Source organism: Molothrus aeneus, chromosome 1, assembly GCF_037042795.1.
Source record: "Molothrus aeneus isolate 106 chromosome 1, BPBGC_Maene_1.0, whole genome shotgun sequence".
Taxonomy (NCBI): Eukaryota; Metazoa; Chordata; class Aves; order Passeriformes; family Icteridae; genus Molothrus; species Molothrus aeneus.
Window position 1 is genome coordinate 81,106,869 of NC_089646.1, and position 72,089 is coordinate 81,178,957.

General features: G+C 38.2%; 2 protein-coding genes across 2 annotated transcripts in view; one reads left to right on the plus strand and one right to left on the minus strand.

Annotated features, from left to right (window-relative positions):
- Positions 1-2,122: 2,122 nt before the first annotated feature.
- Positions 2,123-46,830, minus strand: MARCHF6 (membrane associated ring-CH-type finger 6). Its single transcript, XM_066559855.1, has 26 exons — positions 46,785-46,830; positions 42,046-42,142; positions 41,156-41,229; positions 34,406-34,549; positions 33,472-33,544; positions 31,649-31,817; positions 30,078-30,270; positions 29,719-29,780; positions 27,758-27,790; positions 26,648-26,699; positions 23,937-23,995; positions 23,251-23,331; positions 22,007-22,075; positions 21,816-21,890; positions 20,855-20,989; positions 20,254-20,373; positions 18,061-18,161; positions 17,231-17,368; positions 15,344-15,545; positions 13,873-13,942; positions 12,411-12,592; positions 11,137-11,271; positions 9,037-9,126; positions 7,513-7,645; positions 6,229-6,364; positions 2,123-5,168 (listed from the first exon to the last, which is right to left on the minus strand). The coding sequence occupies exons 1-26, from the start codon at positions 46,801-46,803 to the stop codon at positions 5,078-5,080; spliced, it is 2,733 nt and encodes a 910-aa protein (XP_066415952.1). The 5' UTR covers positions 46,804-46,830; the 3' UTR covers positions 2,123-5,077.
- Positions 46,831-68,748: 21,918 nt separating this feature from the next.
- The window catches only part of LOC136553922 (carboxymethylenebutenolidase homolog), a 5,175-nt gene continuing 1,834 nt past the window's right edge, over positions 68,749-72,089 (plus strand). Inside the window, exons 1-4 of the mRNA XM_066545687.1 lie at positions 68,749-68,954; positions 69,567-69,674; positions 71,527-71,669; positions 72,043-72,089. The exon at positions 72,043-72,089 is cut by the window's right edge and continues 45 nt beyond it. Coding sequence (XP_066401784.1) covers positions 68,749-68,954; positions 69,567-69,674; positions 71,527-71,669; positions 72,043-72,089 — 504 coding nt within the window. The remainder of the gene's footprint in view (positions 68,955-69,566; positions 69,675-71,526; positions 71,670-72,042) is intronic.

The window sequence follows — 72,089 nt, forward strand, 5'->3', positions numbered from 1 at the left end:
AAGAAAAACATGAAGGAAACATTATCCTTCAGGAACATACAGAATAGAATTCAATTAAACCAATTTCACAGTGCAGTTTCTCAAAGGTGCCTAGTGATAGCAGATTAACAACAAGATGCATATTATCTCTCATCTGTGGTCCTTGCACACACTCAAAACTATCCCTAAAATGCTCCAAAAGTAGATGTCATACTCTTACTTCTTCCAGCAATTTGGTCCAGTGCAGTGAAATCATGCATAAAGCTGCCACACTGTATTATGGGAAACAGCAGCACATACGTGGAAATTTTTTTCTGTATTTAATGAAATGTATTTTCACAGAATCATAGACTGGCCTGGCTTGGACCTTAGAAATCACCTAGTTCCAACCCTCCTGCCACAGGCACAAGCACTTTCAGTACACCAAGCTACTCAGAGCTCCATCCAACCTGGCTTTTCACATTTCCAGTGGTGGGGCATCCACATCTTTTCTGGACAATCTGTTCCTGTGTCCCATCACCCTCACAGTAGAGAATGTCTTCCTAACATCTAATTAAACCTACTGTCTTCCAGTTTGAAGCCACTTCCTCCTTGTCCTGTCACTACATGCTCTTGTTAATACTCTATATGAATCTATGCTGCTTCCTAAAAGTATTTCCTCCCACTGTAAAATATATACTCTTATATAAAGAACATTTAGAAGCATATCCATGGATGTAATTGTTCTTTATAGCAGCACTGCCAGAAATGCTGCTATAAAGCAGCATACCTTAGAATTTCTGCTGCTTCCTACTTCCATGACTCCTGCTAACCAGTCAAAATATCCTATGGACTCTCCATTCTAATCCAGCAGTATTTTTTAGATGCATCACATTCCTTACCTAACCCTAGCAAGCCACTTAGGCAATTTGTATCTGCTGAATGTGGCACACCAGTGCAGCTCTGCACTATTTAAGTTTTAATACAGAAACTCTATCTAATATAAATAAAAGAGCTTTGCACTGTTCTCTGGTTTTGTAAGCAACAAGGAATTCCAAGTAAAACTAATGTCCTTTTCCAGGAACACGAACAGCCCTTGAAAGGCAAGTAATGTTAAATACCACCCACTCTTTCCATGCCTGATGTAGATACCTCCAGATGTTTGACTTCACCTTATATAGGGGAAAATGCCTCTGCAGGTTTGGTGTTGGCCAGTACTCAACAGGTAAGAGATAATAGCAGGTATGCAGGTAAGCAGAAAAACTGAGATGTAGAGCTGTGAAACAAGTTTGCCATTGCTCCTTCTCTCAGTATTATACTGAACTCAAAGCATTCAGTTTATTTTGAAATAGTATTTGACCTCTAGAAATACAATCTTTAAAAATTTTCCATTATTGAGTAACTTTGATTTCTGCATATAATTTCTCAATTTATGGTTACTTCTTAATGAAGAAATTAAAACCAGATGCACAGTTTTAAAAAATTGCTGTTAACTATGCAATTTTTTAGTTCCAGCTACTAATTAAGAACTGAAATGCCACAGTAAGAGAGCTCTAACTTACCATTATGCTTTGTAAAAGTTGTTTCCTCATCTCTTTTCAGAAAACAGCTTCTTTTATTTTGCACCCAGAACTTCATTACACTACCAAGATTCAATTCCTTGTTTAATGTTTTTACTATTTGTATCATAATTTCTGCCAAGAACCTCACTCATTGCCCAGGCTGTACCATGGCCATAATTCCCAAGGCAAGCAGAACAAGAACACTGATCCTACCACAAAACCTTTCCAATCTGGATGTAGAAAAATGGACAGTGACGTCCAAGGAAACACAATGATGCTGATCAGCATGCCAGGCAATCAAACCCCAGTCATTTGTGCTTTGTGAGGTACAGGCCTTTGTGAAGCTTTTTACAGAGTTCTCTGAAGAACAGCGCGGCTGCTGTGAAGATTTTTATGAGGACCTTTACGCAAGCATAGGGGAAGGCAAGGAAAGAATTAATGCACTCAGCAGAAAAGTGATGTGAGCACTGTAATGGGCTGGAGTTGGCATCTTACTGAGGAAGTCACTGACACAAAGCAGTTACAGATACTGAAGGGCCCTCAGAAACAAAATCAAGTAACTTCTGCTTCACTCAATAGAGAAGGGGCAGACAGAAAAGATGCAGAGTTTTAACTATTTTTAATCAATATAAAATAACCTGTGTAAAAACAGTCAAAGCTATTCTGCAATTAACTTTTTTCAATATGCACAAGATAGCTACAGAGCCATCTGACAGTTCTTGGATGAAGGCTTGTGGAACTAACAACAGCATCAGATTCTCAACACACAAAGGAGATACAACTGAGCCAGTACACACCTCCAACCCCTCCAGTCAAGACCAAGGTCAACACAAATTGTGGTGGAAGAGTTCCCCCCGCTCCCCCCCACACTTTCCCACTTGAAAAGTAACAGGAGCACACACCACTCTGCATCACTCCAGCACAGATGGAAGCCACTGGTACAGGGTTCATCAGCTGTGTCAGAAACAGCCACTTTCATGCTTACTTATCAGGTTTCTATGCCAGGGGAGTACACAGCACACAATAAGGCAAACCACTGAAATTTAAAACAATTTATAAAGTACTGTTATTTAATTCCTGTTCTCTACAACCTCCATATTCTTTCAAAATGTGTAAAAATAAGATGAGGAGATGAGATTTCTGAGAAGTTCACAATGGACAGTTCTGGAAACAAACTTTACCTGGGATCTGTAAAGCAGTGCAAATGCCAGCACAACAGTTGGATTTGAAACCAGTTTTCCATTTAAAAAAAAGCAATTACAGATACTGTAAGCTACATCAAAATAGCTGCAGTTCACATTGCGTGACTGACCTGATTTGCTGTTTTCTTTCATGACTTGTAAAATACCAGTAGAAACAGCACAAAGGCTTTTTCTTAATAAATTTTAATATTAAGACCAGTTTGTCTGGATAAAAACACAGTTACAAGTACCACACTACTGCAAATTCTGCATGATGCACAGCAGTGCTTGCAACATTTGAGTGGCAAGACCATTTTGGAACTGTTTGTGAAAGGTATGTCAAAAACAGAATCTTGGCATAAGTAATAATGTATGTTACCAGTGAATTTATTATTGTGAAAATATATCTGTCCCACAATGTACACCACTGTAAATAATCAAATGCAATATTTATGCACATCAAAAATATATGGGGCGAATATAGACTCAGTTCAGCATTAAATCAGCAACAGTAAATGAAAAAAATATTTTGGCTATTTTTCTATGATTTCATTTCACTGGAAATTTTCTAATAAATCACTCCAAAGAGTAATATTTGTGGTTCAAAACCATCAGGACAACAGTAATTCTGTAAAATAGTATGGATCTGAGAGTGACAGCCCAATCCTCCTGCCACTAGATTTAGATGCATTTGGCTTGCGCTCACTGCCTTAGAACATGAGTCCAGACACCAAAGAATGAACTACCACCATTACAGTCTGGACCACATTAGCTCATACCATGTCAGATCAGAGATGCAACATCAATAAAAGGAGATGACACTTTAAAAGCACCTGCCAGATTCTCAAGTATTAATTATATACACACATGGTAAGTACAGAATACTGAAGGAGAGTGTACTGAATAGCAAGTTAAATGTTCTATTCACTTTCTCATTACTGCAATGGATATTCACATTTTCCACATTGGTCCAGGAAAGATACTGCAATCTAAGCATGTGATTTGATGCTACTTAAAGCTTTGAGATACTGTTATGTGTTTTCTTTATCTACATAACCCCCACCCCCACCCCCAAATATTACTGCAAAAGAACTATCTACATATAGAAATAACACAGACTTGATTTGGTGGCTCTTGTTTGACTGTGTTCTTGCAAAGAAATCTGCTAACTTTTCCTTGCCTGTTTAATAGCATATGTATTTCCCTGCCCCTTAGGCCATAAATGGTTCATGATAAATCACTTCCTCAGTATTATTCCTGTAAAAATTCACAGTGACCAATTCTGAGAGAATTTTTTTTGGTTGGGTTTGGTTTTTTTAAAAGTAATTGTGCAATATAGAATTCATACTACAATTTTCAACTTTGGTAACTTACAGAAAAGAGATTTCACGCCGTTTAACTAAGGATCAGGTCAGGACGTTGCTTACACTATGCTCTTCGTGCTGTGCAAGCACATCAGTTAAGATTCATCCCTTTTCTTGAGATCCTGAAAAATTCTAATATTGATAAGAAATTGGCTACAATTTAAGTTGTGAACCTATTTAATTTTTCTTGGTACCTTTAAATACTTCCATCACCTAGCCTTAGTAAATTTTTACTTACTGCTTCAATTAATGGAATCCTGATCCCAAAGCAAACACCCATCTACCCCCTTCAACCAAATAGAAAAATCCAGCTGAGCCTCAACAAGTAGATCTGAATTCTCAGAAGAGGAAATATTTTCTTGATTTAACAGCAACTGTACAATATTACAAACTCTGACACATGAAAAACAATCAGGCAATAGAAAAATGTACAACAGCTTTGGTGTTATACAAAATAATAAAAAAGACTGGACAGCAAGATACATAGTTCATTATGTTCTTGACACAGCAACTTCATTGCTGACTGTAAGACAGTTATTTACTTTTGATATTCTCTATGTGGCCTTTCCACTCATGAAAAATCATACTGTATTACTACAATAAGAACTGTTATGAACACCATAAAGTAAGCTCCAAATTTTATAAAAACATCTTGCCTCTTTGCACTATTGCTTTGTGGCACATTGTCAACAGAACAGCAGTCCAAAATAAAGTGACAACTAGATTTAATAAATTAATATACTTTTTAAAGATGTACAATGCACATTCTTTTTAATCCAAGGTTTTAGGGTGTCAGGACACTGCTATATACACATATACAGATCTCAGACAGCATTTACAACCTCAGAAAATGCAGATAAGAAACAGAGCCTTAACTGCTATCTGGATGCTACCAACAGAAGCCAAAACACTGCTGAGAGTATTATTGGGAGAGATATCCAAAGACGAGAAAAGTCTATGAAAAAAGGACATGTAAAGGCAAAGGGAAGGTCAAGATGTTTAATATGACCATCTATTCTTGTGAAGACTGAGGTGGAGTTGTTGATGTGCCTGGTTTACCAGACTTCCGTTCATAATTCACAAGTCGTTGTCCAACAAGGTACCTGGGATCACAGTAAGAACAGAAATTAACACAAGGGAATACTATTTTTTAACACAAATCCACTCTATCTCCTTTGCTGCCAAAGTAATTTTTTCATTTCAATAAAAAGTTATTCTATAAATTGTAAAGGAGGAACTTTAGCTGGTCCTTAAGCTTTCTTAAAGGGAAAGAAAATATCCTGATGCTACTCCATGGAAAGCTTAAGGGCTGCAAGATATCTTTAGTGTGATATTGAAAGAAATTTAACTATCTCAGCAGCTTAACAGTTTTCATACCTTTCACATTATTCCTTTTTCCTATCATTGTTCCACATTTTTTGCCACCTGAATTCCTTTTCATGCTTCCTATTTGCATGCTAGTTCTGCATGTACAAGAGCCCTACACACCTATGAATTAGTTGCTAAATTAGTTGCTAATCTTCTTAATAACCCATAAAAAAGGTAATTAGGGTAACACCAAGAATAATTTAATAACACAAATAAGAGGCTCAACTAAGCGAGATAACCAGAAAAGAATAGGAAAATTATTATTTTTATCAGGCTTCTGAGTAATACAGAGTAATAATTACTGAAAACCACACAAAATTTAGTAAGGACAAACTATCAGAACAACTGAACATTCTTTAACAGGTTAGTTGGACTAATAAGTAAAAGAGTAAGAAAAACAGTTATGCAGAAAAGGTTGAAGAAATGGTTTTATAAGCAGCAGCTTGAGACATGATTTTAACTTCCAGGTATGTTGTAATTCATTACATTAATCTGTCATTCAAGACTACAGATGAGACCAACAGTCAGCTTCATTTGTGGGAAAACACACTCATGTTAGACATGGGGAAGTGTCTTCCCTTTATAAAGACAGTCTATTCCTGTGTTTATCTACCTGAACCACAGATAAAACATCTGCTAAGAACAGTCTGTCTGTCTTAAAGAGTCATTTGTCTAGAAAACTTAAAAAACCCTTTTAGTCCTAAGTATTTACAACACCTGAATTCGACCTGAAGTATTCACATATATAGATATATATAAAGGGGAAAAATTTAAAATCCCCCACTATATACTCACTTGTCATTTTTAATATGTTCATAAAGGCGCTTGAACTGGCGGACTTGGAAGGACAGAATTCCCATCAAAACCACCACCATAAGCAGAAAAGGATAAATGCGTCGCTGAACGAGGTTCTGCATTTCAGCAGTAACCCCTACAAAACAAGACACAATCCTTAGACATTGTAATACTGCTGAGCTAACTCACATATTTCTGCTTCTCTACTTGCTTCCATACTTTTTATACTTCAGTTATACTTCAGTAGAAGGGCTGTGAAATAAATGACACATCCATTTACTTCAAAGATCCAACGTGACAGCTGCTGTTCTTTTTAATCTGAAGCACTACAAGCAGAAAGTTTTCCATTAACAGAGTGAAAATCCACGGTAGAAAAAGAAAAGAGCTTATCAGTTCTTTTTGCCTATTAACTTCTCCTTATCTGCTTACTGACTTCTCGTGTCAGAAAAGTCAACACAATAAAAGTCAGCATTCAAGTGAGACTGAAGAATAAAATGGGACTTCTTGAACATGTTAACATCAAAACTAACTAGTACAAGACAAGTCTTGATGAAAAAGCTTATATACCCTGGTTCTAATCAAATTATTTACCTCAATTGTGAGGAAATAGGAAAGTCTGAAAAAACCCTATATATTTAAAATTTACATTTTAATACTATTAAAACCTCAAAATAAACCCAGGATTTTCACCCGTTTTAAATTTTATTTACAATCTGACAAGTCAGAAAAAGACGGCCTCAGCTCAGTATAGCTCCTAGAGGGACTAAAATCAAAGGCTGATTGTCCAAAGAAATGAATTAATCATTCCTTTCCCAAACTAGCTGGATACCTAAAATGCACCAGAGAAAAAAATCAGTGTCTGCCCCTCCTCCTGAGTAAGAGGAGGGGCAGACACTGATTTCTTCACTGTGGTGACCAGTGACAGGACCCAAGGAGCAGCCTCAAGCTGTGCTAGGGAAGGGCTTGGGTTGGGTATTAGAAAAAGGTTCTTCCCCCAGAGGGTGGTTGGGCACTGGCACAAGCTCCTCAGGGAAGTGGTCACAGCACCAAGCTTGACAGAGTTCAAGAAGCATTTGGACAATATTCCTGGAACATGGTGTGATTCTTGGAAGTCTTTAAACATTTACACTTGTCAGCAGAAGAGGAGTTTTTTGTTTGGGTTTTGTGGGGGGTTTTTTGTTTGTTTTTTAAAATAAACTAAAGCTTGAAGTTTTATTTCCACAAACATATTTACCCTGCTGTAAACCATAAGATGACAAATAAGAGTTCTGAATGCATACATACCCAGTAAAGGTACAACACCAGAAGCTATGATGTACGGCACACACAGGGAAAGTAAGAGGACAGAGATTACAGGTGCTGCCAGTTTACGGATGATGAAGTGTAAGTCAATGTTACGAATCCCATTTGCATATACCTAAAATGGAACAAGTTAGAAGTAGAACAGATTAATTAAGAAAGCCTTGCTTTGCACTTACAGTAATAATTAAAAGGTTTTACACAATTCTTCTTATGAAAGGAAATGGGTGCTCCCACGGCCACAGCTGAAGAAGAAAAAACTCTGCCAATTTACATCATGAAGGTTCCAGGAAATCATTTAAACAATGCCCAAGAGACCAGTTTAATCTGGAACAGAGTTGTGATTCAGTTGCAGGAAAGCAAGGGATCTTCTGAAAGATCATTTAATAGAGCTGTGGACAATGGTTCTGTGGGTGACCTGGGATCACTTTGTACTGTTAACTTACTAGAAGAGGATCCTGTATAGGCTAATAGAATAAATTATTACATTTTGTAGTGGGCAGAAAATAGGATCCTATTTTATTTGGTGGGGCAGACCAGAGCCTCTGTACATAGTCTGTTCCTGAAAAAAAGGCCTCCACAATTCCTAAGCTTCTGCAGTTACTACCAGAAGCTAAAGTCAAAACATAACCAGATTAAGCATGGGAAAAAACCAGTTTTGAATGGCTACCAGCTACAGCTAAACAATGGCCTCTGTGCCACAGCCTGGAAGGCTCAGGAAAGTGGGTAAACAGCCCATGGAGAGTGTTCAGAATGGAACAGGGAGCTGTGGTATGCATCAAAGTCCCAGACTAAGACTGTATTTCTGCAGTGTGACAGCTGAAGTGATTTAATAAAGGACTATGTGCTAGACTTACTCACGAGAGGCACCTTGTGTACAGAGGTTGGGACATGCACCACAAGCATCACATACAGTGCAGGGCTGAGATATTACCTTCTGACAAACAACTGAGATACTTCATTGAGATTGCAACTATGTAATTTAACAGTTATAAGCAAGAAAAAAATACTTCTAACAAAGCTACAGGCCATGTGACTCTGAACTGCTCAGAGAAACTGTTCTGTGTTGCTTAATAATCAAAGGGGAACAGAAATTGTGTCTTTCATCTCTACTGATCTATGAACGAGGTAATCACTACAGCTGCAGAGAAAGCAAAATTCTGTGTTCTTGACTTGTGGAGGTAAATATTGTCCAATATTTGGACAAGTATTTGGACACACAGACTTCATCTGAAGAAATAATCATGTTTCTTTCTCATTTTATTACAAACCTGAGAAAAATGCATATATGTATACAAAGCATTTTCTTGAATTCAGATTTCTGAGTTTTTGTTTTACTGTTAAGTGTACCTTAATGGATTGGGCTATACAATTTAAACGGTTTTTACAAGACTAGTTGAATTCTACTCAGTTACTCCATTACTGCAAGAGTAACACTGTTTTTTGACACACAGTTAGAAACATAAAAAATGTACTATACAGATAATTCACATGAAGAATTTTTCCTACCTGTTCAATAACTGTTTTCAGCCACCACTGGGGACCCATCAGTGTTATGGCAGCAATTATTTTGGCATGCAGAACTCCAAGAGCCCAGTCCTAATTTTGTAAAAAATTATAGTGTTAGCAATAACATATCTTTAAAAAGTCTGACAACCAAAAGCTTTAAGAGCAATGTGTTAATATTACTTATTAGTGAAAATATAATTACTTTTCCATTTACATGGGACATTGATCCAAAGAGATGACATCATCTGCAGATTCCTATGAAAAAGAGAATGCTCTCAAGATTAACTGACATCTGTAAATTTAGCTCCATGGGACCAGGAAAATCACTACTTCTATTAAACCAAAGGCAAATACAAAATAAAAACATTAGACTTAAAGGAATTGACTAACATTCTGGTTAAAAACTAACTTACATAAAAGGAAATTAATTTCCTTTCTCTATAGAAGAATAGAAAAAAGATACAAAGATGATAACATACATTAGGAAACAAGTTCTTCTGAAGTTTAATTATTCCCAAAACCCTGCCTGATGTAAGAAAGCTTAAAGCAAAACAATGTTCTTAACAAAAAAAGTCACACTCCTTGGTGGAAACTTTATGTTTTGACATAAACTGCAATTATTATGGCACGGAATTAGGACACTAACTATTGGCTTCTAGTAAACACTTCACATCATAAGTCCATCCTTTCTGGATTACAGATATTTGTAAGAGATTTTCAATAAAAACCACCAAAAATAGAATGCAAAACATAGGCTGATAAAGTAGAATAACCAGCTAAGAACTGGTAAGGCTTGGGACATCATAGACTAAATTAACTTTCTTAACCTGCTGGGGAAATACATTTTCTTCAACTGATTATTTAAAAAGACAACTTTTGTTAATGCCAATTCTAAATGATTTTTAAAATTGTTACAAAAAAAGCACCAGTGTTAAAGTTGATTCATGTTTATTTAATGATGTAACCTCTGCATAACTCTTTTGGGAAAAATGGAAATTAGTCTCAATTTTGATAGTTCTTTGTTCATTTAGAACAAGTCTCAAATCCCACTTATCCTATATTTTGAAGAAGTTCTGCTACATGAAAATAAAGCTTTTCAGTATACTTCTTTTAAAACTTTTAAGGAACTAATGTGCAATAGTAAAGAATTTTTATAATCTCTAGCATTACAAATTCTTTCCAAAATTGTTTGGAAAGCATGATCATCTACCACTGTAATTATATGATGTCCTGATTTTCTGGTCATCTACTCAGCTCAAAATATACTTGGATTTTAAAATATGGAATAATCAAATTAGTAGCCAAATTCTTCTTTGTATTACGGCTTTCAAACATTTGGATATTGAAAGTAAATGAAAGTTTAGGGCAGCTTAAAAAGTCACTGTCCCTGAACGCTTTCTTGTTATTTAGAAATGGCATTCTAGATGCTCTGAGTTATGGTCCCCTCAGCTGGGTTTCTTCGAGTTATGACTTTTTTCATAATTCAGCCTAGGTGATGGAAGAAGCATTTGTCATTCAATCCACTCTATCCTCATTTCGTCTCCCAACTTGCAGGACAGAAATTTGCATTCAGCCTGTGAGACTGGACTGAAGAGTAATAAAACACAACTACCTCAAAATTTTGTATAATGATTTGACAAGTCAGGCCAAAACCAGCACAATCCTAAATAATTTAAAAATTACATTCATAATGTGCCTTATACTGAATTAAAATCTTACAAAGAAAAAAAAATTACCAGAACCTCTTTCTGCATAACTGTATGCAGAAAGTTTTCCAGAAGGATTAGAGTATGTACATCTGTGCATACATTCATATAGATATACCAATTTCTTACATAACTTTACAATTATGCTACTGGAAAAATAGCTGATCACTGAAATGCAACCTTTGATGTAATCTCACAACAGTTCAGCTTTTCATAGTTTAAATTCCTCAGCATATCCTTTTGGTTCAAATAATTCTCACATCCAGACCAGCTGCCTTTTCTCTGCCACATACAAACATATTTGTGGAAAATGCTTTGAAGCACCAAATCCACATGAAGCAAGGCAGCCCATACTCCTTACATCAACAGCAGCAAAAGAGTGGGAGCAACTGACCTGCCAGGGATAGAAGAGAGGTGTTTGATCCAAAGGAACTCTCAAAGGTGCGACGATGACCAGTTCAAACAAAAGACCAAGCAAAAGTGGAACCACACCAGCGAGCAGTATAGCCACTATCAATGTCTTCATTATCTAAAGAACCCAAGACATTTCATTAATATATTTACCAGAGGATTCTTCGTTTAAACTCAAAAATGTAATTAGAACTACATAAACTCACAGCCCTGGTAAATAAACCCCAAAACTACAAAGACCTCTATTTCACACATATACACCCCTAGAAACAATTTTTACTACATACATAGTTTTGCAATCCAAATTTTCAAGATTGGGTCCTATTCCATAGGAAAAGGAATTCCAGAAAAAATCATGACTGTTCCTACTTGTACTCATATAGCTCTAAACCATAAAATCACATTGACTGTTCTCAAAAGGGAATACTATCCAATGGCACTTCAATACATTGCATATGCTCATATGTTGGGAAACTAAAATTTTTTTCCAAAACTGCCAATTTCCAATTCTCTGGAACACAACAAACCTTAAAAATCCAGTCATTGTGGAATATTTGACTTAAAAATAGAGGACTCAGAGCACCATATTTGAATCTTTATTTATTCTAAAAGTCTCTTAATTTAACTGCATCATACAAAATAGCCTGACTCTTAATTAACATGATAAGGAGAAGTGGCAAAGAACAAGTAGAAATTAAGCTTTAACTATGAATTTTCTTGAAGAAGCTAAGATCTTAAAGAAGCTAAAATGAAAATTATGGATGAGGTATTTGGGAAACATGGTAGTACATGAAGAACACATACAGTGTAACAATTCAATAAGCACATTAAAATGTCCACAACAAGATACATTTATGCTATTTAAGTTTAAAGGAACTAGCAGGAAATCTACTGCAGAAATCCTCAAAACCAAAACCAAGATAAAAAGTTGGGGTATGAATTTGTTTGCATGCTGAGACTGTCAATTCCTCATAATTAATATTTTTGAGGAAAGTATCTTTTATTTGAACAATGCAAGTTCAACAGCCAGTAAAGATCTTCTTGAAAATATGCATCAAGCTACTTTGTAGAGATATGGTCATCATCATCTATCAGCTTTATTAGGTTTTTCCTTTTGATAATTTCATGTAACCAAACAAGTAAATAGTTAAGCTTCCAGGTTTCTGTGAAAGAGAGTAAAGCCTGCAAGCAAAAAATGAAACAAGCCCCATCAGCTAATTTTTTTGTAATTCAGTAGAATTTTTTCTCAAGACTCACCATGAGAGACCATTCTTTGACCTTCTGGAAAATGACTCTACGACCCTGTGGCATCCAGGCAACCAGCACTGTCACAGCTCGGATAGTCAGCCAACAGACATAAAGACCACAGGCAGCTGTGTACAGCTCATGGATTTTGGCAGTCCCCGTCCAAAATGACATTAACCACCGGCCAGCGAACACTGAAAACACAAGCACTGTTACATACAGTAATGCTTCTGGATGTATTAGAGAAGGATGCTTATTAAAAAAGTACTTAGCAAATTTATCTGAAATATTCCTGCATAAATATTATTCATCATAAAACAGTTTTTTTGGTACTACACCCATAATGCAGGTGTGAAGCACTATGCAAATGGCTTCAAAAATGATGCCAAATAAACATATAGAAATTTTTTCCACGTAAATTTTCATTAGGTCAGCAATGAAACCTGACCTGAGCTGAGGCAAATGAGACCTGAGCTACAGCAAAACAAAGCACTGTTCAGAGCCTAAACACTGATCTTCAGAACTGCAACAGCGATCATGCATTAGCGTGTAAGCTTGAACTTAAAATTATACGAACTCTCTTTGGGTTGTTTCACTGCTTCATGTGATTTTTTAAGACTTACTGATGGGGCTTCTAAAGTTCTCTGACAAAAATGGGAGACTAATTTGCTATAGTTAATTTTTAATAGTGTTTTCATTTCCTTAGTATTACAGCAGAATTATTTTACGTCCTACTACTAAAACAATTGCAGAATTTATAACTTTGATCTCAACGTATTATTGACTTTGGGATCATTAATAGAAGAAGGTATAAATTACATGGTATTACAACAGACAGATTATGAAATTCTTCATTAATAGAAGAAGGTATAAATTACATGGTATTACAGCAGACAGCTTATGAAATTTATGCTGGTTGACATGGCTTCATTTACTCAAAATTATTTTTAAAAATACCAATTGTTTTTGAAGTACTTATTCAGACATTTTAAAGTGATATACATGCCACTTCACAAAATCTTCTAGTGACGTGTCAAGATGACCGAATCATAGAGCATCTCGAGTTGGAAGGATCATTGAGTCCAACTCCCTGCTCCTCGCAATACTCAAAAATGACACCCTCAGAATATTTAATTAAAGAAAATACTGTAAAGACCTGGAAGCATTCTACATATTTTTCTTCTCGAAACAGTAAAACAGGTGCAAGAGTTTAAATTATTTTCCAGTCAATACTACCAAGACTGAAGCACCTGAACTCCTGTCCTCAGAGGAAAATTATTCTACAACAAAAAGGGAATGGCAATCTCTATCATTTAGATTTTTTGATTACAATTTGATGACAATTATTAAAAATGAGACTAGTTTCCATATTTTTGCCTTTTGACTTCCAACAATGATTTCAAAACATCTGCCATGGTTGGGCATGGCAGCATACTGAGTTGTTTTTAATGATAGTTTACTGTAATAGACTCACCTGGTAAGGTAAGGCAGATAAGACTAGCAATCAGTAATGTTATGCACATGAAAACAATCAAAAGAAATATCTGAAAAAGAGAAAAAAAAAAGGAAGGGAAGTTCGTAAGAAAGTTATTTAACCAAACCCCAAGAAACCCCAGTACAAAAAAATACATCATCCTAGAAAGGCAGCTAAACTATGATGTTCAAATACTAACTGATGTTTCACTATAAATAAATGAGCAAAAAGAAACCTAACCACAGTACATGCAGAACACCTGCAGTGTTGTGTATTTCTAAGACTTTCCATTAACTGTTCCAACAGTAAAAAATAACATTTGAATCCAGAATGACTTAAGATCTTTGCTTTGTCACATAAAAAAAGACCATCTCTTAATTTCTGCACTGAGCAGCACGACTCCCATATAATCCTGAAAGATTTCTAGCTCTGTATACCATATGAGCAAGACAGTGGTTTTAATAGGAAAACCTTGCTGACAAAGTTCTTCTTGATGTGCTCAGGTTTCTGTGACCAGAAGCTGACAGTGAAGCTGGTTACTCCTCAGCCAGGTTTTCACCTTACCAGAGAATTACCATGTACTTGACTTTTTAAAATATTTCTCAAGCACCAGGCACTATGAAGTTCTGCTTCACTAATCATCAAAGCCACACAACAAGCAAGCTTGCTATGGGAAAGCTAACACCTTATCCCAACAGGCTGCCAAGAGAAAGTTCAATCTGGAACAGACTTTCCTTGACGAGACACTTGGGTGTAAAGGAAGGAACCTTCAGATGCAATACCACACTGACCCAATGTTAGCCATTCTTCCATTCTTCAGCTATACCTGAAACCACACTAAGTGAGCTGTGGTGAAGTTTCTATTTAGAAACTAGTAGTAACTGAGTTAGTAGAACTCAGAGTTCTACTAACAACAAAACAGCTATTTAGTTTAAGCTGTATATTATTCTAGAAATGTAAGTACTTGCCAATAAAATTTCCTTTCTAATTTTAAGGATTTAGAACTTTCAAGTATTATACGATGCCTTTCTATGTTTAATACAGATGCAGAAGCAACAGAAGTTCTCTGTTTGTTTTCTTAATAAGGCAAAATAGTTCTAAATACACTTCAGCTACAAAGTATGCCCCCTTGAAAGCCAAGCTTTGTTAGAGGCACACCTGAACTACCTTTTTGAGAGGGGCTTATTGTCTTTCTCTCCATTACTTTGTGTAAAGAAAATAAGATGTCAATTGACACATAATACTCAACATATACGGGATCCATAAATAAAATTGTAATTGTCTTACATTTAAGGCTGAAAAAAGCCTTATATGAGCACAACTGCAACTATATGTTTTTGAAAGCTGCAAACCATATAAAACAGGACACACCATGTGACTTCTGGTGGGCTAACGTGGACTAAATCTTTCTTAGAAAAAAAAACTTCTCAAATGCCTTTTTCTTTTCTCTTGATGGGTTAGGTATACATACCCTGAGTGGGAATTTTAAAGGCCTACGATAAGGCTGGAAACCCACAGGTCCTCCCTGTTGAAGTATGGCTTGATGGGCCGCATGGAGACCTTCTCCCACAACTGGAATGGCATTATTATTGCGAGCATGCTGGTTGTTAGGTTGCTGATTTGCATTGTTTTCATTCTCTTCCTGATCACCAAGTAGGTAAGAATGAAGATCCCTGCAACAATCAAAATCTCAGTTTTGTTCTGTTTGGTATGAATGAGAAACTTACAGAAATATAGGCCTACTCAGAATCCATACAGGTTGTACAAAACTAATACAGGAGTACTAGCAGAATCTTGATTAAGTAAAATAAGCCTTTTTTGGTAACATACTCAATATCATCACAAACACAGTTTAGAAGGAAAGTGCTGGTGTGGATGCAGTTAGAATCCCATCACAAGGGAAGATCACTTATCTGTTTGACTGCTTTAAAAACACCACCTGGTATTAAAGGTGTTGTGCACATGAAAGGAAAATTACATGGATATTTCAGTTCATGTAAGCACAGAGCTCTACTGACAGCTTTTATGTTACTGTCACCCAAGCTCTATAGGAAACAAGGGCCTTCAAACCTAAACCAAACAAGGTTGGTGCTGCATTGCTATGGACGTGCTGTCAAACTGCAGAGGCAGGCAGAGTCTTTCAAGAAGATTCTAAATTGCTCAAACCTGTTCACAGCTTTTTAAGAATATCAATCCTAGGAAAAAAATCAATCTACTTAAAAATTATTCTGTTGATGTTTTCCACCCATACAATTAGCAAAATTTGACTATGATTAAAAATGAACATTTAAAACTTAATTTTCTTCAGCTTTAGCAGAGTAAGATATGTGCAGATATTCTAATAGCAATTAAATTTACCCAACAGTTTGCTTTTTGGGAACAACAGAGCAAAACATTTTCATCTGTGCTAAACTAAAATTCCTGAAGAGGTAATTTGTAATTGTCCTAAAGAGCTGCAACACTGGAGTAAGAAGAGCCATTTCTATCACAATCTCTAAAACTCTCTTGTTACACTATACTTAAACACAATCAAAACTTGGAAAATAATTAAAAACTTCTTCAAAATGTAAACCAAGAGAATAGAGAGTGAGCAGTTTCCTTATGAGAAACTAAAATAAATATTATGGGTTACAGTGAAGAAAAAAATCATTCATTCACTCACTTTCTCAGACATAACTTAGCAAAGAATAATTCTTGATGCTAAGAGTGCAACATGGTGGGAGAATGCCAATGTACTTTGAAGTTAAACTGAAAACTGTACAGAAATAAAATCAACCTTACTTTTTTCTTGACTAATTTGGCAAACAGAAGAACTAAAAAATAATTTCAAGTGCTAGAACTCTGCCTGGCAGTACAATAATTTACTTTATTTGACAAAGAAATAGTTTATCCTTTTCTAAAGTCTGAACTTGTAACTTTAAAACCCCTAATTTAAGTTGCTTACTTCTTCAGCTCAATGTTCTAAATTATTTTTCTTTTTTTTTTCCTTCTTAGAGTAAGAAATCCAAGAAATGCACATGAATTTTACTTAGATGATTCATGGAAACACACTGCTGACATTTCCATATTTTCATATAATAGGGAGTGAAGAAGATGTCAGTCATACTTTTACAGATTTCTTTCACTAAGCAAATGCTGTAATGGTGTACCAAAAGAATTACTTGTCAAAGGCTAGTCCAGAAGTACATACATCTACTGCTTAGAAGAAAGCAATCATTGTATAAGTTTTTCATAATATATTTATCTGTAAAAGAGCTATTAAACCTGCTTGTTGGGATAACCTTCTGGAAAGCTGCCCTCATGTTAAAGGCCTAACTGGGCACAGTGGTTATAGCTAAATTTGGATTTCTGTACTTACAGCAAGTATCCAGCAGTAACAGTCCATGCTCGTACAAGACCCTTCAACCACTGTCTTGTATGTCCTTGCTCTAGCAAAGCTGGAAGCACCACCTGAAGTAAAAGCAGCTCTAGGGAAAGTTCACTTACTGGAGCATCACTGGAAACAATGGGAAGAGCATAACATAAAACATAAGGAACATTCTAATAGAAATCTTTTACACTGAATCCTATCAATGCCACCACAATACAAAAATACACTGGATGCCAAAAAGGAAAATCGTTCATTTTTTGTTACGGTTTTTCCCTATATACTACCCTGAACAGAGAGGTTAGCCACTTTGGCATATAATAAATTTAGGAAAAAACCATTGAGAAAGATTTTATCTAAGAATACAGTATGTGTCTCTATTTGCATCTATCATTACTGTTTGAATTATTATTCAGAAATAGGAAAAAACTGCTATCATTAAAAAAATGCAGTTACAGATATTCTTTTACTCCTGAAGCAATGACAATCAGGAATGAGTGTGTTAAAAAAGCAAACGCAAAAGGAACTTCACTATCAGAAAGTTGAACTGGGAAGTGTTTTGAGGGCATAAAGCCCCGAACAGTTATCTTTATGGAAGGAATACAAATTGCTTCTTTTTTCAAGTAGCTTTTAATTTGTCACATTGTATGATGTAGCCATGTCCTTTACCCTTTACTTCTCCTAGAACAATGAAGATTAGATTAATGGAGGACAAAATAACATAACAAAAAGTGTCACTTTAATGCTCAGGGAGAGCAAATACTTTTTCCAGTTATACAAACATTAAAAAAAACCCCATCTTTTTAAAAATAAATGCTCACCTGTAGAGCATAACATTATATGGAAGAAAGTTAGGCAGGAGATACTTAATAATGCGTATAGGAAGCCAGAGCATGAGTAGTACAATTGATCCAAAGACAATCTGCAATTATAAAGTAAACAAGTTAGTCCAAAAAGTAGAAACTACCAAACCATGTTTCCCACCCATCTCTGACATGTTCCCTGGGGTGGTGGGCAGCCTTGGGCTAACAGCTGAATACCTTCCCAGCTGCTTGCTTATTCCCCTCTCCAGCTGAAAGGGAAGGCAAAACAGAAGGCAGGCAAGGCTGAGATAATGGCAATTTAAAAGGGAAAGCACCAAGTAAGCAATCAAACAGTAAGAATTCACTCTCTACTTCCCATCAGCAGACAGACAATCAGCAATTTCTTGGGAAGTCAGGAAGGCAAACACCATAACCATGAACATCCCCTCCCAACCTCCTTTCTCACAGCTTTTACTGCTGATCATGATGTCATATCCCTTTGGTCAGTTTGCGTCAGCTGTTCCAGGAATACCCTCCTTCCAGCCTACAGCTTATTCACTGGAGGTGAGGGAGCAGGGCAGAGCGGCAAAGAAAATGCCTGGATGCTGAGCAAGCACTGTCCAGCCATAGCCAACAGGGCTGTGTTTAGCAACACTGTTTCAGCTGCCATTCAAGGTGCAGAAGGGCATTTGAAGACACTATGAAGAAAATAAAATCCATCCCAGGCAGACCAGTTGACTACGATGCCCTTGCCAAATAGGACTGCAGGTGAGTAAGCACCAGAATAACCCTGCTGACAGCTAGAGCAACACCAGAGTTCTTTCTTCCTCCATCCCCAACACCAGGATTGCTTATTTTGTATTCCTCTCTTTTCTAAGTGGCTGACTTCTTAAGCAACTTGCTGAAGCGTCAAAAGACCTTTCAGTTCCAATTTTTTCACATTTCAAATTGACTGCAAGACCAAAATTCAGTAGGGGACATCAAGTGCCTGAAGACAATGCACTTTTATGATTTCTGTTTCCTTAAGGAACAGATGAGGAAAAATTAAGTACATTTTAAGCACATTCTTACATTTCATATAAATGAAATAGAGACTAAAGATGTGGAAAAAAATTGTGTTTAGGTTAAAAAAAAATCCCATTCTTCCTGAAAAATAATAGTTTATGTCATACACAAGACATTTCTTTAAAATACAGAACGATAAACAGAGCTTGAAAGGTGTGATTTATTCTTTGAAATGGTAAATGATTACCATTGTGGATCCCATATTCTAGCATGTGGCTAGTGAAAAATTCTGAATTAATTAGCTGAGCAAGTCAAAAGGTGAAGTTCAAGTAACTGCCTGTCCAACACTTACGTGTGACAACATAAGTGAGACCATGAGCAACCAGTAGATCTTGGCTTGTATTTGGGCCACCTGATGTACCATGAAATTTCAGGCAGCTGAAGAATTACCATTATCTAAGGATAGAATGCTCAGAAAGGTGGAAAGGTCAACTCCACTCAGATATTGAAGGGCTCTCTAACAAACCAGGATCTCTCTGAGCTTTCACTGCTTAAAGCACCTCAGGTGTAACAACACAGCACATCAAACAATGTTTCTGGTGTGTCAGCTTACACAGTTCATGTAACATTTATGTCAAAGCCAGTCTGCGACCCTGCCTTCACTGCATGCTCAGCACTGCTCAGCAAACCTCAGACAAACAACTGAAGGGAAAAAACTCTCAATGTTTTCACCATCTTACAGTGATAATCTGGAAACAGCCACCACTGGCTACCGCAGTAGAATCCAGTCCAAAATCTATCTAGAAAATTACTCTCCCCTGCTGCACTACTTTGGCTGAACTGGACACACAATGTTTACTGCAGTAACTGAGGGCATCATGAAAGTTAAGCGATTTACAATATCCATTATAAAAAACACTTGTTTTCTGAATATACAAACAACTGGGACTTAGCATAAGATACTTGGTTTAGAAGAGAGCTCTGAAGTCCAACCAACTCTCCCCACACCCCTGCTCTGAGCATACCCAGATACATCAGGTTGTTCAGAACCTTATCTAGTTGAGCTTGAATATTGAAAGATGCAGATTCTGTTTGCAACCTGTTCCAATACCAGTTCACTTCCATGGTAATAATGTTCTTCATTAAATACACAATACATATGAAGCTTTATTTCCAAATAAAGAAATCTTTTTGATAAGTCCTTACCACTGATAAGATAAACCTCCTGAGATGTCTATAGATGGGCAAGTGAATCATTTCCTGCACAGGATTGAAGTCTGGATCATTCAAATTCCTGAGAAACCATAAGACACCAGGTCTCAATACCTGAAGTAGGAAATAGAAAACAACATATGAGGACAATATAATCTTTGTATTTATTTTTCATTTTGAACAACACTGCTGTAGAAAATAAGCTTTACCATAATAGGGATATTGGTTGAACAAGATTCACCAAAATTGCACAGAAATAGAACAAAGAAAGTATTATTACAAGGAACTAGAGAACCAATAACCAAATAAGAGCTTAATTTTCAAGTACTGATTTATCTTAAACAACTAAAACATATTTGGATTCATTTGAAGGCAATGCTCATATTAAACAGCTAAACAAAAATCTTTAAGTAAAATGTACTCAAAATCATGATTTTTTCACTGCAGTAAGTACCAGCATGGCCCTTTTTACAGAAAACTGAATCCAATATACACACAAAAAATGGTAGCAGCAACACCCACACACGAAAGATTTAGAAGTTCTGTATGTAAGCCTCCAACTGTGTTACATACCAATCTTATTCTAGAGACTCACCTCTCTTAGCAAAAGGATGAAGGATGCAAAATAGAAGACGTAAACCATTCCAACCAACCAATGCAGAAACATTGTGGTGCCTGGGGCAGACTGAAAGCTCAATTCTCTGTCTTTCAGAGTGGCATCAAACATCTCCTAGAAGAAGGTGAAGAGTAAACAAATTTGAATAAAGTTTGGCAAACATCCACACATACTCATTTTGTTTACCCTAGTTAAATATATATACTAAGCATAATTTAAATGTTTGCTTTAACACATAAATACACCATTTATAGAAAAAAGGGATTATTTATGATAAGAACAGCAAATAAAGATCAATATCTGATCAATTTATTTCTTCTGACAGAAAGAAGAAATATGTCAACTCAATCACTAACAGACTCTAGATAAGTTATAAATCAATTCAAACAAAGTGACACTATGATGGAAGCAAGTAATCCCTAAGTAAAATTCTATTTCTACCAAGGCTGGAAGAAACTAATTTTGTCTCTTTCAAATTTATCACTCAGTATTTTTCAGGACAGAAAAACTATCCTCAATTCCAAACAAGTGCAGCAAAGATCTTTTTCAAAACAGTAAGAGACTGGACAACTTAAAATACGAAGTCATTACTATTCCACATAAGATGGCTGCATGAAGAGGTTTATTCAGAGCACAAGTTTGCCTATAAGTAAGCTCATTATCAGAGTGGTCTTGTAACAGCACTAAAAAGGATTAGGATCTTGTGATTTTAGTAATAGCATATTAATTTGTATTTAGTAACATAAAAAACTCCAAAATTAACATTAGGCAGTACCTAAAAAACCCTAGAAATCTCCCTCTGGAAATCTGTTGATGAAAACAGAAGAGTGCTGTCAAATCAAGCTCATATTAACAGCTCTCTTCTCATCAGAACTTTTTTTTTTTGCTTCAAATATAAACAGCTACAAAAGATTTTATCATTATTTGTTTCTGTTCTTACCAAGGAGCATATATCCAACCACCAGCCACAGATGAGAGGAAACACACCAATTTCAACCACCACTAACAAGGAAACCTTTAGGAAAAGACAGAAAATAACATCTCACTTATTTAACAAAAATTGCTAAGAAAACAATAATGTCAGTTTAAATTGAGAGGGTTTTTTTTCCGCACACAAAAAATTAGGATTACCTTGACAACAATATAGCAAACTCCTAGTAAACGACGTGATCGCTGAAACTTAACAAGAGCTGCCAAACCCTGAAGAGCTTTGTCAAGTAAATAACACTGGAAAACATTTTGTAACAGTCTAATATCAAACACTATATTATGCTGCTTTTAGCAACAGGAAATTTTATAAAAGAGAAAAATTAAATAGTAAGTATGTGTACTATCAGGGTTCTATTTCCAAAACTGGCTGTGACTCCAGTAGTCATGATCTGGTGTGCTGAGTAACATCCCCAAACATGCATCTAAAGTAAATAAATATTAATTAATAACAGGACCCTTAAATTAAACAACCAGCAGTTTTCTCGAGAAATAAATAGTTGTCTCTGAAAACATCTGCCACAAATAAGTAAGTTTAAAAACCGAAGACCTACTTTAAATAGTAGCTTTCCCTTCACTGCTGTCTAAACCAAATTCTCACCTTTTCCAAGAAAAGCTAGATGCACTTGCACTTTGGGAGCTTGTTTTGGGTTTTTTTTTCAGGAGGAAAAAAACCTACATGCTAATCTACTAATGTTTTCACATGCACTGCACATCAGTATACTGATGTGGAAAATCAATGTTAACTTCATTTACTTTTGCACAAAAAACTGGTAACAAGTGTATATTCTTTCAAATTGAAGCTGATGTAAAAAACCATGCAGCTTGAATGCAGCTTTCTTACTTGTGGCCAAATAAATCTTTCCAGCTTCCAGTACTTTATTTTCTACAACTGAAAGAAAGTAGTTTTCTCTGAGAAAGTAATAATGAGAAGGAAATTCTTGCTGCAAACTCTCAGTAGTTCAGAGACATAACAAAGAAACTAAAATAATTCTTATTCAAAAATCTGGCAGGATCAAAAATATTTGAATAAATTTCCCATGATACCTCCTTTTATAATCTCTCTGCTGCAACTACAGTTCCCAGCAGAAGCCTACAGATAGTGAGGAAAAAATTATTCTACACTCTTCTCCTCAGACAGACCTTCAAGCAAGCATAAAAGCCCTTGATTGTGTTGTTGAGCATGTGACAGTATTTGAAAGCAGGCAGTCACACTGACAACTTCTAAATCTCCAAGAGAACAGATCTTTCCTTCCAATTTCACCAAAAGAGCAGAGAAAAATGGTGAGTTAAGTGCACCTGCATCATGTCTGCACCTCAACAAAGCATAGCCAGAAAAAATTATTGACACATAAATCTGAACCAGGTAACTACTGACAAAAGGATACATGACAAACAATTAGAGTCACTGCTAGAAGAACATATCCCACTATAGTTGTAATCAGGCCTTCAAAGTGAGACGCCTGGACCTGGAGCAAAGAGGAAAAAAGGTGAAAGTTTATCACTCTCTTAGAAGATTACATCTCCTTTTTATGCAACTAAGATCAATTCCAAATTTCAACTCTTCAAGAAGAATGCCAAGTTTCTCTAGTTTTTAAATATTTCAATAATCTACTATTTTTGTATCTTCATCAAGAACAGATAATGTTTACATTTACATTACAACTACTTTCTTTGAACTCAAAACCACCTCAATATATGAAAGAAAAAGTGCCACCTTACACTGTTTCATTCATCCCCTGGTTTCCCCATCTCAGTATCATCCATTTTCAAACTTTGTAAACAAGTTTAAAATGTACACAAGGAACAAGAGGCTGTTAAAAAAATCTGAAGACACACACAGTTTTTACAAACAGTAAAAGCTTCACTTGAGATGTAAATAATGGAGGAAGTGGAAAAGAGTGGCACAATATTTTTAATCATATACTCAAAAAGGTTGAAGGACTAGCAAGAAGACATACTTGAAGTTACTTTTGCAACCACAAATAGAAGTGGAAAGATGCTACAAAAATATTGTGATTGAATAAACAGTGGTAGTTTATTTTTCATTTTGAAATTATAAAACAGTACTCACATATTCCTCAAAGCCCAGGCCAACAATGGAGAAGTGACCAATGTGGTATGGACAAAATGCTGTATAATGTAAGCAGAAAAGAGAAAAAAAGGCCATGAAAACTGGTAATGGAGCCTTATTTGCAGGATGAATACTATAACATGGTATTATTCTGCTTCTTGTAAATTTCACGAAAATAATACAAAAAATTAATTTCTGTGCAAATATTTGCAAGTGTTAGATTTCTATAATTTTATAAACACTGAAAATCAGATCAGAATTTGCACTTAAGGACTAAAACAATATAAAACTACACAGAATAAAAGGAAGTCTTTTCCTTCTTATTCCATCTTGCACTTTGTAAATTAATTCCAGAGTTATGTACTAGGTTGGCATCTGTCTCAGACTCCTGTAGGAACCTGTACTGTATATTCATTCTTTCCCATGCACTAAAAGACTTCATTAGCCATTTTACAGCCTGGTGAGATGGGACTTGCTTTAGCAAGGCTTCAGTTCTAGTGCTTTAATTCTTAAGAATACTTAATATATTGTGAAAAATGCAAGCCCTGCAGAAATTTGCAGAGGGAAGAGGAGGGGGAGAAAGATGATACCCAGTGAAGAGATGAGGAGCAAATAAGAAGTCTTTTACTTTGAACTAATGTACTGAAAACTATTCATTATTCCTGAGAACTCACTCCTGACCATTCTGAGGTTTCAGGGGAAATGCATTAGAAAACCTTCCCCATTTTTAGAAACCTGCATATTTGCAACAAAATTAATTTTTTAGTTACTTTATCTCACTCTGTTGTCTTCCAACCAAGTTATGAAGGACTATAGAATTCAAATATTTTTTTTATAGGAGCGGAGTGCATCAGTATAAAGAGAAGGGGCTGCAAAAGTGGCAAGCTTTTGTTTTCACCTATATTCTCTTCACTACATCATGGTAGCCCACCCTGGGAACCACTACAGACTAAACATTCCCTCAAATGAAAACTGTGATGATTTTCTTTTTCCTCATTTCTGTATGACCAATATGAAAAAAATTCCAACTTCAATACCAAGAAGCAAACAAAAACATCAACAAAAAAACTACAGGAAAAGATTTAGCAGGATTTGTATTACCCTCATCAATGATAAGAAAAGTTTTAATTTATGTCTCTTTTAGGAAAATCAGCAGTTATTGGGAAAAGCAAACATGTAAAAGATAAAGGAAGGAATTGAACTCTCCCTGCCCAGTAAGAACAAGAGAAAGAAAGGTGAGATGAAAAAGATCACACTCCCAACTCCTACAGATATCAGACTAATAACTTAAAAGTTGCATTTTTGACATTTTATGAGAATATAGTGCACAGTTTGTCATGTTTTTAAAATAACATTATTTAAAACATTTTCTAATGGATTCCTAACAAAAAAGCACAAAGGATACTCCTCTGTGAGTACCAGACTGAGCGATAGAAAATATTAATTAAGTTGAAATGAATTAATTTGTCCAAGGAGAATTTCTGGACCATTGTAATTAAGATTCCAAATGCTTTCCTTCTGTTTTATCAAGTACCTCCTGTGATATCTGAACTCACAAGTACTATAATTACAAATTACTAGAGATTTGGCAGTTGCAAATTAAGCAGTATTACTTAATGGGAAAGATACTAAAAATAGGCTTGAGAGGCACATGTTAAATTCCCAGACCTCATGCTTACTTAGGAAAGTCATTCTCTTTTCTATTTGGGAGTTCCCCCTTGGCAAAGCAGCTACTGAAAATGTTTCTATACAACAGCCTCATTAAACATTCTTATTACTTCCTTATTATTGAATTTTCATCTATGGTTTAGAAATTCCATGGTTATTATCTACTTAGTAAAAAAGCCTACATATTATAGCAGCTAAAAAAATCCAATTAACTTCTGATAACTACGCATTAAAATAGAATAATTATCAGAAAGAAATAATTCAAGTATTTCCCATCTCTGATTTTAGAACAGCTACACTTTCTTGTGAGTTAAACATACAATGTACTTATGTTTATTTTCTTTTGATTTGCTGTTCTGTTTCAGTATCTAGATGTTCAAATCACTGGTTCAGTGTTGTGAGCTTTACTTTGTCTGTAAAAACTTATCTACAGTACAACTTCAGCTTTTCAATCTCAAACCCTTCTGCCAGGAAAGACCACTGAAAAAACACCAAAGCAACATAAAAATTTCTTTTATAAACTGGTCATTCAGAGGAAGTGAAACTTTGTGGTATTTTTGTCTGGTATTTTTTGAAGTGTATAACATGCTTTATTTGTCACTGAAATGCTACATTCTTGCCTACCTCCCTCCCTTTCAGTCTGAGCTCCAAGAATGGATTCTTGGAAAAATTTGTATAACTAGCTAATAAGAACTATGAAGAGAAAAATTATCTTAGCTACTCCTCAAAGTACTGCATTTCCTTGCAAATTAAATTCCCTGAGATTCCTCCTTTAATTTAACAATATTAGAAATAAATATTTTCTGTGCTTTAGTTGACATGGTTAAGGTTCTACTAGGTTTCCTATTTTAAATCTATTCACTTAAAGAAATTAAAATGACAAAACTAGAAAATAATAAATATTTGTTTTCATATTGCCAGTTCATTTTTGGTTCTGTTTTTAGAGTCACATCTTCATTTTTCTAGAACAGCCTTAAAATAGACCTGCACTACCAATTCACAAAGAAGGATAATTTTAAAACCTAAGAGCAAACAATACTTACCAAAGACAAGTATGAACAGGGTATTTAAAGACACCACCCAAAAGACATGTTCCTGTAAGGAGTACAGGGGAAAGAGGAAGGAAGATGATAAGAAAACAGTACATAAATGTCAGTTTTCTAAATAAGTGACTTGACTTTGTATCTCAACTTCTTATTTCAACAGCCTATTATCACCAGAACTTGCACATCTCATGTTAGAGCCAGGAAGTTTGTGCTCTAACATGCAGCTCAGTCACATCCATGAACATTTATCTAGATAAGTGCACTTACTCTTGCTTACATTTTGTAAAAGTAGGCTTTTATTTTAAAGTCTATACAAATAGTTCCATCTTTAAAAAGAATTACATGAAATGTGTGTGGATACTTTTTTTATAAATGAGAAATGTTCATCTGAACTTTTAACAATTAGTTTTTGCCACAACGCATTAACAAAACTGACAGCTCTGACTCTAGAAATGACAGCACATCTCCAGTTTTTAATATTACTTTTAGCTAAGATGTGACCTCAGCCACAAGTACACTGGATTTTTACTATTTTTGATATTAATATTTAAGGTAAATGACTAATAACATTAGTCATTAGTTATTAGCATCACATTTAAGTAAGAGACATTAATGACCTCTGAGGTATTTTTCAAACTGAATGATTCTAAGAGAGAGTATTTTGAAAACAGAGTCAACTGAAGAGCTTAGATTTTAAAATCTAGTCTACACTAGATGTAGTGGTGTTATGGTGGTACTAGGACAAAAAATATATTTGAATGAGAACTGTATTTTAATTATAATAAAGATCAAAACATAAGGTTAGAACACATATGTATTTTCAGTGTGTGCTTTTTAAAAGCTCTAGTTTTTATTTTTAGTGGAGTAAGTGATCCAAAAGTTTCTATGTCTTTTAAGAAATTCACTTTTATGCCACACACACACCACTAATTTGTGAAACTCCTAAAATCCCAGTTTGCTTGAACATGACATCATTAAAAATGTCTTTTAAGAAATATATATATGACATGAAAATAAGGACTTTAAATACAATTAAGTATATTAAAAAATACAGATACTTAAAAGAATCCTTCTGTAGAAATTCTTTAAAAGCAAGATTGCACTTACTAAGAAAACCAGAGATCCATCAAGTCCAAGCATCTGTGAAGATAAGAAAGTTATTTTTACTTATCAGAAAAAGTAACCTGAATCTAAAATAAGCCTCTTTCACATTGACCTTTATTGTCCAATGCAGTCAAGAGTTTTTTTATGGCTCAACCAACAGTATTGGCACATAAATTCTTACTGATAAAGAGAGAAACTAAGTTCTCATTCAACACAGTAAACTCAGGTGCTCAAAGACAGTGATATACATGTGGAATATCTGAATACACATGTATCTATATGCATCACACCAAACACAGAATCAATTAATTTATAAGCTCTTTCTCTCTATGACTTTGAAGGCTTTGACAAAGATTTTGTATTTACAAAATATTGTAGTGATTGAATGGCTATTCAAGTACATGTTTAATCAACTTAATATTTAAATACAAGAGCAAATTTTTGTTTCATCCTACTTGTAAAGTATCAGTTTACGCTGCACTGAGAAAAGTTAGTATTTTACCCTCGATGTGTAAGCAACCCCTAACAGGGTAATTTGCTACACTGTATGCTATTAATTTTGAACAGAATTGTTTTAAAGCTAGGGAAGATGGGAAGCAAATTCTTCATCACTCAGCACAGCTGTTATACGAAGCATCTACAGAGCAGTCATAAATAAAGCATCCATCACAAAAAAAAAAAAATCTCCTTTCCCTTCACTTTGAGTGTATCTTACTATGTGTATCTTACTATTTCAATCGAGACACTCCTAATCCACAATTACCGCTGTGAAGTTCCATGTTCAAGGCTCTTTTGTACAAGGACTTTGCACTAAGTTCCAAGATACAAAAGTTGCACATATTTTACAAATCAAACTAAGATGCAAAAATGTTTGAAAATTCAGAAAGCTTGCATGGTATTTTTATATTATAATAGAAGAGCTACCTGCATTTCAATACTAAAATTCAACTACACATCTATTGCCTATGTCAGCACATAACATTGGAAGTGATTATGAGAGTATGCTGAAATTGACTTCGATGTTCATGGAAAAGCAACAAAATTTCATCAGTTAGGAATATATCAGCACTTTCTAGCAAATAAATTGGGTTCAAAAATACAGCACTTCCATCCTGAAATAACAGAATGGTTCAGGAACCTGAATTTATGTGCATCCTTTTTTATGAAATATCTTTCAAAAGACACTAAGAAGCTTTCAGTAGATACAAAACAAATATCAAGATGTGCCACTCATGATGAAAACTGTATTTTTGCTACCCTGCAATCAAGGCAACAACTATACCACAGCCTAGTAGTGATGCTGGTAAATCACATGAAGCTTCTGCACCTACCATCAGGCAGATTTTGCTGCATGTGGTGAGCTTAGAACTCAAGATGTTGGCTACCTCTAGACCAGCTACAAAAACCTAATTTTCAAGTCTCTACACTACTCCATGATTACAGTGTACATGCACGTCATGCTCCAGTTATGGAATTTGTGATCCATAAATAATACAGAAACATGTTACATTAAAATGCCCCATCATTTTAAGAGAAATACATTCCATTTCTCTTTTCTTTAGTCTAATGCTTTCATGAACACAAAAATTAAGCATTAAACTACATCTAATGCAACATCTCTGCACTCCTAATCTGGCCCAGCATCCTCAAAGCAAGATGCAAGTCAGTTCTATACCTCACCAAGTGGAAGACTTCAGAAAAGACTACTAAAACATGTTTTATGCTGCTACTATATACTTATAAGCTGCTACTATACTTAAAATTGAAAAAATGCTTTCTTTAATGGTTAAGAAGTAACATCATAACATTTTGTTTATAATGTAACAACTTATCTAGGTCACTAAAGGCTCTTACAAAAGATAGATTTCCAAATCTATCCCAGATGCATTTTAACACAGCATTACTACAAATAATTTCAAGTATGAGCCTGAATTATTAAATTCAAGAAAATCATTCTTACTCACTCGCTCCCAAGTAAGTTCTTCTGCTGCTCGATCCCATTCCAAAGCATTCCAGTTCATGTCATCTGAGGAGACAATGGCAATTTTTATAGCTGTTAGATCACTCAAAACAAGATGTAACCACTCCATGTTATGTTCTAAATGAACAAAAAGACTTTAGTGCATAATATCCATCTTGTAACTGCCGACAGCTTTTCAGCAAGCAGATGCTTCCAGCACTCAAAATGCATGAAAATTGCAGAGGCAAGATAAATAAGCTGAAGTGGGAACTTACACAGCTTCCTTCAATTACAACAGCTCGGTATTAAATGAATTTATATTTAATAAGAACTAGAACATTAATGTTTTGAGTCACCTGTTACCTTGTGCTCCATTGTTTGCATCTGCTGCATCTTCTACTACAGCATCCTCTTCATCTTCATTATCTTCCTCCTCTTCATCTACTTGTTCCTCTTGAATTTCAGGGTTCTCACCTACAACTACATTCTCAGCAGCTGGGTTAGCAGGTTGATCAAGCACAGCATTCTCAACACCTCCATTTACAGCAGCCTGAGCCTGTAGAAACAGGATTTATTGCTTGGTTAAACTGATAGAGCACTCTTCATGCTTTTATCCTGTATATATATGAAACCAAACAGTATTAAAAAAAGCCAATAATGTATTTTCTAGATAAGAATTACCCTTGGGACCACTAAACCTTTAAAAACAGGAACAGAAACATTCCGTTAACTTTACATAGTAGCTGAGGTAGCAAAGGGTCTCTAGAGATCATCTAGCCAATCTGACTAATCAAAGCAGGGTCAGCTATGGCAGGGTCAGTGCTGTTTCCACTTGGCTTTTGAGCCACCTTTTCCTGAGGTTGAAACTTTATGATGTCTCTAAGCAACCTGTTCCAGTAGGTGATCACAGTAGTAGAATATCAAAAAAAAAAACCAAACAAAAACAAAACCCACCTTTTTTTAAAAAATCTAAATGGAACTTGCTCCATTTTAACTTAAGTCTACTACCTATGGTCCTGTCACTCAATACCAGCAAGACAGCCTTGGCTCTGTCTTCTTCACAGCCCTCCATCAGGCATTCATACAGACTGGCAAGGTCCACCCTGAGCATTCCCATTTTCAAACTAAGTAATTCCAGTTCTCTTAGCATCTCATCATGTCAGATGTTCCAGTCCTTTAATCATTTCTGTTGGCTCTTCACTGCACTCATTCCAGTCTGTCCATGACTCTTTTGTACTGGGGAACCCTAAAACTGGATACAGCACTCCAGATGTGGTTTCACCAGCGCTTAATAGAGGGGAACTCCCTCATGGAAACTATCATTATATGAGAAAGATGATAGTTCAAGGCCAGCTCAAGTCAGTTACCAAGATGAGAATCTCTGTCTTTTAAAAACTGACATTTACTAAAATGAAAACAATATTCTGAATTATTTCTTCCCTATGCATTGATTGCTTATATGATGATTTGTTTACCCAAGAGGCCCCTGAAAGCACTGAAGGAGCACACATGTGTGCGTGGGGAGTGGGAGGAGGGCAGAGAAGTTCCAACTTCAGTGGTGTTAATAAAACTTCCATTTGCTTTGAGAACAGTGAATTGTTACCTCATGAACTACCAGCATACTTATGAAGACGAAATAAAAGCAAGCTGCATCTTCATTGACTATGCTTGAGAATTCAGCTTTATGTGCATAAAATTATCTTACAAAATGGTACAGATATGCAGCTAAGCATCTATGCAATGCTACACAATAAAACAATTTCAAAAACATAACAGTGGTGTCACCGAGTTTATACAGGAAAAAGTGCTCAACTTCTGCTAACAAATAAAGATGCCATGAAGAAAAAAAAATTCCTGTTATGTTATGATAAAGTATTTACTCCCAGAACCACATTTTTTAAATTAATTGTGAACTAATGAGCAGTAAGTTTTACCTCATTTTGTTGACCAACACCATTGAGTGGCTGCTGTTGATTTTGTTCCAACCACTGTGGTGCTCCTCCATGGACGATCTGTTCACGTAACCAAACAAGGCTGATAAATGCACACAGAGTGCATGTCACCACAAAACAGCCCTGCAAACAGTCAGCCAGTAAGTTCTCCCTATTAAAAAAAACCAAAAAAAACAAAACCTAATGAAAACAATATTTTGCTGGTAACACTACAGAGTAGCTCAGAAAAAACAATCTTCCAGAACAGCAAAGGAAACACAATAGTCACTAAGTAAATGGTTTGATATAGTAAGAGGTTTACTTAAATGGCTAAATGCATAATATCCAGTCCACCAGTCCATCCAGATAAAGCATTTTATCTGCTGAGCTACCTGAACCAGAAGAATGGAATGTAGGGTTTCCCCTTCAATTGCTCTACATTTCAGGTAGCATTTCACCTCAGATATTATCTCTATACCTTAAAAATCTTAATCAATCAGATCATACATAACTGTATAGCAGCAGCAAAGCAAAGTTCAGTCAGCCAACCAAAACTGGGGTTTCATGCAATGCAAGAGGTACTTAAATCATCTTAAGCAATTCTCATCCCTAATTTCAGGTTCCTCCTTGGAAAACTACAATATGTTCTTAAAAATAAGTAAGAAAGATGGCATCATAGTACTCTGCCATCCCCCAAAGAAGCATCAGTCTGGTCTCCCTTGAAGCTGCAAACTTGTGCCTTCACAGCACAATGAATACCATGGGGACATGAAGTCCAAAATGAAAAGAGGACACAAGAGGCTACTGTAATTGACTCTGCCAAAGAAATAAATGTCAAAACACAGTTTCACACACCATTAAAATCTGACAAATACTTGAGTCTCTTATTTTCTCCCTAGACTGTAATAGATATGAGGTGCTCTGGGTTCAGTTGTTACAGATTCTTCTCCGAAAAATAAAAATAGAATCTACACTAAAGAGATAATAGGAAATATACTGTTATTAGACTGAAACAAGCATCTCTCTCCAATAATGAAAATAAGTTAAATGCAACTTGACCTGATTTCTCAAATCAAATAGCCCATTTGAGATGATTGATTTAGATGAACCACAGAGAACATTCACTCCAAATCTGCTTGATGTGCAGCTGATTCTACTTAAACTCAGTTTCAGCTCCTCGTGTTCAAGATAAGGAGAAAGTAAGAGGCTTGAATTTAAGTAAGCTTGGAATTCTGTTGTTTGGTATTTATTGATTCTTCAGGCAAAATTGATTTAAAAAGGACAAGGAAAGACAATGTGCAACAGCAGATGGTGATTGAAGCATTAAAAATCCAAGTATCAGCTAGAAGGAAATCTGATAAAAAAAATAATCCCTCTCACATAAGAGACTCAGAATGAATAAAATTAAATTCAAAATATAAAAATGCAACAAAGAAAACAAAGTGACATTATTAGTGACACATTTCTTAATATTCTACTATGTATCTGATTTAAACAATAGGAAGTTGATTTTTTAAATTATTAAGTGTAATTTTGCAGCCTAAGTTTTCTTGACATCAAATACAAATTTTCATTAACCAGGGCCTGCTTTGCAAAGTCTGTTTTCCAGCTCCAAAGATCCTGAATAATGGAACTCCAAAGTGAAATGATTTCTATTGTAATGGTGTTGCCATACATCTGGTTGTGCAAACGGTAATGGGCAGTTGCTTATTAAGATGGTAGAAGACAGCAAGTGTAACTGGATGAAAGGGAAACTAAGTTCCAAAGTTCCTGTTTTCAAGATCTGACTAAAACGGGTTTTTGTATCAAACTGCTGAAGTACTTACGTGGACAGAATATCTAATGGCAGTGTCAGTAGTGAGCTCACAGAGCCAGTAAACAAGCACTTGTAGATACGACCTGCATGAATAAACAGAAACTTGATATAAATTCAATTTTGAATATAGCTTCACTTGGAAAGGACCCCCAGGTACCCTCTTGTCACCTGGTGGCCAACTAAATTTATGACATGGAAGAAAATCTCAACTTTCAGTGCATGAACAGAACTCAAGATCATATACAACCACGTGGAACAAAGCTGTATTTTAGCTGTACATCTTTAAAAGGTACGCATTCAAAGTGTAAGAACTGCCATGCTAGATTAGAGCCAAGATTCATCTAGATCTGTGTCCAGCACTGGTCACACTAATGGATACCTAAGGAAGAATATGGAAGCAGGTTAAAGACAGAAGTAGTATCACTGCAAATATCTATTTGGAAAGTAAATTTCAAACTGTATACTAGAGTAATTTAAATGCGTGCTCTCTTTTCTGAATTCCTTTACTACTTACATGACTTTGAGATTTAAGAGTTTCACAAATCAATTTGTCCATGATTATAAAGAATTTTACTTTTCACATAACCCCTGCACTTTCATTTAGAGATGATTAATAAAAATAGGACAATTCTTCTCTCCTAATATTAGTAAATGGCACAAAAACATTCCATGTAGATTTTAAAGAAGATAATGAAGAAGAGGCATTTTATTGGAGTAAGACATTTAAAAGCTCTTTCATGCATTCTCTCCTATGTCTTAACATTTTTGTATTGCACTACTGGCTTAAGAATCAAACAGGTAGAATTTCTGAGTGAAAATAAATGAAATAGCATCCTTGAATTTTTATTTTTTAATAGACAATAATGGTCTCACAAAACTTTGTTGCAGGAAGCAGCACATTTCCATGTGTATAAGAGCATTATGTACAGAAAATTAATACTTACATGCAGTAAGAGGTACTACTCCCAACCATGCAAAGGCCACAAGTGTATAATGAAACCAGTATCGTATTGCTGTGCCAATACTTGTAACCAGTCCAGCAAAGATGTCTTGGATTGGAAGCCTTGAAGGCATATCTGGGGAATAAACTGTGTAGAAAAGGCACTTGTGAAACAGTTTGCCCTTTAGAGAAGCATTTATGTAATGTCCTGCCAACTACAAACTGTTTGCATCTGACAAAAGCTTACTAGAAGAATAAGCATATTTTATATTCTCAGGAGACGACTCCAAACAACAAGAAAAATTCACATAACACATTTGTTTCAGTGTGTACTGAGTGGAATGGGAAAATTAATAAGCTCCATGCCAATTTTTGACCTAAGAGAAGTTTTTTTAATAGCTTTATTTGTTAACTGTAAACTCCAATTACCGAAAAATAAGCTCAAGAAAAAGCAGATTCTAAAGTCAGTATAACTCTCACTCAACACTACCTCAAAGATTCCTCTGTCTGTTATTTATAAACCTAGTTCATGGACAGGGCATGAGGAATAACAGAAATTAGCAATTTTGCACACTATCCATTTGTTTGTGCTAGATAATTTAGATCCTACTTGCCATTCAACAGCATGGACCAAAAAAACCCCAGCAAAATAAAAGCAGCACACAGGAAGGAAAATTGGAGAGAACTGATTAAGTATCCACAGACACTGAAATTTACACACCATGACTGACTTTCAACAGATATCTGCTTCATATCAGGCAGAATTTCTTCTAAGGACGCTCCTATTACAAAGCACAATGCAAATCTCTGATCCTGCACAGATATTCTCATGTACTAGATTTTCTTGACTTTTTAAACTCAACACCTATATGTTGCATAGCTCCATCCCTACTCAAAAGCCAAGAAAAACAGTGGTGAGGTTTTCTTTTGCAAACAATTAGAAAACATGTAAAAATTTCATTACATGTACTTAGTTTCTACATACTTACATGGATACTAAGAAGTGGCAATGCGCAGCATCAATAACAGATTTGAATAAAGATAAACTATATTTACGAGTTGCACAAAGACATTTCTGCCTGGATGTTTGTAATGTTGGAAACATCTGTGCTTGAAGACTAACATCATGGACTATCTTTTAAAACCTTATATACTTCTAACTACATAAGGAAACTCAATTTTTATAACAATAAATAGAAAGAAGATTTCAATTCCTCTCATAAGCAATCCATTAAAGAGTCTAACAAATACTGCTTTATGCTATCTACCTGCAGCTCCTTCACCTACATTCCCAATCATCCTTTTACTAGTCTCAGAGAAGAAGCCTCTACAGGAGAAAGAAATTCTTTTCTCTCCAGAGCTATTTCCTTCAGTTTCTGTATTGTAAAGAGAAGTCAAGAACACAGACAAACAGTATCAACATCCAGAAGCAGTCAAAGAATGGGGAGAGACTGGTGCATTTCAGCACTGTGTGGATTGTAACTGACACAAAGTAACAACAGCACAGTACCCCCGAGACAAGTAGAAACTGGTTTGAAATTTCAAAGCTTTTTATTCGCCAGGTATCTGGCAGGGAACTGGAATTCATGAAACACAGGACTGAAAGTATAACACTAGGGAACTGTAGCTGTGAGAACACAGAGCAGTGAATTGAAAGCAGGACACAAACATATTTTGACATTGTCTTACAATTTTCTTGTTACAGAAACAGATTTAGTACACAATTTGGAACTATACAAAATGCCAGAAGTCTAACTAATGATCTCAGCTCACACTGAACAAGCATTCTGGAAAATTTCTGCCACAGGAGAGACAAAAAAGCTTTGTCAAGGGTGCAAAAGAATATCTGTTTAGAGTGCATCTGTTAAATATTTACGGCACCACTCACAGACAATTCAGCAGATACTTTGAGAACCTTCTCATTTTCAAAAAATATATTTTGATCAACACTTTGCAACAAGGACAACACAGAAAACGTTAACTTTGTATTAATGATTAATTTGTTAGGGACAAGTTGTTAAGTTGGAAAGATTTGAAATTTAAAAATGCATCTTCCAGGAATTACCAAACACACACGAAGAACTATAAGAAAGAATGTCCATCCTAACTTAAAGCAGAAAGTGCTTATACAAGTTGGCATTTTTGTGTGCTCTTTTCTAAAGGCTTTAGAGTTACAACGGAGCTTTTTCAAATAAAAGCACAATGTAGCTACTACTCAGAGAATGCAAGCTATGTCCCCCAACTTTTAACAATTTGGTAATTTTTGATGATTTGAGAAGCTGAGGGTGGGAAGAAAGCTGGTTTTTCTGTGCACTGTCCTGTGCACACCTTAAAATATGTACAGCTTTTTCCACTAAAAGCTTTATATCATGATGACAAGGTAAAATCCTGCTATGTCCTGCAACACTCAGGTGCATGAAATGCAGGAATTCCTAGCATGACAGGAACCCTTGGTGTGCAAGCACCCTGCACCACTGCAGCTTGCTGCCAGTGATTTCCATAGCTTATCTCCCCACCTGTGTCTGTCACCCAGTGCCATTTTCTGTCCACATTGCAGCTCCCTGCACCCCCTTCCCACCATCACTTTGAGGCCTGAGACCTTGACTCTTGCCACCACAGCATCCATCCTCCTCACTGCACCTCCATCCCTTATTTACATCTCAGTAATCTTTCCTAACTCAGTTTGAGAAAGCAAATTCCTACTTTATTTACCATAGTTCCTCCAAATAAAAATCTTTCTACTAGAGACCAACTGAAACAATAGCTTGTCTTTTTTTTCTATTACAGTATGAAATTCAAACAGATTTTGGGTGAGTTTTTCATAGGTTTAGCTCAACTTCTTTGAGCTGTACAGGTTATAGAAAAACTACTAGAAAGCTTTTTGGATACTTAGGTCACAGCTATGCAGTGTAACTGCTAATTTAGTTGTGAATCCTAAATTTAGGTGGGTTTTTTTGTTTGGCTGGTTGTTTTCAGGAGGTGGGGTTTTCTTTTACCCTCCTCTCCTGTAAGCCTAACTTTTCCAGGAACACAATTATTAATTTTACTTCTCCAAAACAGATGGTAGACAAAAAATATGCTCTTACACTGACACAAATAAGGTAGGAAAACCACAAGGCTACATTTAGAAGCTGCCATTTAGCTTACTTCACAGAATCATCACACTTGCAGCCCTCTCACCCATAGGTTCTTTATTTACTACTACATTTGCAAGCCATTTATATGCCACCTCAGTCATCCTCGTGCACTGATCGTGAAATAACACTGTGTAACTCTTAAGTAAAAACCATATGCTTGATAGCTCCTGGGTGGAAACACTCATTTGGTAAAACAGGGCTTGTGAGTTATTCTTTAGGTTGGACTAGATGATCTTCATAAGACCCTTCCAACCCAAACCACTCTATGTTTCTGTGTTTTACACCCTTCAAACACATGCAGACTTTGCTTCAGACCACTAAGGTAAAAGGAGAAAAACTCCACTCCTTCTCAGGCAAGCACAGCTCTAGTGTATGAAGTAACATTCATACAACTCTCAGCTGTGTGTATACTCTGCACACTGGAACTGGCAGAAGGCACACTGAATTCTGTGCCAGCATGTAGTATTTTGTTCTAGAAGTTTATTTTTTGAAGTTAGCCTTTCTAGAAATGCTGAAGCTATGGACTACTGTGTTAAAAGTTTATGAAAACAAAACAGGTCGAGATATCAGTTTATTATATCCTTCAATAATGTAATATCCAAATTACATGATAAGGAACATCCTACTCATATGGGTTCCTTTAGTTTTACAGTCTTTGTTTTAACTAAGCTTGTGACATTGAATGAACTGCATACCAGCAATGAAGCTGCACAGGAAGTGCAGAAACGAACCCACCCCAACCCTCAGACAAAGATCAGCCTAGTCTGCTTCTGTACTTGTGTTTTTGACAGTATTTATGTTAACATTACCTCCTACAGAATGGTGAAGTTTTGACAACTGTATTTTCTTGGGAAATACAGCCTCACCATCTTTCATGTGTTGGCGCTTATGTTTAGTGTAGCACTAATAGAAGCACATCCTTGCACATGACAAAAGAAAGTGCATGTGTGGGGAGGAAAAGAACAGAGAGTAGTTACTCTTTAAAAACTCAGGAAGAAAACTCACAAATTGAAAATTAACAAGTACCTTGACAATCAAAAAATGTCAAAAGCTACTTTTTTCATAGTTGATTTAGTTCTTAACTTGTAGAACTGCAGAAAAGTAATTAATTTTAAAACATAAAAATTTAGCTTTAAAGAATGCATTTGAAATCAAGTAATTTACCTACATGACTAAACACATTTAGAGAATGATGCTATTATTCAAAAGAAAAATTTGTTCCTTTGTACTCCAACCAAAATACAAGTTGAATCTTCTCCTTTTTCCTTTTTTCCAAGCAATAACTAAGCTAGTAGTTCAGGTGCTAAAAAAATCCCAAAATGTTACAGAACTTAGAGAATAATGCACTACAAATAGTTTATGAATACTCTATACAGGGAGCATTTTTGACAGAATGACAGCAACAGCCTTAGCAAGCAAACCAAGCTAAACAAGAGAGGAGTTGCTGGTATTACTGCACTAATATTCTATTACACCATTAGTGCTTGTCTGCTGGAGCACAGATATTAATTACATGCATGTGTTTATTTGACCACATCCCGTGGTGAATCGACTTATCTGAAAATGTGTTACACCTGGCATGGTTACAGGCCAGATCCAACTTTGCTTGGGATGACAGGCATACATAAGTCCCCTTTTTTTCCTGCCTTATCATTCTCTCTCCAGCACCTGTGACTCCTTCCCCGTTCCCACAAGCAGATCCAGTTTCCAGACTGGACAGCCACATTATCTTCCAAAGAAAGAGGGAAAAGAGAAATTATGGAAACCGTAACTGCGTGAGTATTGGGTGTGAGGGAAACAATGAAACAAGACCCCATGGGTAGGGAGGGCAGGAGGAATCTGTGCAGGGTACCTGACCTGCTACCACTGTGTGAAGCCTGGTAGAAAAAAGCACACTGCAACGTGGAAAGCCGAGAAGGAAACCTTATCAGCTGAGCCTGCTCACTCACGGGAGTGACAAGTGTGTGGTAGAGGATAAGCAGAACTTTACTAGAGGCTGAATGTGGAGGAGAAACTCTATTGCATGAGGAAGAAAGAGATTGCTTATTACCAATTTCAAAGCTCCCATTAAAAATGGTAATTTTTTTGAGCCACATGAACTCAACTAAGTTTTATCCCCTGTCTATAACCTGCAAGTACAATACAAGCTGTGCTGGCAACAGCAGTGTCAGTAAAGAATTAACTTCTGCAGAACACCTCTGTTGATAAGGGCAGCAACTAAGCTTCCTCTTATCAAGAGCAACATGCATATAAAATGTATTTAGTTTGGAATGGCTTATCCTCTTTTTCTAGATCCCAAGGAAAACATTATAAACTTTTTTGATTTGCTTTTTTCTTTTCATACAAAACTAGAAAGTCTTTTTTCTTAACAACTAATAAATCACTGAAATGCCATTTTCTGGTCATGCACACTAAATTCTGTAGAGGACCTGGTGACAGTATGCAATTTTCAAAGTGGCTAATTAGCTTGTAGGGAGATTCAGAACTGCATATCACTTTTAGTCTGTGCAAGTTCCATGCAGAAGTAATATAATGCCTTTATAAAAATATGTAATAAATAAAACCTGCAAGCAGATGATCTCTTAACTTTCCTCATACAGGTCACTGCAGTATTTAAGAATAATAACTGGAAAGCACTGCTGTGTTTAACGTAAAATACAGTATTGCCCTCCCAAGAAAGAGTTAATATAGTACATTTCACTGATGGTCTAGTGTGTTTAATTAATTCTTGGCAGAAATACATTATACCAAGGTTCAACATATAGAAAGAAGGTGCACTAAGGGATTTTTGGAACAGAAAATACATGAACTAAACCACCTTAACCTCAGTTTTCTCTACCAAAGTACAAAACTAGGAGGAAAAAAATGCCAACACACAAAAAAAGGTAAGAGGGGAACAGAAATAAATCAGTAAATTTAAAGAGAAAAATGTAGCATAAAACCCACTTTACCTGCTCAACAGGCAACTGACAACACTAAATAATACTAGCCTGCCACCTCACCTATTCCTACTACAATCAGCCAAAATGTAATTAAGAATCCTCTGGGAGCTATATGAATATTCTTCATCTTTCTATTTAGTTGTATCTAACATAAGAGGCAATTTAATACTGAGTAGCTAGTGTATCTTGACTGAAATATAAGTTGAATAATAATAATTTCTATTATCTGTCAAGACCACTTCAACTGAAACTGACAGAAGCAAAGTATTAGTGTTGCAGGTAGATCCTTTAAAGGTAACTGAAAACTGCCTTTAAAATTCAAATTTTGCCACTGTTTCACTTTACCATTCAGACTTCCAAAAACTCAAATTTATCAATGAAGCTGAAAACATGCAACACACTGTAATGCTGGCAAAAAAAGAATGGGATTGAGGCTGTCAGAAAAAGGTACAGAATAATACTTCTATGTCTCACTTAAGATTATGAAAGAACCAAATTATCCATCATTTAAGCAATTCACAGTCTGCAATAACATGCATAAAAATTGCAATTAAAACAAAAATACAGAAGTTACACCACGTTTGGATCTACCACACTGAATGAAAAAGTAATCACTTCATAGATATTATGTAAGAAAAATTCTGAAAAAAATAGGAGCAAGAAAAACATACTTACTTGGTGTGAAAGCAAATCTGTGCTTACATAATTCACAGTATTCTTTTCTGCTGTGTTTAAGCCACTGAACTAAGCTGCAATAAAAAGTGATCCCATTAACACACGCTATACATCCCTCAGCCCTATCCCTCCTTTAAGGAAAACACACTAATTCCCTTCTTTCACACTTAAATCAGGATATTTGTACTGTCAAGCAGGACTTAAATTAGCATGTTTATTAAGTCCATTTAGGCCACAAAATAAGTTTCAAACAGTAGAAAAAGGTAAACTAACATGCATCCCAGTGTTGATAAAGAACATTCATTCTCTGAGTACGTTATTGATCAAAGCAGACAGCCTGGCACAGACATCCACCTCTGACACCAGTTCTTATAAATATTTCAAGATATGACATATGGATGCACACAGCTAAGATTTAGAATTGCTGCATTTGTGAAAGGAGGACTATTAAAATACCATCAGAAATGACCATATAGACCAGAAATACAGTTTTTACTTTAGCACTTCCTGATCAAACACACCTCAACTAAAAAGCACTAGGGTTTTTTATTTTTTTCTGTGAGGTTTGATGTTCTTTCTATTCACAACTATAAGTGGGTAAAAAAAGCCCTAACACACTGATTTTTTGCTTAGTTTTCATAAAGCTCACCTCCAATCAGAACTGCAGTCCCAAATACAAATAATTATCAGCTTTCTTTCCATGTATAATTACTAAATTTTTCCTGAATTGTAATGAATTATCATGTAAACAACATCAAAACCCCAAACATGTTTCCACTGAATATTGTTTTTTTCACTTAACCTCAAGACTTGAGGTATTTTTAGAAACATGTTAATATGTTTTCATTAGGAAAAGAAAAATTTAAGAAACACACAGACACAGAACTCACCATTCCTGATGAATAAATTTAATACTGCCAGTACACACACATGGATGATAGAGGGGTTTCTCGGGAGTTCCTTCCGACCGACAGACTCTGCATATATCTGCTGACAAGGACAAAAAGCTTATTACACTTCTGCTTAAAGAACTTACATCTTCAAGACAAATTACACAAGTACATTCAGAAACTTTACTGTGTAGCAAAATGAAACCAGGATAAATTGAAAGAGGATGAAAGACAGATTTCATCTGATGCAAGACAGAGACTGGGAGATCACCAGAAAGAGCAACACGAACATTATCTGCCTGATCATGTTACATAAACTCAAAACACATCCTAAAGAATTTTAGGATTTCTAGGAAATAGACACAGTAAAACTACAGGAGGATGTGTTTTCTACCTAAAGAGTTATCACTAAAACAACATAAAAACTGTTTCTTGAATGTGGATACTTTGAAATAGAAAAATTTCATCTCAGTTTAGAAAAAGTTAAACAGATGATGAACAGAAGATGTTTAATAATGTCCAACAATGACTTAAATAATTTCCTTGAACCTAACAAACATATTTCCTTGGTGCTCTTGATGAAAGGAAAAAAATCCAATATAACAAACAGACACAGGTATTTTGCAATTTGCTAGCCAACTTGGAGACAGCCTACTGTCCAGTAAGAAAAGCCACTTTCTGTTTCTTATTTTAGAATTTCAGTAATATTTCTATACATCCCACACCTACTTTATTCCCGATTTTTGATGTTTTCTTGCAACTAAAGGTTGCAGAGGTTTTGTGGATAAAGAAGTGAGCATAAACTTTTCCCTCTAAACCATTCAGTTAGCCAGAGCTCTAAACACACAATTAAATAGAAATAAAAATCAAGTTTTATCTGTTTATTGACAGATGCATCTTCCCTTGACTCTTCCTTTTACTTTTATTAAGGAAGTGAACATAAAATGTCCATTTTTATAGAATATGTGAGTTTGAGATTTTATCTTTTGTTAATTATTTCTCTATCAACCACTATCCAGCAAACACACATATTTGTTCCAGTGGAACTCATGCCTATCAGAGATCTTTGTCAGAAAAATATGTGAGAATACTGCAAATATGCAATTTCAAATCCAAATCACCTATCTTTGTTCTTGGCCAGAATCTTCAAAGTTAATGCTTTTCTACAAAAAAGAAGACACCAAAGACTGATTTTTTTTCCTATAAAGAAGTCACATTATGACTATATCCATAGTTTATAGACTATTAGGACAGTTTCTACACATAAAGCATAAGAATTCAAATTATTAAATTCAAACAATTTTTTATCCATGAAAGTGTAGTTTGAGTGAATTCATTATGCAGCATGAAAACCCAGAATTAACAGAAACAGGTATTCAACATCACATCAGTGATGCTACAAAGAGACATAAAGAGCATTTCCACCACTGCCACGTGTAGCAGCGATGATTTGCAGTATTGCTGCAAACACCACGAGTCCCTGGTTCCTCTGCTGACAAGAATGATCAGAACTGCTACTTCTCTTAACAAACGATTCTTTTATGGCAGAGAGCACTTCCAGATGGCTGCACAGGACAGGTCTCTCTGGCTGACAGGCAGGCCCTGCCCTACCCACTGGCTGTGGCATGCCCACCTCCTCCTGCATTCTTTCCAAGGGAGCTGTTTCACCGCAGCAAGTGGGCAGCTTTGTCGGCTGGGTCAGCCTCACAAGGGGTCAGACAAGCACGAGACAGCACATGAAACCACTGCTTTAAGGACACTCTGGCACCAATGAAAGCAAGCTAAAAGCACACTGCTCCCTGAAGGATGCCCACGGCTCTCTGAATCTGTCCATTTAATGGCCTGTTGACTCTCACAGCAAACTGTTCACTTATTGTCAAAAGTTCTGGGAAAAAGCAATTTGCATTACTGTGAGCAAAAGAGCTCTTTACTTGAGAAAAGACTGCCTATTAGCTTACTAAAATAAACCTAAATTTCATTTTTTCAAAGCTATGATAATTTCTAGATATTTCCCCTTGTTGTATAAATCCAAATAAACATATGAGTGCAATTGGTTGGACTGTTAAGCAACTGATAGCTTCAAATCAATAAACTCTGTTGAGGGTCAATGTGTTAAGCTATGCACTTTATGACCTACAGCCATGGTCAAAGAGAATTGCACTGTGCAAGAGTCACTATTTTTCTATGTGCACCCACATTTTGCATCCTGTTCTTCAGGCACATGTTTTGGAAAAAATGACCTTGAATAATAAGTTCTTTCCTGCTCCCCCTGAGAATGATTCACTGCCTATTATCTCTCCAACTGAATCCAACACTGGAATATCAAAAAGTGAAGATTACGTTATTTAGCAACAAAGTGATCTATCTAGAAAGAACCAGAATTACCTCTTTAGCAAAACCTGGTATCTGGTGCTTTCAGGTGCTGCAGACAAGCAACTTTCACATTCGTTGAGGGGAAGCAGCTTCCGCTTAGGTCTGACATGACCCCAGACTGCCTCTCTTATCTCAGCTCTCACCACACAGTTCAGTTTTCCAGCTCCACAATACACTTCAGTCAAGCACAAAGCCCATCAGAACCACAACGGCCGGAACACCACTATCAGACAATCACCAGTTCACAAAGTCCACCTGACACTTTGCAGCAGAAGCTCAAGCACACAATAATATCATATTTCCTCTTCCTCAAGGCACTAACACAGTCTTTGCTGCTGCTGCTGTTCAGAGCTTTCTAACCTTGGGAAGTCTCTTCAGCGTTCTGGCAAGCCTCGGGAAGTTCTAATAGTAGGATCTGATGTTTGAAACTGTAGAAGAAGTTGTAACATTCTGGTGGTATTTATGGAAAGTGAGTATATAGACCGGTTACTTTCAAGCTACCACTGGGAGCTTTTGAGGGCAACATTGATAAGGCCACAATAGAATATCTAAGGCTGCATATACATGTGCCTTTGTGTGTGCTTGTATATAAAACCAGAAAAGTCAAAATTTCAAGTGTGGAATTTAAAACAAAGGTTTAGTCAAAGAAGACAATGCCTTAAAGATGTAACTAAAAACCTCCTCTTCTTTGTCTTGCTGGTCTGTTCACCTACTTAAGTCAGGTATGATCAAAGTCTACCACTGGTAACAGCCTGTAACAAATTATCAACTATGCTGTTTGAGTTAAATCCACCGAGATGGATTTACCAGCTGCTGGAGTGGTGGAAAATCAGGAGGTCATTTCTGAGTATCCACTTCACAGCTTGCAAAAAACACAGTTTTTCTGGGCAAGCAGAGGGAAAGCAATCAAAGTTTCAATTTGTTGTTGATTTCATCGGTGTAAGTGACTTGGTCTACAGAGCTGCAGCAAGCAATTTCAAATGTTAGATTTAAGAAACACAAATATTTTGATAAACCATCAGTGATCACGGGTATTAAGGATGTCTACAGCACAACCCAAAGGACACTACTACAAAGGTGCTGTCTTACTTCATCCAGTGGTTCACGTTTTTCCATTTTTTTTAAACCCTCTCAAGCATCTGATAAAAAGCTACATTCAAAATGATACCAAAGTAACAAGAGCCAAGACACAAAATGCTTTCCTTGGAACTGCCTTGCTGCTGCAATATGTATTTGCACTCATTGTTTGAGATGATAAACAAAGCTCAAATACTGCAGAAACATAGCACAACAAACATGCTTTATTTAGTTTGGTTTACACTACAATATGAAGCGCTGATCTGTCAAAGTTCCCCGACATCTGCTTGAACAACATAGTCCCTCTCCCTCTCTGGAGACATTCAAAACCCACCTGGACACATTCCTGTGTTACCTGCTCTAGGTGACCCTGCCTTGGAAGGGGGCTTTGAGTACATGAACGCCAGAGGTCCCTTACAACCTTAAAAATTCAGTGACTTTGTGATTATCTAAGCATAACAAAAGTGCTGACAAAACATATCCACGTTTGATGTCAAATAAAGCAATACCCTTAGAAATGGATACTACACATAAAACCCACTTCATGACTATATCTTTGACAATTCTTTTTTTTTAAAGTTAGATAAGTGACTACAATATTAGAGACAGAGAAACATGTCAGCTCCTGCCTATTTCAATCTCCCAAACAGATTGCCCAGCACACGTAACAAAGCCAGCTTTGCGAAAGGAGCAGCTATTACTATTCAGATAAACGCAGAAATGCGAGGCTCCCTGGGCCACAGGGCCGGCCGGGTCCGACAGGGTCCGCTGGCCAGGAGGGAGCCGGGGGCAGCGCCCTCCTCCCGCTGCCCCAGCGTGCGCACCCCGCCTGCTGCTCTCCGCCCCGGGCTCTCATTTCTCCCCCGGGCCCCCACTTCCTCAGCCAGCGGAAGGTTCCGGCAGGCCTCGGTGCCCCGGTAGGGCCCATCCCAGCCCCGCTCCGGGTGTTGCCAGCACCGCCCCCCTTTCCCCCCCCCGCTCCCCGTTCCCCGTGGTTACGTAAGGGGCACCCGAGCGCGCCGCCTCATACACTGCCCCCTTCGGCCCGGCTCGGCCCGGCCCGGCCCGGCACGGCCCCTGCGGCACGGCGGGCCCGGCACGGTGCGGGGGGCGCAGGGCCCGAGCACCTGCAGCCCCGGTGCGAGAAGCCCCTCCGGGCGTGAACAGCCCCCAGCCCGCCCAGCGGGCCCAGTGACACTCTCCTCCTCCCCCGCGCCCCTCCACCCTCCGAGGCTGCCCCGGCAGAGCCTCCGCCCGGGGGCTGGCGGCGGTGGCGGGGCGAGCCGTACCTTCCTCAGCGGTCTCCATCTTGCCGGGCTGACGCAGCGCCGGCCGGGCGGGTGGTGTGACCGGGGGGGCGGGGCCGCGCGCCGAGCGGACGGACCGGCCGCGCCGCCGAGCCCGCGGCCACAGAGCGCGGCCGAGCGGGGACGGAGCGCCGCCCGCCCGCCCACAGCGCCGCCTGCCGGACACACCGGCTGGGAGGCCCGGGATGGGCCGGCGCTGCTGCGGGCCGGCCCCGCTCTCATCTACAGACACACGGGGTCAGTTGGGTTGGAAAAGACCTCCGAGATCATCGGGTCCTACCTATGAACGAACACCTGCCCATGTCAGCTAGACCGTGGCACTAAGCGCCACATACAGCTTTTCCTGAAACACCTCCAGGAACGGTGACTCCAGCACCTCCCTGGGCAGCCCATTCCAATGCCCAATCACTCTTTCTGTGGAGATATTCCTCATAATGTCCAATCTGAACCTTCCCTGCTGCATCTTGCCACTATGGCCTCTCCCCTAGCACTAGCTGTCTGGGAAGAAGATGCTGATCCCGACACGGCTACAACCTCATTTCATGTGGCTGTGTGAAAAATGCTAATCACTTGGTTTTTTTAAATTTTAAAAGTTTAATAGTAATAAAACAGTTATAAAAATAGTAATACAATTAGAGTAATAATAATTTGGACAATTTGAATTAGGACAATATGAGACAATAGAGACAAAGATTTACAGACGTCCAGGTACCTTTTTCTGGGCAGCATGAGCCCGAAAAAGGACACCTGTTAACAAAGGATTAACTTTTAAGAGCAATAGCTTGTTGAATATTCATACACCTCTTACATGATGCATAAATTCTATTCAAACAAAACATTCGGTTTGGTCATTGTTAACTTCTTAATCTTAAGGCATCTTCGATCTATATCTAGGCAGGAAGAATTCAGTTTCTTCTGATAAGAGAACAATAAATTATTTTTTCTGAAAGATGTAGGTGTCTTGTGGCTGCTATCTGGTGCGAATGCTTCATTCTTTTCTTAAAAAGATATCTCACATAATTCTTATTTTAAATACAAAAGTTACCTTTTAACTACAAGACTACATTTATCATATTATTAAAATGTTAATATAGCACTACTAATCAATACATCAAAATACATATAGTAAATATTTGCATAGAGCCATATAATATGCACTTTTCACAGTTGCACAGTGATAATGTCCTCCCCTGAGCCTCCTTTACTCCAGGCTAAACAACCCTGGCTGCCTCAGCCATTCCTCAGGGGACTGGTTCCAGACCAGTCACTGGCTCCGCTGTTTCTCTCTGGACACTTTCCAGCACCTCAGTGTCCTGAACTGAGGGGCCCAGAGCTGGACATAGTACTCAAGTTGTGGCCCCATCCATGCCAAGTACAGGGGGACAATCACTGCCCTGGTCCTGCTAGCCACGCTGTTCTTGATCCAAGCCAGGATGCCACTGGCCACCGGGACACATGCTGGCTCATGTTCAGCCAGCTGTTGATCAACACCCCCAGGTCCTGTTCCAATGGGCAGCTTTCCAGACACTCTTCCCCCAGCCTGTAGTGCTGCCTGGGGTTGCTGGGACCCAAGTTCAGGACCCGGCACTTGTCCCTGCAGCTCTGCCAGCGCCGCTCGGGTGGGTCCCTGTCGAGGGCAGCGCCAGGGCATGGGAAGAGCACGGAAGTTGGACAAAATGTAGCCAAAACTGGTTTTAAGTTCTACTCCAAACCGGAGAGAAATGCTGCATCCTTAGGTGAAGTCGGCCAGATTTTGAGAGGATCAATGTTCCAGGGATCAGGGATGTGTAAGCCCTGGAAACAGCTGGCCTCCTCAGTGTTACCTGTGCTGTTCACCAAATCTCACCACCCCTTCCAGATCTGGGGCTTCCAACAGAGCTAATAAACTGCTCAGCAAAGCACAAAATTCTCTCTTAGCTTAATCATTTATGTTTCCATGTCTTGCTACCCTACATAACCGGGGCAGCACGCATTAAAACTTTGTACTCTGCCATGTGCGCTGAGAGCTGTCGCTCAGGCTCTGCTGAGTTGGCAGGAATACTGTTAAGGAAGAAAACAATTTAATATTACTCAGGGTAGAGATGAATTCCATCCTGATGAAATATATGCGTGCCTTGTTTTAGCCTTCCATTGTGGCAGCTGTTTCAACCCCTATGGTTGATCAATGAGTTGTAGCAACCCTCAGCTCTCTTTACCATATGACCCTTTGTGTCCAGGCAGTCACTAAATCCTTTGCATTCAGCCTTCGGGCTCCGTGTCAGCAGCAGAGTGGTCGGTCGTTCAAGTCTGAACTTAGAGTGCAGAGGTGGCACGTGCCCAATTTGCGATTTTATAACTCTATTTTCCTAAACTGTAACCATGTTAGGTCCTTCAATATTACATTTTTTCAAGCTAGTGGAGTGTATGATACTGGCCTGTGTAACCAAAAAAATAAGGAAAAAGTGAAGGCTTCATATGGCTCTCCAATAGCTGAAAAAGTACAGTAAAGTCCTGCAATAAATATACTTGGGCTAGACTGCCATACTCAGCTCTTCTGTGTCCCTCTGCTCTGAAAGGCAAAGTGGAAAAATTCCCACTTATAACTTTAAAAAAAAATCTGTTTGTTTTAAAAATAAGCTCATTTTTGAGTTTCACTTTGCTCAGTGTCAGCAAATTATCTTGGCCTATTAAAAATCTGGCAGCATAGTACTGAGAATGTGAGAAATGCTGCAATACTAATTTTGCCAAAGCAAGGAAAAATCAATGGAAAAAAACAGGAGAAAAAGCCAAGAAATGGAGAATTTAAATTTCCAAGTATATTCCTAATTCCCACTCTTTATTTTCCAAACATGTAACCATTCTTTGTTACAACATTGTTATTCTGCTGTGATAAATGTAAATTAAATGTCAATAAAAGTCTCTAAATTATAATTTGCATTCAAAGACCATGGCAAGATTAATGTATATAATTCTTCATTTTCAGTCTCTCATGGTAGGCTTCTTGAAATTCAATTAAAGCTTTTGAAAGGAGTTGCTGTATGTTGCCAGTGAATAATTTCATTCCTGTCTGTATCTGTCTGTTCAGCCATTTAAATTACCCACCAAATATTACATGTGTACCATCTTCTCAGCATTTAGAGAGAATTAATCCCAAAATTTTGTTCATACCTAGTGTTTCAGTATAGGCTATACAATAGCTTACCAGTAAATGTGAGTTGGAGGCAGACCATTAAAATGAAAATGTAAAAAAAAAAACCAAAAAAACCCCTATAGTATGTTATTGTAGGTTAAATTAAATTAAGCATCTCTCAGCCTTCTTGGAGTTTTTGGTGAACATGTTATTAAGCCCTGTCTATTTAGTAATACGTTAGGTGTTTTTTGCTTAAGAAATACCCATGGCTTATGCAGCTTTTAATTTTTGGTAAAGAAGGACATCAGAAGGTTATTGTTAGCTTTTGTCTCTCGACAAGGTCAAGAATTACTGCAAAAAGGAGCTGAACAAATATGCTGAAAAAACAAAGTCTCTGAGCCATATAAGTTATTATCTAGGTAATGGAGGAAATGTGGTAATTGTACAGGTGTAAACTGAAGACAGTAATAGATATAACCCCAAACAACAGAAGGTTATGGCAAAAGGAAAGGCATATTTATAAGTGGGGATAGTAAGAGTAGAAAAAGAAACAAGGTTCTTTTCAACATGGTCTTGTTTTGGTTTTACATGACTTAAATGTGTAGATAATGCATTTTTATTAGAGTTCTATTAAGAGAATACAAAATAATAATTGCAAAATGAAAACTATTCAGCATTTGTACTGTGACATTTCCATCTTTCCTGTCATTTTAAAATGCCTTCATAAAATGATTCCCTTACACTTTTAGTTATTTTGAAAGTTCAGAGCATTGAAAAAAACAAACAGCAAAAGCTACTGCTTTTCAATTTTTCTGTAGATGAACATTTCAAAATGCATTTATTTTCTTAACCAGTGGTTTTGAGGTTTTTTTCAGTGCTGTCCTAGTTTTTTTCCCTCAGCTGCTCACCTCACTTGCACTGCAAAATTGGTTCAGTTAGTTATGTTGCAGAAATGTGGAAAACATAGTGCAAGTTGCAGAAATATGGAAAACATAGTGGATTATCTTAAGTAAAATGAAGTGGATGTCAGCTTTTCTTGACAAACCAAGCAGTATTTGGAGTGAACCTAAATGATACCTAAATCTGGTACCTAAATGATGCACCATCACTAGGGAGGCCCAGAGCTTCCATGGCAGGAGAAAACCCATCAAAACAGTCTCTTTGGGGTGTAGCACAAAGTATGGCCCACAGAAGATTGGCCTGACACAATCAGAAAGCACAGAGGTCTTGGTGAAAAACACTGACAGCCTGGATCTTCCCTGTGCACTGCAGGGGCTTTAGAGCACATGCTTCCTGGCCAGTGGCTGCTCTGCCGTGACATCTCCTGAGCCATCCCTAACCAGCAGGTAGCTGCTGTGGCCATGGGTTCCTGGAGTGAAGATGGAGAGAAGTGCTCTCAGATGTACTGTGAATGCAATTGTGTTTGCTGCTGCACCAGGAGATTGGCCCAGGCTGCTGCACTGGTGCTAAATACTGACTCTGACACCTCAGTATATGAACTGCTGAACAATGTGTTTCCCTTCACCTGGTGCTTGCCTCTTACTAAACCTAGGCTATGATTAGTAGCTAATGGAAGAGTCAAACTTCCTGAATGAATATGTGACTTGTGGTTCATGTTTTGTGCTATGAAATGTGTAGCAGTACTGCACCAAACATAAATTAAAGGATGGGGATAATGGCTGAGCATCATCAGACTCAGCCATGACATAGGCTCCAGACCTGTTTACTTCAGAAACTGTTTCTGAGGAGGTGCTTGGCTATGCACTGGGGTTTGTTCTATGGATTATTAACATTTCAACCAAAAGGAACCCCTATTTCCACTAGCATCTAAAGGGAGAGATGAGGCAAATAAACCCAGTCTAAATGATGCTACTGTTTAATGAGTCTGACTGAAAAGACAAACAAGACTGTTTATATGTCTAGATTTTAAGAATCTAGGCAATACTTTGATAATTAACACAAACCATTTACATGGAGTAAAGAAGTATTTGCTGAACTTCATGGATCTTTTCAAGATCTGCAGAATGTGTTTCACCAAATTATTTTTCTTAAGCACAGCAGGGATCTTTTCACACATGTTGCAGTGGATTTTCTATTTGAAATACAGGCCCTATCAGCTTGATTGGGAGGCTGCCTTCATGCTGAGAATGGAGCCAATGGCTGTTATTTTTTTTTAATTTTTAGATTTAATTAATCTACTTGGGATCCAGAGCTCTGTGGCTGTGGTTGCTTGATGGAGGCCTCCTGCATTCAAGAAAAAGAAAAAAAAAAGGCTCTATTGGTCTTTCAGAATATCCCATTCCTAATAACTGTCATATCATTTGAAGTATACAGTTCCTCACCTACAACACTTTCATCATGTCCAAGTGAATCTTTTAGATAGTTAGATATTTGTGTCATTAGATTAGAAAGATTTTTTTTCCTACTTCCAGAACTTTGATCTCCTGGGTAATAGAGGGTGTGGTGTGAAACACTACCATCGTCAAGTGACTGTGTATAAGTGCTTCTGAGGACATGTTGGTTCTCGTGTCTTTAAAATTCTGTGAAAGTATCCCTGCAGATGACAGGAGTTAGGGATTATCCTCGGTATTTAGAATAAACAATCTTATTTTCCCAGAAACCTTTATCTTGACCTTCCAGGCAATATTAAACATTATGACTGCCAATCAAATTAAATTTAATTCCTCAGGGCAAGGTTCAGTTCTACTTCATTTAAAACCATGAGAGTTGCCAAAAAGAAGATGTAACTGCTAGGGAGAATGATACACATATTCACTATAGTTACACATTCTGTAACAACACCTGTGTCACTGCCTGCGCTTCTGCAACACTGATTGGGAAAGAAGTACAGAAGGGCTTAGATTTGTAATAACCTTGTCATTACTTTTCCTCAAATGTTTGTGAGGTACGGTCTAAAGGTCAGAGTTATTACAGGCTGATCAGAGTCAATGACCTCTGTTTTGTGAGGTTGTCTGATTTCTGTGGTGACTTTCACTTCACAGTAGCTTGCACATAGAATGTGCGTCATGGGGCAGCAAAAAACCCCCCAGCTTTTACTCATTTCCCTATGGCAAGAATGCATTTGCTGTGTGTGCTGCCTTCAATGCAGGGTCAAAGAGTGAAGAAACCACTCAATGTTTTTGCTGTCTAAAAAAAATGTTTGGCTCAGTGAAGTAGATTTTCAGTTGGGTGACTGACATGGAATGTCAAACATGCTTACTACTCAAAAGGTACATTCTCTTCACTATCCTTTGTGTATCAATTATACTTTTTTTTTTGTTAGACTCACTTTTTAGCATAGCCGTGTAACGTGGGCCTCTGCCAGGGCCTCAGCCTGGTTAGAGGTGCTAAAGAAAGAGTAATCTCACAAAGATGACAACACACAGAGAAATGGCAGCGCATGATATTTCATTCTGATGGCCTGATCCTCAGAGGGTCTGAAGACTATTTAAGCAGCTGCATTCAGTGTCACCATTCAGCTTCTGAGAACAACCTTGTTTGGAATATGCACTTTTCAATTGAGAACACCTGGGAAAATTCTTACCTTAAAAATCAGTATGGAGTTTGTCACTGTTTAAGGTTGAAAAGTCTTCCAAGAGCCTGTCTTTTCTGATTCATTATCACAACAGCACTGAGAGGAGAAACTGCTGTCAAAAATTCTTACCAAAATTTCCAGTAAGGTCTTACATATTGAGGATGATAAACTGGGTTCTCCTCTTTCATTTTTCTCTGGATCTCCAAGTTTTGTTTCTACTCCTTTTACCTCTTCTTTTACTGATCTTCTATTGGAAGGAAATCAGGGGTCTTCAAATTATTTATGGACTCTTGAGGGGATTGATTTATTTCTGCTTTCCTTACATTCCTGGTCATATTGAGCCAAGTTCTTGATCCTGATCCTGTGGAAAGGCGGGGGAGAATTTTATATAGTAAAGGACAGGGAGTTCTTTGGGAGGCCTCAACCTCACAGTATCTTCAATGAAAGCAAAGGCTCATGGACAACTCTTTTTCTCCCTCAAACTCACTCCCAGTGAAGGTTGGTAGGTTGGGCAAATACAGTTTCTTCTGTGGATAGGGGTGCTACCATGGAAGAGTACAGGAAGAACAGTCAGGAGCCAGAGAGATGCATGGTGGAAAGGATCATGGTGAATAGCATGGCCAAGATGAGCAGGGCAAGATGGGAGGAGTGTGAGTGGGGCTAAGAGAAAGACTAGAAGAATTTGCCCAGAGGAGTTGTGGATGCTCCATCCCTGGAAGTGTTGCTCAAGGCCACGCTGGATGGGGCTCTGAGCAACCTGGTCTAGTGAAAGGTGTCTCCGCTCACGGTGGGGGGATTGGAACTAGATGATCTTTAAAGTGCCTTCCAACCCAGACCATTCCATGATCCTATGAAGTAAAAATGGTAATAGGGAGAGATACTTGAAAACAGGGAAAAGGGAAGTGTCACAACAATTTTCAAGGCAAAACAAGAGAATTCATGGAACTACAGGTCAGTCAGCCTCATCTCAACTGACAGCAAGATTATGCAGTGTGCACTGAAAGAATCTCATGGCAACGGGGACCTGGACACGAGGAGCCACAGCACGGACCAATCCAGAGAGGTGACAGAGCTCCAAGGGTGCCACCAGAGGGCACCTCTACTCCAGGCCCAGGAGGAGTTTGGGGACCCTGAGAAGAAGGTGGCAGAGGAGATGGAGCATCTCTGGGGCCTGCAGTGGCCAGTCAGGCAGGGACCATGGCAGCTTGCACCCAAGCTGGGGCCACATGACAATTTGATGGGCCATCAAACAAGCAGCTGCTGATTTTGGGAAACTTATTGCCTTGAATGCTGCCACCTGATTCAGGAAGACTTCTACTTGAGAGGCTCCAGGGCATTTCCAGGGGTCTAAGGCCTTCAACATTTGCAGCAGCATCCTGCACAGCTGCCCTGCACCTTGCTACTAGCACTGGTGGCAGCTGAATGACTGAGTCACCAGGGGCTGCCAATCTGCTATCTTGTCCCAGGCTGCCATATCTTCCTGTATCATCACTGGGATAGTCCCCAGATCACATCCCATGACTGTCGGAGCCTCTTGAGCTGGGTCAGTCACTGCCTGTGCTCAGCTGGGGCTGGAGTGGTTTGGGAGAAAGATGTGGGGACTTAGGGTTTTCCCTGAGAGCCCAGGGGTGATGTGACAGTGGCTGATGGCCTCTGCCTCAGCTGCAGAAAGTGCTGCCCTCCTTGAGCCCCATAGGTGACCATTCCCAGCTCCTATACCAAGGACTGGCCCTTAACCCTCTGTTCAGGGGGATGTGGGGAAGAACATGTCATAAATTTCTAAGCTGGCCTTATTGATGAGGACCCAGGTAGGGGTACCTGTCACTCCAATGACATTCAGTGAATTTTTGGTCTAAATATAGGAAATTGTATGCAAAACTGCTAACTGCTGAAATGTTCTGTCCATAGTAATAAAGCAGTATGAAGCCAAGAGGAAAGAGATGTGCTTTAGCTCTCCACCAGGAGGGGGACAGGGGGCAGGAAAGGGAATGGGAGTGCTTCAGCACTGACACACCAAATGGTCTCATGCAAGGAGCCTGCTGTGTGAGCCTGGACAAAAAGGATGGGAGCTGGTCCAGCAGCGTGTCAGCCCAGCCCTATGGGGCAGCATGCCTCTGTGAATTGGCGCGCTCTCAGCAGCAGCCTGCACCTTGCAATAACAGGAGAAAGTCCAAGAGGCCAAGAGAGGTGACCCAGAACTCTCCAATCATCTGAGCAACAAGGATCTGTCAATGTTGGTGAGTTGGAAATCAGTACACCAAGTAGTGCTTGTGCTTGATTTTCTACTACAGATTTTCTGACTGCAGTCCAAAACTTGGGGTTGAAAGTATGTACTTATGTTAAGTACTCCAATTTAGCTATGTTCACACATCTTTAATGACTATATCAGAAATATTCTTAGACCTGCACCATGCTTCAGATTGGCTTGTAGGTTTTGGATATGGAATCAATTCCAGAGCAGCTATTACAACCAAGAAAATGTGTGAATTTAGATTGTTTCTTGAAGACACATGAGAAGGAAGACATTGACAATCTCTTTTTGTTTTTGAAACCCCATATTTAAAACATGCAGAGCAATAACATCCTATGCTTTAGTATCATATACAATCACAGATATTTAATAAGATTATTTGTCTACTCATTTTCAGTTATTTAATGTGACCATATTTTAATGAAAGTTGAAAGCTGAAAGTTAAGTTCTCACTCACTTGGATCCATTGTACTTAGAAATTTGCCACATATATTTAGTGCTGTGCTCATGAGCAAATCAAAGCTCTCCATGGAGCCCAGGGAATAAAATCACTGGGACCTTGGGCAAGTGCTGTGTGTTGTAGAACTGGAACTTCTACTGACTTGGCTCTTCTTAGCTTGACTTGAACATGGTTTCTTCTTCAGCATCCCAGTAATGTTTGTGTTTCTTTTAAATCTGGAGATAACAAGCTGGAAAACCCCATATATTTCTTGCTCTCATAATAAAAATCAGAATAATGTATTTTCTTCTTTGTAAAATTTTCATTTAAGATAAATAGAGAGCCATTTAATGGAGAGTCATTTAGTACAAGAGTAAAGAAAGTTACAAGTGTGATGAGGAGGTTATAGCTGTTGAATTTCAGCTGTTGTTAGGAGAGCATTGAAAGAAGAATTCTTTGGAAAGATACCATACCTAAAGAACATGAAGAATTCCTAACAACCTTTTAGAAAAGTTCACTGATTCTCTGGGAGGCTTCCAGGAGTAACCAACACAACTGCCAGTAGTTCAGCTGCCTGAAAGATTAACATAAACACAGCAAAAATTACTTTGAAGTGTACCCAGGTGGAATGTGCAAGATCTAGATTGCATTTAGGAAAGCCAGTTGTTTCCCAAACTTTACAAAATCTTTTTATCCCATCAAAGCAGGAAACAAAAATAGGCCTCCTAACAAACCTTTATTATAACAGCATCTTGCATGGTAACCAAGAGCCTTAATTGCCATGCCAAGAAGGAGCCTGTTTAATTTCTGATTTTCTGTTTACAGAAATAATTTACAAGTTCATTGGGGAATGTGTAGTTTCATTGCTGTTCTTATGAGTCAGGCCATGCTTATTGTTTGCTCTCAATTCACATATGTAATTGTCCCTGGAAATTAATTTAGTTCTCAGACGTTTAAGTTTGAAAACATTGGCATTTATGTCTTTTCTTACAGGAAAGAACTTTTCAAAATTGTTGAATAACACACAGCAATGGTTGTGCTCAATTAAATCATGGGGTTTAACTCCTGAGGAATTGAAATTACCTAGATGTGATTATTTTAGGATGAATATGCATCATCAGAAAAATCCACATAGTCAAAATTCAGTTTTGGTGACACTTTTGAACAAATATCTGGAGAAGAGATCTTCAGCAGGCAGCAATTTCTGCTTAAAACCAGAGAGGGAGTGTTGGAATAGCTGATAGTACATTGGTATCTGACTGGAATAAGAGGAATCAGGTTTCTGATTCTGGCTCACATAAAAACAGAAGTGGGTGTACCAAGGCAGAATCTTCCAGAGAAGACAGAAGCAGAGAAACAAACTGCCATGTAGGTATGGCAGTTTCTGCACAAAGGAGCAGGGTGGAACAGTAGCTTGAGCACAGATCTCTGACCCAGCATATTTATGTTAAATCTTCAGGTCTACACTGAGGGCATGTCTTAGGTGGAAAGTTCTGGGTCCTCCTTTCAGAGTCAGCCTGTCCAAGACTTCCTCTCCCAACATTATCCCACCGGCTTTATATCTGAGTTTTATATTTTGTATGAGCATTCAGACAAATGCTTCCCATGAATGTCAGTCTATCACTCATGAGAAAGTATGTGATGGTAGAGGCACACTATGAATACCTTCTGCAGAGAAGATGACTAATTTCCCTTTGAAGAGGCAGGTGACTGGGGATTTGATTTCAGCTTGAGGCTTAGGGTTTGGGTTGGTTTTTCCCCCTGAACCAGGAGAACAGGCTGTAATGAACACCTGAGCTTGTCCTGAGGTCTAAGCTGCAGCTCAAGACAGGTCTTTGGAAGCAATCTGCCCTATGGTACCTGCTGTGTCAAGTAAAGACAGGCTATCATCTCTGCAGCTCACAGGGAACAAAGGGAAAATCAAAGCACCTTACAGCTGAACCTTGTAAAGAATTGAATAAGGTGGGCCTAAACTTTTTGTCTCATGGCCTATAACACCTCATCTCTCTGTGATCTTGTTGTGGGTCTATCAGGAAACTGAGTTCCAATTTCAGACCAGAAGGAAGCAGCATGCTGGAAATTGTGAAATCTGGAAATGCTAATATCAGCCCTTTAGAGCAAATCTGATCACGCCTTGAATTTTGTGCTTAAGCTCATGTTTTCTACTTGCTGTAGCATCCAGTTTGGAACTCACTAGTTCACAACCAAGCTGTGGAAGAGCAAGCCTGGGAGTTCACTCTTGGCACACCTGCTTTGGCACACAAAGTGTTAGCAAATGTTTGAACTGCCCCAGTGAGCAGGGGAAGAGAACCTCTTCCACACCATGATGTTTGATGCCACAAGCATCTGAACCAGGTAGGGTGGGCAGTGACTGCAGTCTGGTTTGGCTACCTGGCCCAGGTGCTCCCTTCCACATGAGATGCACATTGCCTGTGTGCCTTCCTGTACCTGCACGGGGCAGTGCAATCAAGCATTCACACAGGGGGCTGGCCCCCTTCCTGCCTGGACCCCTTTTGTCTTCTGAGATTCCCCATTACATGTTTGCAGCAGCTCAGGGAGTCTTAGAAACTCATTTTGTCAACTGGCACAGACTTAGAACAGTTCTAGCACAGTCTCAAGCATTTGCAGGGTTTCACCAAAATGTAATTTTTTTTCTGCTAGGGCAAAGTTCATTATCTCATTTTAGAAAAAGGGTGAGACAGGTGCTAACTGCAAACATATTTAATAAAATATGTTTGCTCTGAATTATGTATGGTAATTATCTTGTTATAGAATTAGAAGCTCTCAAATATACTTTCCTTAAACTTGTTGCTTTGATGTTGCACTTGGGCGTCTGTATTACTTTGTGGGATACAGTCCAAAGCTGCCTGGATACATTCCAAGATTACTAATGCATAGACATATTTGCAAAACAGGACTTTTAAAGTCGAGCAAAAATGGGTAAAAGTTTTTTCCTGGCACTCTGTTTAAAGTTTTGGAGTTTAAAACACTGATTAGTATAGCAATTTATACCAGATTTGTTCAATATTCAGTGATAGTAGCTATCATGAATTGTTGAACAATCCGTGTTCCTGATCGTTCCCCTTTCTCCAGCTGGGAAAAAAACCCCTAAAAGTTCATCTGAAAGATGTATAACCTGTAGGGGATCATATGCAGGTGGTAATTTTGGGCTCCTCTTGGCTTTAGAAAGGATGTCTTGGAAAATCCCAGCCAAATGAAGCTGTTCAAGTGCATGCTGGGAGTTTACAGAGGAAAAGCCAGATTTCTATACATGAAAGTTACCTCTTTTGAAAATGAAGATAAATTCTGTGGGCACAAGGTGCAGCTTTTTGTCCAGGACAGCTTATTTGTACTGAACACTGAAACAGTATTTACATCTCCGTGCAAATATGGCCTCAAATACAAGGAAACAAAATCACTCCCTTCCAGCTGATTAATCCCAGAAAGTTCCTGAAATATAAAATGAACATTAGATGAGTTTTGTAAGAGTTTTGTAAGAGACAGCACATACCAAATAAAGGAAGAGAAGGAAAAAAAAAAGGACCTATGCCCTAGAATAACACTGATCAAATTTATGTCTTTTAATGAGAAAAATTCTGGATATAAAATTCTTTTCAAAGACTAAACACATTGAATTAATTCATCATTGAAAGTAGTACTCTGAGTGGTGGATAACTGGAAAAAAGGAGAAGTGTTTTTTAATAATTACTGGACTTAAAATTTTTGTTATTTTAGAGAAGACAAAATTTTTGGTAAGAGAAAGACAAAAGACATATTCCTAAATCATGCACAAAATAGATGTTTAGTTTTTTAGAGAAGGAAATCAGTCCTTAGTACATGCAGTTGTCCATGTACTCTTAATTCTATTTTCTTGCCCATGTCTGCATTTATAGTGTTCAGTGAAAAACAGATGCCACTTTTGATCTGGGGTACCTGTTTTTGAGCCATTGCTCCAGAATGTACAATTATCCCTGTATACTGTTATTAATATTCATTATTATTTGGAATAATTTGCCTTGTGCTGAAAATTCATTGAAAGTGTTCCTTAATAAATTGAAGAGCAACTGAATAACCTAGAAACACCTGCCCAGTGATAAGTGATTTTAATACCCCTCTTTGCATGTCACCCACAACATTACAATAGATTTCCTGTTATTGCTTGGCATAAACAAAGTACTCCACCCAATTTCTATAAAGTTCACAAAGCACACCCTCTGTAATCCCACAAACACTTTTAGGAAAAATAGAAAATTTGAGAATAAACATTAACAATTTATTTTTAAGTAAAAATTAATCCAAGACAGGCGTAAGAAACCCAGAAGCTGTGGGGTCAACCAATTCTACGTCACAAACTAGCAACATACCTATGGAAAACTATAATTTGCAGATCATCCTGTGGTGAAAGTCATAATATTGATTTTAGATAGATAAGTACTTGTATGCTTTGAGAGCTGACCATAGCCTACCCCAGAAAAACTCTGGAACACTGAAAGAGATAACCAGAAACCAACCGAAACCAGTGGCTTCAAATAACTTACATAAATGGAGCAGAGTGGAGCAGGAGGAAGAAGGGGTGGATGCAATGGGGAGATGGCCAAAAGGAGAGATGATGACAGATTGAGCCTATTATTTTTTAGCAGCAAATAAAATCACAAGGGAGTGGAAGCCTGGTGAGAGATGCGAAGATTTATGATGAAGAAGCAGCAATCACCCTGGTCCTGGAGCCCTGTGAGGAGCAGCGGGTGCTCTGATCAGTGCAGGGAACACGGTCGTGCCTGCCAACGATGCACCAGATGGAGCAGATAAGGTCACTCACTCCCACAGAGGACAGACTTCGGAGCCTTTCTTCTTAGACACATGGGAAAGCTTGGGAAAGAGTGGGGATATGGTTCACTACTAACCAAATCAGAGGATTTCTTGGAGAATTTTTGTTGTGCTCCAGGCAAAGGCAGCTGCCAACTCCACAGTACCATGCTAGGTAAATGGTAAAGAACAGAATTGTAAGTGTAAGACTAGTTCTCACTGATGATAAAGAAAGTGTCTGTACATGTAAACCTCCTGCCAAGCCTTGATTTGCAATAAAAACAGCTGGCCTGATTTCCAAGGGTCTTTTTTCAAACACTGACTGGACACCCAAGAAAGAAACCTGGAGTATTAAATCAGATTTGTTAAAAAATATTTCTTCCCTCCCACGTGATGACTCAGTAGATATCTTTAGATACAAACCACTTTACTGGATGGAGGGAAAGGAATTGGGTTAACATACAGAAAAGAAAAAGCATCAAATGAAGCTCCAAATTACAAGCTCACTGGGAAGGCTGTTCTTACAGTAAAGTTTTATTAGAAGGAATAGCTATGCTCTCCTGTGGTGGTTCTAGTTGTCGGTTCCTCTGGGTCTGGATTGAAGGCACTTGAGACAGTAGTTCATGCTCGGACTCAACTGTTTATTACTTCTTATCAGTAAAACAATCTCACTACTGTGAGTTTGGCAGCTTTTCATTGGAAGGCACAAAATGGCTAACAATCTCTTCTTACAAGGTCTTTTAAGACTAAACTATCCAATTAAGAACTGACACCTAGATTATTTTCCCATTTAACCCAAAAACTGATCCCAAAGAGCCTGCAATGAGGACTTCTCTGCCCAATTACAAAATGCCACCCAAACCCACAAAGAAGAAGGAAGAAGCATGAAGAAGAAACCCAGGATGACACCCTGTGCCCTTCATCTTGCTTCCATCCACAACATACTAAAAATCTCAAAACTTAAATTTCTCACTAAGTGATACACCTACAGTACTCTCTATAATCTATTTCACACTTTTGTGGATTCTAGTCTATCTTGAAGTCTAGGGAACTTTCTCCATGAATGAGGGTCAAAGTCAGTGCTCCCCTGGGGGTCAGGGCACCCCAGAGCAGACAGAGAAATATTCCCGGTGCCCTGAGTTTCCACATTCCCCTCGTGAAGAGACCCAAGTCCCAAAGGATTTCTCTTGCTATGAAGGCAGATCTTGGGTACAGACTCACCAGTGGCATTAGAGCTGGCTCTCCAGAGCTGCATTTTGACTCCATCCCACTGTGCCTCTGCTGTGGCCCTTCCCAGGAGCCTCCCCACTGGTTCCTCACAAGATACCTGGGCAGTGGTAATCCCTTAACAAGGCTGCTATTGCTGGCTGGCATCTCAAGAGGAGAGGGGAGCCCTGCTGTCCCTTAATCCCTTAACAAGGCTGCTATTGCTGGCTGGCATCTCAAGAGGAGAGGGGAGCCCTGCTGTCCCTCTTGCCTCATCTGCAGCTTCTAGGCTGCAATCCTGTCACTCAACAGAGATGTTTTGAACGGGTTTTTTCACAACATAAAATACAACATTTGCAATGATTTCAACTTCCTGGCGAGTCTGTTGTTACCAGCAGCACTCTAAATACTGTACGGGGTGACTGTAGATTGGGCATGTTTAAGCCTGCTCATTGGTTTCTCCATCTGAGTGTTTCACTTCTGCACTAGATGCCACCAGAGTACCTGCCTATCTGGGTTTTTAGATATCAGTAGTCATCTCAGAGAGAATACCTTTCTATTTTGCCTCAGGGCAGCAGGCTTGCATGTCCTAGGATCTTGTTTCTTTTATTGACATACAACTAAAATTGCAGCCAGCAGCTGTGAGGATTAATTTTTGGGCTTTATTCTATGTCCATTCCTATAAAACCAGGAGGAGCAGTTGGAGAAGTATTGGTGCAAGCCTTAAGGAGCAAAAGAAGTCAAACCAGAAAAAAACCAGCTGTGTGCCTCAGGTGAATGAGAAATTCCACCACTGTGTGTTTGAACAAGTAAATCTGTTGTGCTCATTCCAACTCAGTTATGTGTCTTCTTTCTTTTCTTTAACCCTAAAAAGAGAAATGTTCACAGGAGGCATAAAAAATTTGTCCGAGACATCTTTTTATGAAAATCCTTTCATTAAGATTTTTCCTGCTGAGAAGCTGAGAAGCTTCAGCAACAAAATGTAAACAATAGTTATCTGCTCCTGTAGAATGCAACAGGTGGATCCGTGATTGGTCTCGTGTAGATGTTTAGATTTAGTGACCAGTTACAGCAGAGCTGGCTCTCTCTCTCTGTCCGAGCCAGCTGCTTTTATTACCATTCTTTTCCTTTCTATTCTTAGCTTAGCTAGCCTTCTGAGATGAAACTTTTCCTTCTATTCTTTTTACTATAGTTATAATGTAATATATATATATATATATCATAAAATAATAAATCAAGCCTTCTGAAATATGGAGCCAGGTCTACGTCTCTTCCCTCATCCTGAAAACCCTTGTGAACACTGTCACAAAAATTAAATACATAAGTTCCTTGAGACTGTAGGAAGTTCATGGATGCAATGATCTGCATAGTCCTGAGTCCATTACATAGGTGATTGTATCTTACAGGGAAAAAGTCTTATTGAGTATAGGAGATCTGAATGATACAGGGTTTGCAGGTCAAACATAAACACCATGTGCAGGCAAAGGCTTGCATTAGAGCAGAGTCCTTTGCTCTCCTTTTACCCTAACCAAAGGTAAAGGGAGAGCAAGGCTGGGCACCAGGACAGGGTTTACAGTCATGAGATGCATGTGGGATCAGGTGCGTGCTTCTGCTGACCCAGTCTGTTCCAGGGGACTGCAGCTTGGATGAATCCACATTCCATGGGGGCAAGGCAGGAAATACTTCAGTCTTGTGGCTCTGTGTACAAGACACCCACCTGGGAGGGGTTACACAAGGGCAAGCAAGATGCCATTAATATCAAAGTACAAACCGGATCTTTTCAGTCAAGTCTCCCCACTTGCTCCCTTGCAACACAAGTAATCTTTTTAATGGTTTCTTGTACAATCCTGATGTGCAAATCTGCTGACGGGTGTAACAGGACAAACACCCTCTTTCTGGTCATGACAAACCTTAATTTTGAGTTGTGTGCAGCTGCCAGAGCACAGAGAGGCAGGACTCCTTTTGCCTGGGTTATTATGCACTCAGCATAGCAATCTTATTGCACTAGTTGGGTCATCTAGGGGACTTCCTATTTTCATTCAAAAAAAGACAACCATGGAGTGTGAGTCATACTCTAAATATTGATGACACTGCGGGAGTGTAGACACCTTGCTGACATGAAGACATCATCATTGTAAATGTCTGAAATTTGGTGAACTGAGTCCATCTATCACCTATTAAACATAGTCCTCAGATTATGGTCGCTACCTCACAGAGTACTCCTGAGCATCTGCTGGGTGACTGGGGAACTTGTTTGTCATATACACCAAGAATAAAAATTTCTTTACTGACCTCTGTCATGAAATTACATTATAATTTTCTTTGTCTCTCTCGTTTGCATACCTCCCCCCCATGTGTACACACAGAGGGAAAATGAGTGTATGTCAGACCGAGGGCTAAGTTAATGTTCCTTGCATACAGTGCTGTTGTGGAAATAGGAATGGAAAATTTCAATGAGGCACCACAGACTCCAGTCTTTCTCGCTTGTCAAATGCAAGTCTAATCACAAATAACCTGGAACACTTTTCAACTTGTTGAGAATACTTATGGGTGTGGTTGTAGTATGTTGAATGTGTGTGCTAGGGAGACTTAGTAAGTTTTTTAAACTGCAAGTTTGCCAGGACAGATTCATCTTAATTCACCTCAAATTTCATTAATGACATTTGTTATAGTCAAGAAAGTATATGAATATTCTTCAAGAAAATGCATCACCAAACACACCACTGATGCTAAATGTCTCAGTTATAAATACTGAAGTCTAAAACCTTTGCAGTGTCTTCATTGTCTGCATTACACACATCATAGTGTATTACAGTGTTTGGGTGCATCTTTCCTTCTCAACTCCTTAGATAATAAATAAATGAAAGGTGGAGTAAAGGCAACTGATGTGGAGCCTGCTGCAGACTGCCTCTGTGCATGATCTGTCCCCACCCCTTCCGTTCGGGATGACTCTTGAGTGAAGCCTCTCCTACTTACTTCCCAATCCCAATATCTGCAGAAGAGTTGAAGAGCACCTGAAAACTGGATGGGCAGCACCAGGAGCAAAACTGTCAGCAAGAACTGGTTTTCTTCTTTTTCTGTTTAGAGAAATCTAGCTGGTGTCTCACTGAGCAGAAGAAGTGAGCTGGGCTGAAACAGGATCCTGCACTCCAGGTATGTGAGGGCAAACTGGTCCATGCAGACTGAGTTGACAGCAGAAAAGGATAACTACTTTTACTTGTGCTTAAAGGGAAAATCTGAAAATGCTAAGCAAGTAGATATACCTCTTTGAAAAGGCATGAAACAACCAGCAAAACCTACTCCTTTAAAGAGAGACTATTATTTTGGTTTCAGTAAAAATGCACAAAGACAAGTATCAAGGGGCAGATAAGATGGAGATAAAGGCTGTCAACTTTGGGAAAGACTAAATTTCATTTTGAGTCTTTGCAACAAACTGTGGTACAGTGATAGTTCTGAGGACACTGATAATTTATGTTCATCGAGTATCAAGTTCACATTAAAGGACCATAATATTTTTTTCACCCTTATGGTAATGAATTTCCATTCTTTTCCTTGTCTGGTCCACTGAGCTCTTAGCATTGAAATGAAATGCTGCTGTAGCTTAAAATGTTATCACTCGACCCGGGAAAAGGGCAGAGATGTCACATCTTGGCATCAATAGTTCAAGGTCCTGCCAAACAGCACAGCACTTTAAGATCACGTGCTCATACTCACTTTCTGAGAAGTGGAGATTGTCCTTAGCAGGATCTTTGCCTCTGTTTAACCTGATTGTGTTTTAAAATATGTTTAACCTCACTTTTCAAGTAGAGATTTGTTTTTTCCTGATGAAAACTAAGACTCAGCAGAATATAATTATGTGATTTGCTGCTCCCAGAAATGCAGTAGTTTGGGTCTGTCCTACCACCTTTTGTGGAGCCCACCTTTGTGGTGTGTAAATACCTCTCCTCAGTTTTTAACTTACTTGCATGAAAGCTGAATGATATCAAGACACCCAAAGAAGGGCAAAACTACTGGATAGAAGGAGAAGGTCTAAGAAGCCTTTCTCTCAAGGAACAGTAGGATGTCACAAGACTCATCAATAACTGTGGTTTTCCCCATGAGCAGCAGTAACTTTTCCCCCTGTTCCCAGCAGGCCCTGCATCCCCTCTGTGCTGCAGCACAGTGATGCAGAGCAGGGCATAAAGATGAGATGCTGCCAACTTGGAACTGTGCCATGGGGAAAGCAGGAAAAGGAAAAGTGTAGTGGATGAAATTGGTGGGAAGAGGGAATGAGGTGAGACTGGAAAAGTAGGAAATATCCTGGCGTGTTGCTTTGCCACACCACATTGCGTGGGACGAAGAAGGTGGGAGTAAATAAATCTCCTGACTGAACAGGATCCCATCAAACTTCTAAGCAGTTCAGGTGTGGCTGACTATTTACTAACGTTCTGTGCTGCCTGGTGCCTGGAAAGGAGCCAGCTGGCCTGGCCTCAGTCAGCACAGGCCAAAGAAATGGTTTCTGGGAAGCAACCAACGGATAGGGAGGAGGCTGGTTCACAATTATTGCAGAGTTTAGTGATTCCTAAGCAACACTTCCTTGAAGGGGACACAGGTTGTGCCCTTCTCAACAAAATACGACAGTGGAGTAGGACTGTGGCTGCCATCTCAGAGGGCAGCAGTGCTAGCTATCTTTGGGAATGCCTGTGGCTTCTCCAAGCAGCCTCCTTTACTTCAAACAGCTCATTCATCTTAGGTTATAAAAAAGAGAGGTAGGAAGCACTTTTGTATGAACAGACCTCTCTCAAGCATTTTCAGGCATTTCAAGCATTATGGGGGGGCCTAAACTAGGAGATAATCTCCCATGTGTGACACACCTTCCACTTTCATGTTATGCCAAAACAATGGAGGTCTTAATCCTGAAGATTAGGCTACTTTGTGCTTCCTAGAACCAAGCCTGACAGATGTTGAGAAAGGTGGGATGAAAATTACACATGTAATCAATTCTCATTTATCAGCACAGAGGATTACTGGTGATGAGAGATCATCCATCTTGTGGATTTATCTGAATGAGCTTGATTAGAGCAGTAAAGCCATGTCTGCCCAGTTCCTGCATGTCTACACCACTCTTAGCCAGGGTTATGGTTGTAATCAAGCATATTTGCTCAAACTCAGTGCTGGCCCTGCCAGATCTGGTAACAGCAGCCCCAGGCTTGGGAGAGGATGGGGAAGAACAGTGTCTCTGCACTACGCATTAAGGAGCATTTAATAAGTTTAAATGCATATAAAATTTGGGTATAAAGCAGTCTAAATGCATATAAAATATGGATCCTTTTATTGTGCCAGAGTGAATCATGCAAACTGGGAAGTGTTGTGCAGGGCATAAGCAAGCAGTGAGTCTCTGTGGCATCAACTCTGTTCTTCAGTCTGTCCGTACCATGGTTCCAAATGTGTCTGCATTGCCTAGGTAAAATTACCCATTACTCTGTGAAATGCAGCCCTCTGCTGCTCTAGTCAATGGAGGGCTGAGGAAGGCATGTATTTTTAGGGGAATTTGCTGCCCTTCCATGAAGATTAGATAGTTTTATCAAGTATATATTACAGCGCAAACTAAAATAGTAGGTTGATGTAGAAATAATGAAGTGGAGACAGTCATAGTGTATGTGCCTATGTACTGCACGCCCAAGGACAGTTTCAAAGTCAGCACAAAGTCAGTACATGGCTAGGAAATGCTACTATTATCACTGCCCCTGCAGACTTAATTGGATTCCTTGTACAGATGCATTGTAACACCACTTTTAATTACAGGATCGCAATCTACTTTTTGCACAGAGTCCATTCCAAGCTCCTGACACAGAGAGTCAGAACAACTTTTGACTTTAATCTGTCTAGCACATCTACTGGCTCATTGTCTCTAATTGCTACTTTTGCAGGAGGGACAAAACCATATACTCTCAAATATTCTGAATGAGGCTTGCACATAAGCTTGTTTTTTTGCAATCCCTCTCAAGGGCATAGGGGCACATGGCATTGGAATCTAGTTTATAAATCCATCCTGCGGCTCTTCACTAACTGTGCCCAGTCCTCCTGCTCTCAGAAGAGCTGTGACGGTGCTACAGATGAGCTACCAGGCACCAGCACCAAGAGAAGCACTGAAGACCACACTTCAATGCAGCAGTTGAGTGCTGCGGTCCTTGCAAATAGCTCAGAGGAACCAGCACAGGATTCCCCATGAAGACATGGGTGATGGCCCCATACCTCAGGAGACAGTGACATGGGAAGCCATAGTGCTTCACACCCATGCTCACAGAGCCACATGGCAGCAAAACAAATGTGACATGAGTGTCAAGACCTACATGTCCAGGTTGTTTTTAGTTTGTTCACTTTGATTTTGGTATTTCTCTTTATTCTCAGCTTAATAACATAATAGATGAAGAGGCATTCTTCACTGGAACATTGTTTTTGCTTTTTTCTACTTTCTCTCTTCATACAAGGATGTCAATGTTATTTACAGAAGTTATTAAACTACTTTCAGAAGACAATATTTGCCTTTTTGTCCTAAATGATTTTTGTTAACAAATTATTTTTACATTCTTGCTATATTCTTCTTGTTTTTTAGGTTTTCAAATGGCTGATCCTTTTCTATATAATACTGGAGAAAGGTCTCACTATGGGTGCCTTGGCCATGAAGTACAAATTGACTACCTTAAGGCATATGTTTGTAGACCATCTTTTTCCACGGACAAAGCTGTGATTGTGGTTCATGATGTATTTGGATGGCAGTTCCCAGACATTAGATACATAGTCGATTTGATAGCAGGTCATGGATATATGTAAGCAAATTTCTTTCTTATCTTCCCCTTAAATACACTGATAGACCACCAAGCCCAAAGCCAGGCATAGCATATGATGTTTCCAACAGACAACCATACACTTCAGTCTGAGCAAATAAAAAAGAAAATGGACAAAATATTTCCATGGAGCCACCAAAGATGCTAAAATTGACTCAGGAAAATGGCTAGCTGAGCACAAAGGCACAAGGAGTCTTGAAGTGCCTGTGTTTGTGCTTATGAAGCAACATGGGTGGTCCAAAGAGAAACAGTGGAATCTATTTTAATTTGTGTAAGCTTTTCAGAATCAAACCTTTTGAACATTTGCTTTGCCTTGTAACAGCAAAGAGGTATATATGTGTTAATATAGAATCAGGAGGTTTGTTTAATCCCTTTATTTTTGTATTAAGTGTGTCTAAGGAAATAATAAGGAAACAATTTGTGTCTTTTTTTTCCATAAAAGACATATACTTTTAGCTAGCTGATTACCAGAATAGGACGAGTAAAACATGATTCAGACAGTGATCGTGTAGATGTGTACTCTGGACTAGAAGATATTAAGAGACTCTTAGACAGTTTTAATGAAAATTGACTTGAATTCCATATCTCACACAGAACCATCTGCCCAGACTTCTTCAAGGGGACAAAACCCTGGACATCTACTGACCACTGGGCTGACTTTCCTGACTGGTTGAAAAATCATGATCCTATGAAAGTAGACAAGTAAGATACATATTTGTACTTGAACTTTAAGAAGCATCTAGCAAACAAGGAGAATTTATATGAAATGTTAGAAATAGCACCTCACAGCAGGGCAAGCTGGCTGCACAACCACAGTTTCTTGTTCTGGGTGATTCTTCTGTGGTTCTGGGCACTGTCTTGTCTGAGATTTGAATAGGATCATCTGCTCTGCCCGTCACTCTGCTTATTGTCCACATCTTGTGTTCCTGAGCCCTTTTCTGACTATGTTATACTGGCCATGCAGGCTCACAGTGTTTCACAGGCTACAAAATACCCAGCACTCTCACCCACAAGTGCTGATTCTGCACTCAGTTCCTCAAGATAAAGAGGAAAAGTCTTCTAAAACTGCAGATGTTATCTGCCAGTTGTCACATGCCCATCTTGCTCTCTGCCTTGCAGATTATGACAGATACTGACGAGATTCTCCTGAGCAGCACTACATAAAAATTTGCTAGACTGACCAAAACCTAAGAAACATCTGATGAACTGTACTGTTTTTTTCAGAGTGAAATAGAGGGATTATTTTCTGTAACAAGGCTTCTCTGAATTATGGGAGGTATTGCTGTTTCTTCAGCATCTCTCACCACAGCTCAAAACTTCAGATGATAGTGAGGCAATGGTGACACCCGATTGCTCAGCTACCATCCTGCAAGCCACAAGTATTCTTCTGACCCTGTCCAGATATTCAGCAGCCCCAGTCTATCTTCAATGTCTCTCAGCAAATATTTTGACCATATAATTCCAGAAGCTGTGACCAAATTTTTTAAGACACAAATTACTAGCAATTGTAAAAAATCCCCCTCCAAAGAAGAGCAGATATGTGGGCACTGTCTCAAAAAATTAAGATCTCAGGACATGCCTTTGCTATCTTCTGAGGGATCACTTGTAGGTGAACATTCCAGTTCAGATCCATTGCTCTTTCAGAGAACACAGAACCCAACTTATCCATGGCCTTCTTAGTATCCTTTCAAACAAACCAAAACTGAGAGAGCATGGCCACAGGCCTAGGACATAATGTCGTCCTCATGTCACTGTCACACTGGGTTTTTTTTGGTCAGCCTAACCAAACCTGAATGACCATACAACTCTACCTCATGTTCGAAAATGCAGTTAATAGCTTACGAACTCTGCATTTAAACTTAATTTAAAACTCTGTAGGCAATGAAGAAGATAAAATTATTGAGACCTCAGAAGTCAGCAATTTTAAAAAAAATTACTTGCTCTCATCTACAATAATAAAAATATTTTTCACGGTTTTTTTCATTGCACCTCATGCAAAAGTTTTTTTTTAAACATTGTTGTTACTGACAATGTAATTTGAGTAAATGCTATTTTAGCATAACATTCGTGCATGTAGGTTTGGTAAGATATTTTAGTATTAACTCATGTAACATGAATGACAGGAAAAATCTTTATCTAAATTGGTGAACTCTGTAGAGGTAGTACAGTGAAGCTTATCTATTCCTACAGTCCATATGCAAGATGTTGTTCTACTTGCAGATATGTCTTGTCTTTAGTTGTCCTGTCCTAGACAAAGTGATTCAAATAAAAAATAACTAATTTTGAAAACAAAGGAGCAGGTGACAATTCAGGTAAGTATTTAAGTGCCTACACCTGTACTTCCCTAAACTAGGACCAGAGATGTTAACCCTCATTTAATAATAGAAGCCACTGCTCAAGCCTGAAATGTGCTTTTTAAAGTAATCTCTGTTTTAAACAACTAAGGGTGCAGACACAGAAAAAATACCATGTATGTCTTTTAATTTACTTCTTAAATTGTCAAGTATTGGCTCTGCAATAGATTCCTTAGTTTACTTTTCTTTATATGTCTTAGGGAAGCTGATGTTGTCTTGAAGTATCTAAAGGAACAATGCGGTGCAAAGAAGATTGGTATCGTTGGGTTTTCCTGGGGTGGAATGGCAGTACATCACTTGATGCTGAAAAATCCTCAATTAGCCGCTGGGGTGTCCCTCTATGGTAGTGTAGAACATGAAAACTTACTTGGGTTCACATGACTATGCATTGTTTGTAATTCTACTTATTGCTTTGTAACAATTTCTATACTCAACTCAAAGGTGAGTTGCAGATTTTAATTATGGTTATTTCAGCCATAAGCTATATTGGTACAAAAATATTAAGGATACTGTAAACAAAAAAAATTTCATTCCTTGTTTTAGGAGAGCAGGGAAATATGCTTTCCAAATGCTTATTCTCCATCCACATAGCCAGTGTCCTCATCTAAGTAATGTACCTAATGAGTAAACCTAAATAGAAATGTTCTCTTTTAATTTGCCATTTATCTCTTTGTAATGCTAACCTCACTAATGGACTGTTTCTCAAAACATTACAGGAATAGTTAGAGACTCTGAAGAAAGATACCGTTTACTAAATCCCACA

Coding starts and splice junctions, on each gene's coding strand:
- MARCHF6 (XM_066559855.1), bottom strand. Junction 26,700..27,757: donor ATGGATCTCTGGTTTTCTTA/GTAAGTGCAATC, acceptor TACTCCTTACAG/GAACATGTCTTTTGGGTGGT. Junction 23,332..23,936: donor GCCTGGGCTTTGAGGAATAT/GTGAGTACTGTT, acceptor TCTTTGCTCCAG/GTCCAGGCGTCTCACTTTGA.